At 39.4% G+C, this 72,089-nt stretch overlaps 1 protein-coding gene across 1 annotated transcript; it reads right to left on the bottom strand.

Annotated features, from left to right (window-relative positions):
• Positions 1-15,449: 15,449 nt before the first annotated feature.
• On the bottom strand, positions 15,450-66,202 carry LOC134372442 (zinc finger protein 134-like). The gene is given in 5 exon segments (XM_063089943.1): positions 15,450-16,699; positions 60,855-61,928; positions 63,248-63,374; positions 65,898-66,053; positions 66,143-66,202. Coding segments are annotated over 5 exon segments (2,151 nt in total). The 3' UTR covers positions 15,450-15,965.
• Between the last annotated feature and the right edge of the window lie 5,887 nt (positions 66,203-72,089).

The raw sequence follows: 72,089 nt of genomic DNA, 5'->3' as shown, positions 1-72,089 counted from the left end.
TCTCAGACATATGTATATACAAATGTATGTATTTACTTATTTTGATATGCCCTTGCTTCTTTTATTCCAAATACATGTATGTTAGGCCATTTGATATTTTCCAAAGTCATTCATGCTGTGATTGTTAAATTTCTTCTATCTCTATGTGGTTCTTTCTGCATAATTTTTACAGCAACATCTTTACATTCACTGATGTTTTTCTTCTACATTTTCTCATCTGCTTTTCATCTAATGCAGTATATTTTACGTTAGATATTGTATTTTTCATCTCTATAAGTTGCACATAGGTCTATTTTTATATGTTTTATGTCTATTTTTTCTTAATCAATGTATTGTTTTTCCCACACTGATCTGCTAATTTTATTATCTCTGTAATTTTTTGGTATTTATTACTATTTCTTCTCTAAAATGTCTCATATTTTTCTTTTCTGCACAGTAATTATTTATTGGATAACAGACATGATCAACTATACATAGTTGGGGGTTGCATTCGCTTGTATTACTTTAAATAATGTTGGGCTTGGACTTGCCTTTCAGTAAAGGTACTTGGCAAAAGTTTTTTTTTCTGTAGATTTTTACTTTTCTTTTCAGAGTGGGTCCAGAGCATATTTTTAGTCTAACTAAGTTCCGCTATCTAGGTGATATACTTCTGAGGATTCTACCAGTTGGTTCTGTATATTAGCAGATGTTTCCACTTCTGTAGGTAAGAAAATAAATGATACTTAGCTTTGTGTGTGCTCCAGGAATTGTTTGGTATACTGCTTTCTAGTGGTACTTTTCTACACCTCAGACAGTTCACTTTCTCTTGCCAAAGGCTCTTCCATTGGTGTTGCTCAACTTGCATTCTACCCCACTTGGCAGCTGGCTGGTATGGGGATCCAAACCCATGACCTTTGGGTTATAAGGCTGTGCTCTAACTTACTGAGCTAACTGGCCAGCCCTGTATTCTACTCCTTTGGAAAGCATCAGCTTTCTCCCTTTTAAATAACAACAGTTACACCTATGCACATAAATGAAAAAACCAGCCCTTCTAAAATGTGATATTCAAAAATAAAAATGAAAAGATAAAAGATAATATTCTTCATTACTGCCAAGGCCTTATAACGCTCACAAAAAACATTTCTAAATAAAGAATTTCTTCCACAACAAGCTTCAGGAGACAAAGACTTCAAAGACCATGGTCTCCAGCCTGGAGACTTTGTTTATTGGAAATATCATCAAATAAAGAATTTCCTACAGTGGAAAGGACCATATCAGGTATTGTTAACCAATCTCTGTGCAGCTAAGCTTAGAGGCATTGACTCATAGATTTGTGTTTTTCATGTTAGGAAGGCAGTTCACCTGAGTGGACCTCACTCATTACTAGAGATTTTCGACAAAAGCTAACCCATAGACAGACACGTCACTCTTCCAGACAGGATAAGAGGAAAATGGCATCTGGGCAGACAGTTTTTACCCAAGACTCCAGACCTGACCTGATGACAACTCTATAATCAACATTGCTGAAATATCTGGACTTTTACTTTGGGGAACTCTTTTAGTAGTAGACCTTTGTCAGACTGTGGTTCTTATCTCTTTGGGGTGAATTTTAACCAGATCTATGCCAAATCAAACTTGCCAACTAGTTTAAGTTGTAAGATGCCTATTATTCTTCTCTTGTTATTTGTTAACATCTAGTTGACTAATATCCTTGATACAACCTATTTTTACAATCTTATCCTTCTGTTGAGGAGCAACTTATCCTTCTGCTAGATACGTGGATGAATGCCTTGATCTAGTTCTTCAGGGATGCCATGGTGGGTTTCATTCCTACAGGCTACTGATTGACTATACAGAATTAGATACTCAAAGAGAGAAAAGGCCAAGGTACATTTGATACTTCTGACATTACTAGAAACAGGGTATACCAATGGGGTATAAATGATACCTTACAAAGCAAAGGACATGGCTTCTCTTTCTCTTAAAATGCTACAACTGCTTCTACCATCTCATTCTCACAGCAGGAAACTTTACCTTGTAAGAGCCCATCACAACTCATAGTCACAGATAATGAGCCTTAGAAGAGCCATTTTGTAGAATATAGCTTTAAGCAGAACGTTTGCCATAAAGAAGCCATTTTGTGACTTTGATTCACACTGGAGCTCATGGGAAAATACTGCAGAACTTGTTGATTAAGAAAAACAAGATAGTAAAAGCTAATCAGTAACTTGAAGAACTAACAATTCTTCCTTTGAAGTCACAGATATCCAGGAACAGGATGACATCCAGCTTGTGGGAACCAGATAATATCCATCCTCCAAGGACAAACTGAACAGTTACAGGACTGACCATGAGATAAGGACTAGCCTGAAGTCTGCAAGATTGCATGTAGCAGCCCTCTGACAATAACCTCCTTTTTTGTTTCCCACAATTTTCCCTTTAAAAACCTTGCTTAGTCTCCTGAGCTTCTGAGATAGTTTTAGCCTGACTGTCTCCTCAGATGCTGGTCCTGAATAAAGCTTTCTATCTTGCATCAACACCTGACTTTCAAGTCTTTTGTTTCTGGCAAAGAGGAAGCTGAACTTAGTGCCCATATCAACCTGACAAAACTATGAGACAATCACATGGGTTTACATTAATTTGGGATGGTTTTATGTGGTTGATATCATCACTTGTGCGTCTAAGTAACAAAGCTCCTTTATGTTGGGAACAAGCAAACCATACTAAGGACAACTAACCAAACAGTACCTGTAACATGGGTCGGTTGTCTCCCAAACAATGTAATAAATCATACTTTACAGCTTCAGGCCTCAGATTGGTTTGCTACTGATTGGTCCCAATGCTCTGGCATTTATTGGATTGCCCCAAATGGTACACATTGGCTATGTGGAACAAACTTGTGGCCCTGGTTGCCTCCTGATTGGTTAGGGCATTGTACTGTAGGTTTTGTCTGGGCCCAGGGGCATGTCCATATACTTTATAAGCCCCTCCTAATCTGCCCTTATTAAAAGCCAGATGGACTTGTGCTGTCTTCGAATGGTGTGAATTCTTTACAGTCATCCTCATTTCTTCTCTGGGTATTTAGGATTTAATTACGCACATGGAAGCCTTTACCAACTTTACCAGATAGGCCTTAAATGACAGCCAACAGGGTTTAACACTGTTAAACAACAAAATGACTCTAATGAATAAAGCTATAATACAAAACTCTATGGCTTTCGATATTTTAACTTCCTCACAAGGTGGTACCTGTGTTATTCTCAAAACTGAATGTTGTATGTATATACCAGATGAATCAGTCAATCTGACCAGCCTTTTCAAAGACATGGTAGGGCAGATTGATGCCATGAAGAGCCCATTTCTGTCCCTTGGGGAATTACCAAATAAGTTAGTTCTTGGGGTTCCTGGTGGCAACACTTATACATTGTTCTGGTTCTAATAGTCGTATGTATTTTTCTTATACTACTGATGTTCTTGATATTTTGTGTTACTCAATGTTGTGTGTTACTCAATGTTTTGAATCTACTACTGGAACTAAAATCATGATAGCTCGACAAATAGAAGTGAATCAACTTTTTGCTTTACAGAATTAAAAGAACCTGATTACTGTACCATCTCAACTCCCATATTGCTTAAAAGGTGGACTTAGACCTAGAAGCCAGAACCTAATATTTTTTCCCTCCTACATCGGAAATGACATTCAGAGAATGAGGCTTCCCAGTGGCAAGGTACCAAAAATGTCTACGTGAGTTGATCATCAATACTTTCAGAGGAAAGATTTTTGATCAAAAAGGAGATAACATGATAACCCAAAAAATATTCTCTAACCCAATCAAGTAAAATACATATAATGCCTTGGAAAATTTGGGATAAGCCAGCAGTCACATCCACCTGGAAAATGGTATCATAAGACCATTTTACTTAGACATAATGGTCCCAGAAAGCCATAAAATAACCTAAGATGCTTCTTGTAACCCTTACCCTAGATTCCTGTATGTAGGGTCAAACTAGTAACAATCTCAAATCTCTATGTCATGTGAAACCAGTAGAAAAGATTGATGAAGTGACTAGGATGGCTGTTCTTCCTCTCTCCTTTGATTTGTCCTTTCTTGTGATTATAAAATGCTAAACCCTGCTGGTCCTCCTCAGCACACACTTCTCAGGGAGACATGATCTGTGTATACTCCCAGTTGCAACTGTCATATTGACTCAATATTTACTATATGTGTTTGGCCTTAGCTTCTTTTTAGGTCAATAATTGAAACAAAGAAACTATGCAAAAAAGATTATTTGAAAATGTTTATGTGAAACCATCACAAAGAAGCAATGTGTCAAGACACAAAAATTATCAAAATTTGGCACCAAATGAATAACCTTTTTAAAGTATTACCTCACACAGGATTAAAATGTAGCAATCCCAGAGCTCATACAGGAGAAGGCAAAACTAAAATGTACATGGAGTTAGTAAACTATGAAAATGGTTTTATGTGAAAAAAGGAAATGTAATTAGGGGTATATAGGTGCTGTTTTATAAATTACTAATAAATAATTGAAGAATGATGTAGCCCTCTACACTATGTGACTGTATAACTAGATTTAAAAGTAAACATTGAACACTCAAACAGGCTCTTTCTGTACCCCTGAAACGCTTGGGTTCCCATAACTAGGTTCCTTACAAGTGTATGAAGGCCACTATTCACACCACTGCTCACCTGGGAGAGCCAATGTATGAAGGCTTCCTGATCCTTTCTAGGGAACTGCTACAGGAGGTCCTGCTTGCAACAAGCCTGTCTTGATCCTGGTTCTTTCCTTCAGCTCTACAGCCTGGGGCCACCAGAATATCTGGACTTCCTCTTCACATGTCTTGTCTTAGACCCTGATTCCTGGTCCTCCCAGTTGCTGCTGCCTGTCCCTTGTGTTTGTGAACCTCCCCACAGAGCTCCAAGTCTCCCTCTCCTAAACACCTGGCCAGGCTTCTCAAAGCCTAGACTCAGTTGGGCTCATTTCTCAACATGTGGGCATTGTGATGTCATTCTTGGTCACTTTATTCATGGCTGCTGTAGCCAGGCAACTCTAAGGCTTGTTTACTGTCTCCACAGAAACATCTTTTTAGTTGTGGGAGAAGCTTCAGAAGGGGCAGATTGTCAAAAAGGGCAGAGCCTAAATCTAGCATAGAGAGACAGTAGCCTTCCACTCCACATAGTGATTCCAAGCAACCCTTCCATTTGGCTTCCCAGATTCATGTTCTCTTTGCCCAGAGCCTTGTGGAATCTTGAGCCCCCTTATCCCAGGAGCCACCTGGAGAACCAGATTTGTGGAATTTCCTCTCATTAGTGGTCAAATCATTGTCTACCAGCTCCAAGGATTTCTTTGTAAAGTGTGTTACCCTTCCTTATCCTATATAACAGAGAGCAGGCTAGATCAAACAGAGCACAAGAGCTGGAATGGGGAAGGACAGTTGGGAGATTAGTCACTCCAGGCAGATAGTTGAACATGAGCGATCTATAGGGCCTTCAAAAGATGGAGGCACATGAAGGTAGGTGAATTGGGGATGACAGGGTTCCATTGAGAGGTGTCTGGAGACTCAACCAAGAATTGGCAAGTTAGGGAAAAGGTAAGGTTAAATCTGGATTACTAGGGTCTTATACTTGAAATAGTATGAATGCTGAGAGGAGGCTCTATAGCTGATGAAATGTCTTCCTTCTTTTCACCCATTTTTACTGACTCTGCTGAGGAGTCTACTCTTGCCCTTAGGACTCTTTATTACCTCTCAGGCACAGAGGGAGGTCTTGGGCTTCCCACTATTGCTCCACCAAACACATACATACACGCACACACATACATTCTGGTTCATCCACCTGAGCACATGGCTGGGACTGCTGTGTCCAGTGCTCTTCCAATTTATTGCTACTCCCGCCCTCTCATCCAGTTCCACATACGGCCATGTGCAAACCAGTTATGTACAGGTAGCCTAAACAGAGCTCACTGTCTAGAGGACTTAAACTTCTACAGGTACGAAGAATGCAGCATGTTTATCCCTCAATGCAAGATGACACATCAGGGAAAATGACCATCAGCAGAGAAAAGTGTGGAAGAATTTCCCAAGAACCACTGAAGAGGAGGAAACAAAGACCAAATGAATTTAACTTATAACAGGGAATGAAATAAATAAGGGTCTTTGCCCTATGAAAGAAAAACTGGTCACCAGAGAATAAAATTGTTCCAATTTGCAAGCATTTCTCCTTCCGGATGAAAAGGCCAGGGCCTTTGGCCAAGAGTGGGCCTCCACTATATTCTAGGAAATCATTCAAAATGCCCAGTAAAATATCTTTCTCAGAACTGGCCCTAAAATAGTTACACCTGTGACTTTTAAAAGCCTCTTTCCTCCTAGAGTGAGAAGCAGCCTTCTCGGTCATGCTTGTACTGTTTACCAAAGCATTACCCACTAATACCTAGCATCATCTCACTACACAGAATGTGCCCACCTGGTATATTTGGACCACCTTCCCTCATTCCAGACATTGTCAATGTACACAATTTCTTATTTTGGTGTTTTCTGTAAAACATTCTTCAAATTCTTTTTCAGTTTCACATCAAATGAAGAAAAATTTTCCAAATCTAGATTATTTCAAAATAATGTCAGATAAACCTCTGAAAGTTGTGATTAAAAACAAAAAAATGAATTCACCACAAAATTTATCTAAAAACTGATCTGTAATTTTCAGTTTATTTTTATTTCTCATTGAAAAACATTGGTGTACTATTTTACTAACATGATAGAATATTGCAAATCAAACTTTATCAATTATAATGAAGCTCAGGAAAAGATAAAAAGCATTAAAGCATTTATTTGTAAGGTGGAAGGAATATAAAAAATATTCAACATATTATTTGGTGATTTCAAATGTGATAAAAACTTGAAGTAATAGCAGGAAGCTGTTTCCACCAAATTTATGGATAGTGATTATGTCTAGGAGTGAGGAAGGGAATATAAGGAGTTAGGAGCTCAGAGAAATCATGAATGATATGGATGGTGTTCTATTTACCAAAATGAGTCAGTGAATAAACTGGATTTGTTTTATTAGTAGTATATATATCCGAGTTATAAGTTTTATATAATCTTGTAAAAAGTGTCAATGTAATGAGAAATTGATTTTTTGAGAATTTTTGAATTTACTGGCTACCGTATCGGGCAGCACAGTTGTAATGTGCAGGATATTTCATTTTTTTAATGAGAAAAATACAATGATCACCTGCAAAGAAACTGTTTCAAAATAACTCACCTAATATACAGGCAATTTTTTAGAAAGGAAGCAGTGCAAGATTCATACAAAGTAAACTATCTGAATATAGAGAAAAGAAAAAACAAATCACAAAATTTGGCTAAGAAATTAAAAACATCAGAATGAAAAAACATTTATGATAAAAATTTGGCACCAAATTAGTAAATTTAATGAAGCCATCACTCCTATAGATATAAGACATATAGAGACCTCAGGGCTCAGGCAGAATAGGACGACATATCATAATGAGCTGAAATGGACATAGCAACACTGAGGGTGAAAAAGTGGCACATTCTGAAAAAGGTTTCCTCTAAGAGAAAGAAATGGAATAAAGGGTAGAAAAGACTGTTTCTTAATAAAGAATTCTAGAATGATTTAGCTCTTTAAACTATGTGAATGAATAATGTACTTTAAAAGTAAACAAGCAATTAAACAATGTCCTTTTTAACACAACCCGCCCACCCTCAACAGTGGTTCAGTCTCCTGAACCATGATCTTCAGAGTACTCAGGCCACTGCTCACACTCCTTGCCTAGGAGAGCTCTTTGATGTAGACTGTTCTTTTCTAGGAAAATGCTGTAAGGTTTTTCTTGAAATAAACTCTTGTCCCTGGTGCATTCCCCAAATACTGCTGTCTGAGCACATGTGGATAGCTGGTCTCCATCTTCCTGCACCTTTCCTCCCATAGACCCAATTTTAGGTTTTCCCACTTGTTGACTGTTCACGATGTTTGTAGTCCTTCACAACAGAGCCCCAGGCCTCAGTGTCCTGTTTTGCAGCCACTCCTCCTAGGGGCTGATCCCCAGGGATGTGGTTCTCTGAGTGGAATTGTTTTTTTGTGGGCCCTCCCTTCTCTGACACTTTTTCCTGCATTGGGCTGGAGAGGGACCCTGTTAGTACATGAGTCACTTTGGGTTCTCATAGCAGTGAAGGTTATGCTGCATACTAGGCCAGCTGAGTTTTTCTCAGGCCCTGCCACAAGTAGATCTTTGCCTATTCTGCATCCTGCTGTCCTCTGACATTTCCTTCCAATTCTATCTTCCAGGATTTTGTTTGGCTAGAAGACATAGTTGAAACTGCAATTGTTCAGTGTGATTCTAGACATGAAATCAGCACTTTCCTGATTGAATTGCAAAAGATCCTATACACCATTCTGGACAATAAAAATATTTCTCTCTCACTGCTCCTTTTCAACATCATACTGGAAGTTCTAGCTAATACAATAAGACAAGAACTGAAAATAAAAGGTTGGAAAGAAACAGAACTGTGTTTGTCTATAGATGACATAAAATGCAGAAAATCTGAAACTGACACTGACACACACACACACACACACACACACACACACACAAACAAAACACTTCCTTAAACTAATAAGTGATTACAGCAAGGTTGCAGAATACAAGGTCATTATAGAAAAGTCAATTGCTTTTCTGTATACCAGCAATGAACTAGTGGAATTTAAAATTAAAACGCCACACAATTTATACTAGCAGTCAAAAAATGAAATACTTAGACATAAATCTAACAAAATATGTACAAGACCTATATGAGAAAAACTACAAAACTCTGATGAAAGAAATCAGACAAACTAAATAAATGGAGAGGTATTCCATGTTCATAGATAGAAAGACTCAGTATTAAGAGATCAGTTCTTCTCAACTTGAACTACAGATTTTATGCAATCCCAATCAAAATGCCAGCAAGTAATTTTGTGAATACTGACAAAATAATTCTGAAGTTTCTGTGGAGAGTGAGAAGATCCAGAAAATTCAACTCAATATTGAAGGTGAACAAAGTGAAAGGACTGACTTCAGGATTTACTGTAAAGTTACAGTAATTAAGACTGTGATATTGGCAAAAGAATAGACAAATAGATCCATGAAATAGAATAAACAGCCCAGAAGGAGACCCACATAAATACAGACAACTGATCACTGACAAAGAAACAAAGGTAATACAATGGAGAAAAGACAGTTTCTTTAACAAATGGTGCTGGAACAACTGGACATCCACATGCAAAAAAATGCATTAAGTCTAGACGGAGACCTTACAACCTTCACAAAAATTAACTCAAAATGGATCATAGACCTAACTGTAAAACAAAAACAAAAAATAAACTATAAGACTCCTAGAAGACAACATAGGAGATAATCTAGATAATCTTAGGAATGATGATGACTTTTTAGATATAACACAAAAGGCATGATCCATGAATAAAAATAAGCTGATCTTCATTAAACTTAAAAACTTCTGCTCCATGAAAGATACTATGAAAAGACAAGCCACAAACTGAGAGAAAATATTTGCAAGACATATTTGATAAAGAACTGTTATACTAAATATACAAAGAACTGTTAAAATTCAAAAATAAGAATACAAATAACTCTAACTTAAAATGGGCAGAGATCTGAACAGACACCTCCCCACAGATACACAGATGACAAGTAAGCACAGAAGAATGTTCAGTATCATGTCACAAGGGTAATGCAAACTAAAACAACAACAACATACTACTCCATACCTATTAGAATGGCTAAAATTCAAAACAATGAAAACAACAAATACTGCCAAGGATATGGAGCAACAGGAACTCTCATTCATTGCTGGTAGAAATGCAAAATGGTACTTCCACTCTGGAAGATAGTTTGGCAGTCCCTTACAAAATGAAATACTTTTACCATACAATCCAGCAATTACACTCTTTGGTATTTATCCAAATGAGTTAAAAACTTATGTCCACACAGAAACCTGCACACAAATGTTTACAGCAGCTTTGTGATTATCAGAACTTGGAAGAAACTCAAGATGTCCTTTAACAGGTGAATGATTAACTGTGGTACATCCAGACAATGGAATATTATTCAGTGCTAAAAAGAAACGAGCTATGAAGCTATGAAAAGACATGGAGGAACCTTAAATAAATATCACTCATGTTACTGGCTCCCAAGTTTGGCCGCTCTTTTGGTCAGAAATAAAGAACTCAAGGGTCCACTGTTGACGCAAGGTTTTACTATCAGGTGTCTAAGGAGATAGTTAGAAACTAAAACTGTCTCAGGATCCTCACCAAGCGTTTTTAAAGGAAAAAGTGTGGGAAAAAGTGGGGGAGGTTATTCTTATCAGGAGGCAACTACGTGCAATCTTGAAGACTCCAGGCTTTTGTTACTTCATGGTCAGTCTTGTAACTCTTCAACTAGTTCTTGGGACACAGGCATTATCTGGCTCCCACAAGCTGGATGCTGTCTTATTCCCAGACAGCTGTGACTCCGAAGGAAGAATGGTTAGTTCTACAAGTTATTGATTAGCTCTTATTATCTTGCTTTTCCCAAGCACTAAGTTCTGCTGCATTTTCCCATGAGCTATGCTGTGAGTCAAGGTTACAAGAAAACTTATGACTAGCATTCTGCTTAAAGCTATATTCTACAAAAATGGCTCTTCTAAGGCTAATTGTCTTTGACTATTTGCTATGGTGGGCTCTTACACTAAGTGATAGAAGCCCATCTGAAAAGTCTACATTATGCATGATTCCAACTATATGACATTCTGAAAAAGAAATACAGAGACGGTGAATAGATCAGTGGTTGTGAGGGGGTAGTGGCAAAGAGTGAACTCTAATGGAAAATACGGACTTTGAGTGATAATGTCAGTGTAGGTTCACTGATTGTAACAAATGCACCACTCTGGAATGTTGATAGTAGAGGAGGTTGTACACACTGGGGAAAAAAAGAGGTATATGGAAACTCTCTATACATTGTGCTCAATTTTGCTGTGAACCTAAAACTGCTCTTTAAAATATACTTTAATTCTGGGGAGGGAGAAGGGAAATATCCTAGCAAATAATTGTGAGGGTGGCAAAAGAATTCCTTGCAAAGGAATGCCATGGAGTGGGACAGGAAGCAAAGGAAAATGAAAAAAGAGGGAAATGAAACCCAAAATGAAGACAGAACCACCTTTGTTACATGTAAAGATGGCAGAAAACAGAAGACAGAGGAAAGGATGTGTTCCAAGAGACTGGAAAGTGTGCAAGGCCAGTGGGTTGAAGAGTATTCTGCCACGAAGCAGATAGTGGAAATCTCAAGCAGAGGTGCAGGACCAGTATGGATTTTGAGTGGGGATGACCTCTTGAAAATGTTGCCTTCCCATCCATCAGAAGATGCTGATTCCTCCTTTTAAAGCCTCCCCAGGAGGGATCCAGGAGAGCAAGTGGACAGGAGGCCAGGGACAGAGATTTTGAAGGTTTACATCATAGGATTTGTGGATGAGAGAGAACTTATTTCCCAAGGCTTGGCAAAATGCCGCTGGGAACTGGTTTTCAAAAGGCACTAGAAAGCACTTCAGTACAGCAGTGCCCTGAGTGGGATAGGGTGAGGCAGTGAGGAGCACAAGCGCCTTGAGTTTGGGAGTCGGCAGCACCAGGTGAGCACCAGACCAGGCAGGAGGTGCCATGTGGGTCGCTGGTGCCAGCAGAGCTGGCCGTGGCACAAGAGCAGGTGCGGAGTATAGCGCTGGTGTAGGAAGCAGAGCACTGGACTCTGCAGGGAGAGGGGGGTCCAGGTGGCAGAATAGGGAGGAATGCGGGGGTGACTGGGTCAGAGGTCAGGCAGTGGAGGGGGCAAGGCCATTAAGGCCACAGAAGCAGTAGCAGCAGCAAGGGCGCAGGTGGTGGGGCAGGATCAAGCGGCTAGTGAGACATCAGGGAAGTAGAGGTTGCCCCCATTAGGTGCATAGGGAATTCCGAGGAGACACCAACCGTGCACATGGAAGTCTTAAAAATGCGGCTTCTGGAGATTGCAGAGTATGGGGCAGTAGGATCTGGCACCAGGAGGCCAGAAAGCCCAGTGAGGCACAGCTGGTTAGACCAGAGGTCTCTCTGGACCTGGGTAGCCCCCTACTTGGCAACTGACACCCCTCCCTAAGGAACCAAGACCTCTCTAGGCATGTCCCAATATCAGGCCCTAGAACCTCTATACCTGTGAGGCCCCACTAACAGAGGTGGAGCTCACCACCAGTTCCTTGGCCCCAGCTATTCCTGGAGGTTGACAGGTTGTATTACTTCCTGAAGGCTATGAGGAATCAGATTCCTGCTCACTTGGTTTGTTGCCAGAATTCAACTGCATGTGGTTGTAGGACTGAGGTCTCTGCTTCCTTCCTGGCTGTTACATGGGTGCTGTGCATAGCTCCTAGGTGCCCCTTTCCAGTCCTAGCAAGTAACCCCCTATATCTCAGAAGCAACAATGGGGCATTAATCAGCCATATCACCCTGACATATGTCTGACTCTTTTTCTGTCCTTCCATCTTTCTTTCTGAAGTTGGGAAAGGTTCTCCACTTTTAAGAATCACGTGGTTAGATTAAGCCCACCTGAAGTTAAGTGTCTCACTATAACATTAATCACATGTGCAAAGTCCCATTGGCCATGAAATTTACATATTTACAGGTGCTGGGGATTAAGGCAGAGACATATTCTGGAGTAATTATGCTGCCTACCACAATATGCCCTCTGGACTGCAAACATTCACATCTGTCCTGAACACAAAATACATGTATCCCATCCCAAGTTTTCAAAAGGTCTCATCTCATTATAGTATCAACTCAAAATCTAAATCTCATCCAAATTAGTTCAAAAGCCACAAATCTCATCATCTAAATTGTCTAAAAAAGTTATGGGTGAGGCTTTGAGTATAATTTATCCTGGTGCACAATCCCTCTCCATCTGTGGATATAACAAAATATGTACAAGATTTATATGAAAAGACACAAAACTAGAAACTAGAAAACTATTCATCTAGTTTTAGCTAGAAAACTATTGAGCTAGAAAACCATTCATGTGCTCCCAAAATACAGATGGGACAAACCTAGGATAAGTTATATATACATTGTTTCAAAAGGTGAGAAAAATGGAAGGGAAAAAAAAGCCACCAGTCCCAAGAAATTTTGATATCCAGCTTAGCAAATGCTATCAGGTATCAATGCCTGGGAATATAATCATCTGCCCACTGGGAGTCCCTGTAGCCTGGGCTCTCCTCTATTCTGAGTCACCAACCCTTTTCCACGAAAGGTAGCAACGGTTTGCAGCTCAGTTTTCTCAGCCAGTTTCATATGTGTAAAATGTTAGAGATCCTACACCCTTTAAATTAACACTCTCGATGTCCCTTTAGACCCAAGGTGACAGTGTCCCCACTAGTGCAACATTTTCAAAAACTTTGTGAGTCTCCTGTATGTTATTGTGATTCACTCTATTAGAGGCTTATCCACAGATTTGTTTTTCCTAGATAACCCGTATCTATTTTTGGCTTTTGCTAAGATGACTGTGGGGTGCCTTAAACTATCTAGATGCTTTCCTTCATTTTGTACTACTGTTTTGGGAGCACATAACTAGTTTCCTAGTTTAAGAAGTCCACAGATTGTACTGAGGACCTGGGAGTCACAAAATCTTTTCAAAGAGCTTTTTGTGGTGACAGAATAATCCGACCTTTAATCTTGCTGGGATATTAGCAAAAGGCACTGCAACCACACCTTTGGTTATTGTATAGGACATGCTTTCCTGATGACGCATCTCTTAATTTCATTTTTTTTTTTTTTTTTTTTTTTGCAACTAAGATTGGCTGGGAACTTCCCAAATCAGCAAGTCTTGGGTCTTTTCTGTTTCATACTTCCTACCAATATTTATCTCTTTTCTATTACATTTTACTAGAATCAGTAAGAAGAAATGAGGCCATCCCTTCAACACTTTTGTTGAAAAATGTTCTCAGATAAATGTCCATATAAAGACTCATACATGAATATTTGCAGCAGCTTTCCTTTTAATATTTAACAACTGGGGTGGGAGGGACCCCAAATACCAATTAAGATAAATGGTTAAACTATGGTATATGCATACAGTAGAATAACTACTTAGCAATAAATGAGATATTCATACACATAACATGGTCAAATCTCAAAATTATGTTGCATGAAAGCTGACAATATATATAAACACTTCATACTTACATAAAATTCTAGAAAAGGCAAACTTATCTATAGTAGAAATTAATCAATGTTTGCCTGGGCTTTGTACTGCACAGGCAGTAACCCCTAGAGTAGAGAGATACTGTGGTTCAAAGATGTAGCACTGGGGAGATTGGGGAAGGGACATTAGGAAGAGCATGGAGAAAGAAGATATGAAAGGACACAAGGTAACTTTGGGGGATGAAGAATTTGTCCAACATCATTGCTAGGGTAATAGTTTCACAGGTGAATACATAGATAAAGACTTATCAAATTGCACACTTTAAGTATGCAGTATATTGCATGCACCTCAATGAATTACACCTCCAAAAATCCATAAGAAATATATTCCCTTAAAAATCTGGGTCTCCCACTTCTATTGGAAAACCAGACTGGTCATCAATACAGTAACTCTACCATTTCACACCAAATGCCTTAGGAAAACCACCTCTTCCTCAGCAGCAAGTAAAATTGGCCACTTCTAACAAAGTCACCAGGTTGGTTACAAAAGCTGCATCTTTGAACCACAGTATCTCTCTACTCTAGGGGTTATTGTCAGTGCAGTTAAGTGCCCAGAGAAGCACAGGAATCCAGGAAAACTACATTCTTTGCTTTGCCAGTGACCTTGGCCATACGAATGAGCCCTGGAGATCCTGAGAATTTCCGTACATCCTCATCCTATACAGCCACAGTGACCAGAGTGTTTGTGAATGTGTTTTCACAATGGGCACTTCCCCTCTAGTTTGCTGCAGTTTCCCCCCATCCCAATTATTCACATCCAGTATTTCTGAACCAATTTTGTTTCCCTCCTGGACACTTTAAGTCTTACCTGTGTACCTGGCCTTCAGGGAATATGGCCAGTCAGCAGATCCTGAGAAACAGCTTCCCCTCAACAACGATGGAGAATATGGAACACAAGCTGGAAACAAGATATCCAACTTATGCTGTTCTCAAACACACCACAGGTTGTCACAAAAGCAGCACCCTCATCAAGGTGATGTATGGGCCCTCAAATAACTCTGAAATCTAGAAAGATCAGGCCCACAAAGATCTGTCACCTAAGCTTTGGTCAGCAATGGAAGTTAACACCAAAACTGGACTGAGAACTGTTCTCCACCAACCCACCATCCCATCAGAAGGCTGTTAACCTATAAAGTTAACACAGCCTATTTATAATCTCCACAGTGAAAAGAACCCCATAGATTAGAGGTGGGTTAAACTCTATGGCCTTTATATCATAAACCAAAGCAACATGTGGCAAGTACTTTCCCAGGCTGGGCAACCTGGACGAATATTACATAAGACCAGCAATGTGCATGAAGAAAGTAAGACTCCCCTGTAATCCCCCAAAAGAACACAGCTCAGGTTTTCTTGGCTAAAGATGGGTCATGTCCATGCCTATACTTCTAAGGGAGGAGGAAATGAGGACCCCAATATACTCAGGTGTCTTGTGAATCCCTCCAGAAACTGAAGAGAGTACAAAGTCCTGCCTTCCCTGAGGATGTTGGCATGACTAAGCTGATAGAGTTGAGATGGTTTGAGCCATGGGCATTGTCAGTGACATAACTCTACAAGCAACTTGAGCAGATCAGAAAGTGTAACACAGTTCCTGAAAGCTTCCCATGTACCTGGCACTCATAAGATAACTCCCCTGGGTGAATGTTCAGATATATGATGTTCAACATCTCACTGATGAATCCTGCTGCACTGAAAGCACTCCTAAAGCCTTCTTGCGGTGTGAATTTTCCGGTGCCGAATGAGGTGGGAGCTCAAACTGTAGGCTTTCCCACATTCACTACACTCATATGGCCTTTCTCCAGTGTGAACTTTTTGGTGCCGAACAAGGTGGGAGGTTCTGATGAAGTCTTTTCCACATTTGCTGCAGACAAAAGGCCTTTCTCCAGTGTGAACCCTCTGGTGTGCAATAAAGTCGGAGCTTCGACTAAAGAACTTCCCACATTCAACGCACTCAAAAGGCTTTGCCTCAGTGTGAATTCTCTGATGTTTAATGAGGGTGTATTTGTGGCCAAAGGATTTCCCACAATCACTGCAATCATAAGGATTTTCTCCAGTGTGGATACTCTCATGCTGAACAAGTGTGGACTTATGTCTGAAGACTTTCCCACAATCGTTGCACTTATAAGGCCTTGCTCCATTGTGAACTCTCTGGTGTACTATTAGGTTGGAGTGATGGCTAAAATACTTACCACATTCACTGCACTTATACGGCATCTCTCCAGTGTGGATTCTCTTATGTTGAGTAAGATTGTCTTTTCTACTAAAGGTTTTTCCACATTCACTGCACTCATAAGGCCTCTCACCTGTATGAATTCTTTGGTGCTGGACAAGTGTGGCTTTTCGGCTGAAGGCTTTCCCACATTCACTGCACTCATAAGGCTTTTCTCCACTATGGATTCTCTGGTGCTGGACAAGTGTGTCCTTGCGGCTGAAAGCTTTCCCACATTCACTGCACTTGTAATGCATCTGTTCAATGTGAAAGACTTCCCCACTCTTGGTGTTCCTGGGTGCCTTCCTCTTCCTGTGGGGGGCCTTTTGCTGGGGACTGCCCAAACTGGCCTGGACATTCTTCTGCTCCTCCTCACATTTAAAGAGTTTCTCTGACAGGTGAGGTTCTCCACAAACTCTGCAGTTCTTCACAAATGAGGCCTTGCCTTCATCCCTTCTTAAGGGTTTCTCTACACTGTAATGCGTGTGATTTTGGTGAAAGTTTGCACTGAACCAGAATTCTCTCCCACATGCCCCACATGTGTACGGTTTAAGTCCATGATGTGTTCCCTGGTATTCATCCAGGGGCAAAATATCTTTCAAGATGGAGCTACATATGTCACAAGGTTGAGCCTTCTGGGAGGACGAACCTGCCTTGGAAGCAACAATGTGTTCAACTTCTACAGAAACGCTCTGCTTAGCAGGTGCCTCATCATCCTCCACTCCATGCCAACAACCTGAAGGAAGAAAAACACTGTTTATGCACATGTTGACTGTGGTTGGAGGGGGCAACTCTGTCACAAACGTGTATCTGGTACACCCTATGGAGTCGGGTTGTTGGCAGGACAGAACCAGGATCAGGATAAAGAAAGGTCTGCTGTACATACTGGGATGTAATGGGGAAGGCCCCACGAGGGACAAAGATGACAGAATAAGGTGTAGCGCAAGGATAAGAGGCAGACAGGGTCTCCAATCTAGTGTTCTGCAAATGACTTTCAGTAGGGGAGGACAAGATAGAAATAAGGTATGCCTGTGACCTTGGTACCAAACAGTGGTAGGCACAGTACAGGTTTCTGGTACTACTTGAATGCGGCGCTGAAGTCACACCTTCCCCAGCTCCCACTCACCAGTGCCTGTCCATGCCCCTACTGCTGTGGCTAGAGTCATGCCCTCTCAGACAGGTACCCCAAGTTCTCTCCCTTGCTACAGTTCAGCAACCATAGAGGATCTGGAAGACACAAGTCATAGAAAAAAGATAGGACTGGTGAGTGCAAAACCACTAGCCCAGAGTAAGCCACCCATGCAAGATCACAAGAAAACAAGTATTACAAAATGAACCCCAGAAAATTACCTTGCAGGAACAGACCAGTGGACCCTACAAACAGTGACCATGAAGACTAAAATTCATGACACAGATGGGCCTGGGGAAATGCCAATCACAGGAAGGGGGCAGAAGCGGAGCCCAGAGCTGTCATGAACGTGGACAGAATCATCTGGCTAGGGAAAGGCTAAGCATGGTAGGAAACACTGGGCTAACCTCAAAACCCCTGACCTCCAAACTTCCTGGCAAGGCTTCAGGGCAGTAGGAGTTGGGGAGCACAGACAGTGGAAGAGGCAATACATTTAGGTGGCCTTGAAACCCAAAGGATGTGAGTGAGAAAGTCAGGGAAAATAATAGTACCCACAGTCCAGCTAAGGGAAGGAAAGCACAACACCTGGGGAGAAAAGGAAGAACAGTGCCCATCCCAGAAAATTGGGGTATGTGAGGCCAAGGAGACCACAAGAGCAAAGCTCAGAAAGCATTACATCATGATACAAGAGCCTCTGAGCATTGTCAAGTAGCACCCAATCCTCCCAGAAGTACACAAGCACATCCTCAAATGTCACATGGGCCTGTGTGAAGCAGACAACTGAGCCCAAGGCCAGCCTCTCTTCCCAGGACTCCTGATCTATCCTCCACTTTCCTCCCCAGTTTCATAACCCAGACAAGATATCAGGCGCTGGCGTGACTGAAGCCTGCCCTCTCCTCATATCCCATTAATTATTTTGTCCAGTCTAGAGCAACAGGCAGACGGACAGATAGACACTATATATATTCTAGGCCTGGCATGCAGGGCCCAACCCCTTCTGCTAGCCACCGTCCCTGGGGTCCCAGGTTATTCCTCTCATAGACAAATCTGAACTCAAAGTTCTCTCTGAAGCCCTCAGTATTGTTGCCCTGGGGCCATGAACTCACACTTTACCTCCATGTGTACATCACTGTTCAGACTACCTCCTTCACATCTACAGACACCCACAACAGAAGTACCTCCCTAGCTTCCTCTAATGCAAATCTGTATGCAAGATCAAGAATGCTTGGTTAAAGCATTCAGTATCAGGGCCGAACCCATGGCGCACTCGGGAGAATGCGGCGCTGGGAGCACAGTAGTGCTCCCGCTGTGGATTCGGATCCTATATAAGGATGGCCAGTGCGCTCACTGGCTGAGTGCCATGCAGCCGGTCACAAAAAGACAAAAAAAAGATAAATAAATAAATAAAGCATCCAGTATCACATCTGGCCTTCGTCAATGGCCCCACTGCCATGGGTTGTCCTGAACTCAGCTCTAAAGTCTCCCCTCCTGGCCCTATTTCTTGCTTCCACTCAGCAATCCAGAACCATGTGCAGCTGTCAGATAAACTCGGCCCTTTTCCACTTTGCTGTTGCACTGCTGAAGATGCTATCATCAGCCACGGGCTTCTTCTCAACACTTAACTCATTCAAAGCCCACACCCACTAGGCCCCCACCTCCACCACAGTGTTCTGCCACCTGACCCAATCTGCCCCTGAGCTAATCTGCCAGCTCAACTGAAATTCCTCAGTTTTCACCAAAGTTCACCACAGAAGCCTGAGGAGCACATAAAGGAGTGAATAAGCACCAGCTGTGGCCTCATTGCCACCTCACTTCAATTACTACAAACTTCAGCATCCATCTCACATCCACTCTCTCCCTTCAACATTTTGCCACCTACCAGACCCTATTTTTCCCCTCCTTCCCCAAGGACACCACCCTCCCTTTTCTTGTCTCTTACTTGCTTCCTACCCCTACCCTGCTGTACCTGACCACTTTAGAGATCCCTAAGGGCACTGCCATCATGCCAAAGATTCTCTACTAATTGAATGCACAGCTCTGCATTCCAGCTGCCACCTTGAAATGTCTTCAACCTGTGTGTCCAGTATTCCACTTGACAACTCCATTCAGATGCCCTTGGAACACTGTAGCTTCAACACAGCCAATACTATATTCCTGATATTACCTCTGAAAGTTACTCCTACCACCAACTTTGCCATCTCAGTTGAGGATTCTTCCATCCTTGCATCTTCTCAGGACTAAAAAATGTGGGGTCACCCCTGACTTCTCCTCTTCTCTCTCTCACCCTCCACACCAGAAAATCTGGTTGGAGGAGCTCAAATGTTCTCATCACAAAGAAATGATAAAGTTTTGCAATGATGAATATGCTAATTACCCTGACTTGATCATCACAACTTGAATATATATATTGAAATACAACTTTGTAATCCATAAATGTCAGTATGTGTAAGTCAAAAAAATAAATTACTTTAATAAAAATCTGGTTGGTACTACTTACAAAAATAAAGATCCAGAATCCAACCATGTCTGCCACCTTGAGTCACCTAGGACTCTTGCAGTTTGCTCCTCACTGGTCTTCCTTCATCTTCACTCCCATAGTTTTTTCTTCACTGTACAGCCAGAAAAAGCTGGTTAATACCAAAGTCAGATCACTCCGTCATCTAATTCCAGACCTTCAATGGCTCCTGTCCCTTTCAGAATAGAAACCCAGGTTAGGGCTGCCATTCCTGGGATGAATCCTGTGCCCCGCTCCACAACTTCTTCAGATATAATGAAGACCTGAGGTTCCATGAACACTCCCGCTTCAGCCTCAAGTGAAGCATTAGCTCATGATTGTTCCTGTGTCTAGAACAGTGTTCCACACTTCATCCTGTTGCTTGCCAGAAATGGAAATCCTTCCACATAATTCCAGAACAGAATTCAGGACATAGGGCTTTTGGTGAAATAAGGACCCCAAACCAAATGGCAGACAGAAGACTACGTGAAGATTCTGAGGACACTACCATTCCCCATATCAGGCCACAGAGATCACGGTGGAGTTGGGCTGAGTGAGGACCTGGGACACACTGCACTCACCTTTGCAAACTGCCACCATAACAACCTGGCAGGAAGAGGAAGGCTGGGCATGGCAGGTTACCACAGTGGGATTTACTGAACTGTTTCACTAACCCCTGTCCTATCTTGCATCAGTGATGATTCAAAGTTATCTCTCTAACTTCAGATATTCAGACCTCAATGCTGCCTCCTACCAGTTTTGTGACCATGGATAAAGACCTGTAATCTCAGTGCTCTCAGCTGTAAAGTGGGAATAATAATGGTACCCACCTGAGAGGGCCATCATTTGTATCAGACATGTCTGTACATGTCAAGTGCCCTTGAAATAGCTATTACTTTATCTGCAAAAGTATTAAACTCATGGACAGTAAGTACAACCAATCCAAATGAACTGACAGATTTTTGAAATATTAGATTTGCTTTGCCTGCTTTTAAGTAAATGTGATATTTAAGACTTTCCACTGTAATCAAATACTCAGAGGCAAATTAATGTTTCATCCAATCATTAAGCATTAGTATAAATTTAATTTATTTTATGTATATGTTTTTAGCTGCCTAATTACATATACTTGCCAGGTTTACACTAGCCCTGTCACCATACCAATCTACTGAGGCCAAATACATATAGCAGGAATTTACTGAGCTAAGACAATTGCAAGCAGGGAGATGCATAGTCAGGTGGCCCTGAGAAATGCATCCCAAAGAGGGTCCACAGAGCTTAGAATTTTATAATCACAAGAAAGGGGAAGGATAAAAGGAGAGAGAGAAAAAGCCCACCCAATTACTTAATCAGGTTTTCTACTGTTATTCACGATGGATAGATTTGGGATCGTTACTAGGTTACATTTCACATGTAGGGATCTGGAGTAATGGTAATAAGCATTCTACGTTACTTTATGCCTTTTTGGTACTATAAAGTATGCTTTCAAGTAAAAATGGTCTTATGATAATGTTTTCCAGGACAGGTGGATGTGATTACTTATTTATCTCAAATCTCCCAAGGCACTATAAATTTAGCTAGCCTGGTCACAGCAGTTTTTGGTTATGATAAGGCAACAGAAAAACTTGTTGGTTCTATCTTTAAAAACTTACCCAGAATCTAAGACTTTTCCACCACCAACCTCTCCTGCCACTACTCTGGCCCAGCCACCACAACACTCCTGGCAATTGTTGAAGAAACCTCCTCACCAGTCTCCCTGCCTCCATCCTCATCATTCCCACCTCACCCTGGTCTGTTTTCACCTGGGTGAACACAGAAATACCTTTATCAGATCATGTCCATCCACCCTTCAAAAACCTCCATGGCTCCCAGCATCCTCAATGAAGGTACAACTCCTCACCCCCAATTGTTGGCATGACTAATACACTCTGCTACCTGCAGATAAAAAGGTGCATTTCTCTAGTGCTCCAGGATCAGCTGCACCTCCAAGGCTTTGCTAAGTCCAGAGTCTCCTAAAAACCCAGCCGCTCGCCTTCACTTTTTAAGTTGGAAACAGGAAGTGAACCGACCATAGCCCTTTATTCTGAGTTTTTGTTCTTGCGGAAGACAACAGGAAATTACGAACCATGAAATACTAGATTGCCCTCAAAATATACAGGCTGAAACTGAAATAGGATGCCCAGAGATAAGCTCTGGTGAACCTCCGCCCAAAAAGAAGTTGGGATCTCCCCACCTATCTGCCCGTTTTATTTTATGAGTCAGCTACGACACAAAGTCTCAATTCGTTACCTAAGGACTGTAACCTGTATTAGCCAAGGGCTCAACGTTTAACTTGTGTGATAACTTCCTGAGGTCCCGCTGTTGCCCAAAGGCGACATTCCTTCCCAAGTCCAAATGCAAATTTGGCTTCAGAACTGACCAATGAACTAAGTCCCACAATCAACCAATCCAAATTAAACAAGCCTGTACACACACGAGAGGATCTAAATGAGAACTTGGGCTGGAAGTTAGATGGGAATTTTGGCTAAGTCAACCCTTTTCTCCTGTTCAGGGACACTGCTTTGGGAGCGTTCCCCAGTGTTCTCCGCAGGTGTAAATAATAAAGACTTTTTCTACTACCCTGGTCTTGGCTGGCTCTCTGGGGGACGGACTCCCCTTGTCCTGTAACACCTCTGCCTGGGACACTCTCCCACACCTCAGAACACTGAGTGTTAGATAGAGATAGGGCTCCACCCACGAACGCTTCATTGCCTGGACACTGGGGCCTGGGCTGCAGGGACCTAAAGAGGCTCTCCTTATTTGGGGCTTCCGTATTTGGAGATGAGGGTCGGGACTGGTGAAAATCTAGGGAATGCAGCACCCACCTGCGCCGAGCCCATCACCGCTGCCGCCATCACAGTCTGTGGACCGCACGGAGCCGTGAGAAGAGGGCGACCAGACCGGACTCAAGCACCGCGGTCGCCCGATACTGAAGGAGGATATCGGGACTTCGAGGGCGCCGCCGCCGCTGAGCCTCTTTGCAATGAAGACAGCGTCTCCTCCCGTGCCTTCCCGCTTCTGTCACATCGGAGCTAACCCAGCTCTCCTGAGCCTCTGCTCCGCTCTCCATCCAAGAACCGACAAGATGTCCGCCGCGAGAAAGATTCCGGAAGTCCCGCCCATCGTCTTCCGCACGCAGGGACACTTCCCCTATCTGTTCCACCCCCGAGAGGCGCAGCCTTATCTGGATAATGTAGTTCTCACTGTGTAATCGGCCCTCGTGACGCGAAGACACCCCCACCAGCTGGGCCAAGTAGTACCTCCAAGGGCCCTGGGAAATGGTGCCCAGAGGCTCTGAGGACCCGCCGGGGCTTCGCTCCTCTAAAAGGGCCCGGAACCAGATTCCTTGGATTGCTTTCTGCAGGGATCACCGAAATGTTTAAAAACATATTCTTTCAGATGTTCCCAAAGCTACAAAACCAAGTGGACACACCACACCAAATGTCACTCTAAATCAACTCATACTTCCTTCGTTTTAAAAATGTGTGTAGAGGGAAGGTTTAAGTCAGTTTTGTGAGCTTCAGTGGGTTGGAGCAAGAGAATTGTTCCAGACAGGGCCATGGGTGAAAGAAAAATTGTCTCCAAACAGTGGCTATGGAGAAATGTTGGAGCTCCCTGAGGCAAGTGTCCTAATGTGTAGCTCTTCCTCTGGTTTCCTCAGAAAACACTTCTGACAGGGCTATGAGGAGGACGTCAGAGGAGGAATTACTGGGCTTCCCTGAAGCAGGTGGTCATGGGAGGCGCCTTTCCTGCCTGTGTAGTCACTGATGGTGTCCAACCAAGTGAGCAACACGCTTTTATCCAAATGATAGTTCCTAGCCCGGAAGCTGAGGTATATGTATTTCTTTGGGGGAATATGCCCTTAGGTACCAAGACAGGGACTGACATGGTCCTTGTGGTAGCAGATGTGCAAAGGTGACATCTGAATCAGGAAATAAAGATTTGGAACGCCATGATCATATTTTTTTTTGCTGGGAAGTTATTCTTATTTCACCTGCAATTACAGAGACAGTGTCTGAAATGAGGGTTGAGGTTATTTATGAGAAAGAAAGAAGGAAAGAAAGAAAGAGAAGAAGAGGAGGGAAGAAGAGAGAGAGGGAGGGAAAGGAGGGAGAAAAAAGAAAGAAAAACATTTGTGAATTGTGTAAGTTATTGAAATTTATTAATAATAATTCTCTAGTTATTCACAGATATATGCAGCGATGACTTTGGGAAACCTGCCTCTGACAGGTGAAAAACAGTTAATATGCCAGGAAAATTTGAGCAGGAGACACAAAAGTCTGGGAAGCGAGAGAATGAAGCTGCACATGGCTGTACTAGAACTTTGACCACAGCAGAGTTTAGTCTCAAAAATGTATTTTCTTTTCATTCTTCAAATCACTGATTAATACCTGCTTGGAGGAAAAATTTTAAAAACTTTTAGAAGGTGTTGTCAGAATGGTGAAGATGAACAGGGATGCTGTAATATTATACTTATTCACGGCTCTAACAAATTGTTCAATGAACACCTATTGCATTTTACTATGTTAAGTGCATGAAACAAATTTGGAAACAAGAGACAAAGACCCTAGATATCAAAGAGTTTACACTGTATTCAAGAAAGACAGAGGAGGAAATATAAAGAAAAAAAAACCGCTAAATTATGTGGAATGTTAGAATGTGGTAGGCACAATAAAAAAGAGAGGTGAGGGCAGTGATAAGTGCTGGGATGAGATGTACTATTACTCAGCCAAGGGAGGCTTATTTGTAGCTGGGTCTTAAGTTATAAGAGTGAGTGAATGAGGACATGGAGCGGTCAAAGCCACAGAAACAAAAGTTTAATGCTATTCACAGTTCTCCTAGAAATGAGAGGCACAAGACACTATACAGAACCATAGGAGGAATTCCAGGGTTTGGTTAGGAGGCAGAAACAGGATCAAAGAAAGAGCCTAGGCCAGAGCCTTTATTGTGTTTTCCACGGTAAAGGCAAGGCAGAACAAACAGTTGAGAACTGGCTCGTCTGAATAATTCTGGTGAGCTTAGGCTTATAGGGGTGGTCTCTAGTTGCCTAATACTTGGCCCTGGGATGATACAGGGCAGGGAAAATATTGGTTTGGTGTGTGAGAGTTAAAGGGGGTGGTTGGCTTGCCTATAAGAGGCATGCTCCCAAGTAAGTTGTTTACTGTCTTTAGGAATTAGCTAGCTCAGACAGGGGCAGTCTCTTCCTGGCCAGAAAGATTTTAAGATGTCAAAATATCATAAAATATAGAAAATAAAAAGCATGATTAATGCATAGGCCTCCTTAATGAGAGGGTGATTGAGCAAATAGCTGAAGGATGAGGGCCCCTTACAGACCATTGCATGATTATAAACACAAAAATATTCACATAATATGCATATTTTTGGAATTTATGAGAGGTATACAACAAAGTTGGGGCTACTGATTTAGGCAAGATTTTAAGCTCACAATTTTGTTCAGGAAACATTTAAATGACCCTACATTCCTAGGCTATGGAGCCCCATTCAAGGTAACCCACTGAGTAGCTATATAAAACATTAAACCCCATGAAAAATATTAACACAAATTAAACCCCTTACAGAAAATGTGCAGATTTTCAATTGATTAGAAGACAATCAGTTAATAGAGAAAAGAAATAGCTCTTTCTGTTCTAGAGACATAATGTTACTCTTCAGTTTATTAGAAGCCAGAAATTTATGTATTTCATCATGATTATTTTTAATAATCACGTTTCCTAAATATATTGGATATAAATTATATTTAGATAATGTACATACATATTTTATATTTATATTCATTAAACAGTATACTATATGTTTCAGTTTCAAAAACTATAGCAAGTAAAATTAGTTTTAATTCAATTTTGATTAAATAGATATCATAGAACTGCAGAATTATACATTTAGCCACATACAAAATATTTTTAATGACCAAGTACTATGTTCATAAAATTTGTTGCTATAAAAGTTACATAATTATTTAAAGATAGAAAAAAGGTGAAATAAAAATGAAACTCTTTGAAAGTTTCCTTTAAGTAGCAATGATTGTCACATCTTTTGTTTCTTTTATTTCAGTTTTTGAAAATGACAATTTCCAAGGTTCATTAAAGAAAACCAGAGCTTCACAGTAGTCAAAGGGGTAAAAGCAAATTTCAATCAGGAACTATTGCAATAGGGGTAAAGAGACATCATTATAGAACTGGGCTCAATTCTGAATATGGTATGGACAAATGGGGATTTATAGCCAAAGAATGGGGGGGAGGGACACGGGGGTCAGTCGATGGAAAATTGATAAGAGGAAATGTCAGGGGTAAAGAGAGATTGTTGCTAAAATAGCCTAAGAGGATTCTTGCTGAAAGTAGGCCAAAGTGACCAGGCATCACCTGCAGGGTGGTGGAGGCTGAGGAATTTGTCCAGATATTGAGGTCAATCAGAAATATTGAGGCTGAGTGATTCTGGCTAAACCAACTTAGCAGGATTCTTGCTAAAACTAGGCAATGAGAAGATGAACATGGAAGTCTAAATGTCGAGGTCTAGCTGAGAAGAAGAATCAGAGGACCCTGATTAAAGTTTGGTCAAGGAGAATCTTTGTCAGTCCCTCCTCTTATTCAAGGAAAGAAGAGACATTCTTTTTTCCATTGAACAATTTAAGTCTGTCTCTCCTGCAGTCACCTTTTTGTTCCATGAGGATTAGTTGAACCATCTGCTGGACTTGGTACTAGAGGATATTTGCTAAATAATGTAAACAGTTAGGCACTTAATGAGGGGAATTCCCATTAAAAGAAAAAGAAAACAAAGATTAATAGGTTGAATCCCAGTTTCCTGAGTCCAGAGAGGGCAGTCACTTGAGAAGATTTCTAGATATTGGGCTTAAAGCATTTTTTGCAGTTTAGATTTGTGGTTACAGTATCAGATGTTCCAGTGAATTTTCTGAATGGCCCACACAGCAGCAGGCATGAAGATTACCCATACATGGTCTGTCTGATTTCTTTGGAATTTATATCAAGTCGTTCAACTTCAGCTTGCAGGGCTTTGGGGAAAGGGAAGTTTTAGTGATGCCAACTCAGGAAGATAGGAGAAAAACTGGAAAACTTTAAATATTAGAAAATTTTAGTTTGGAAATTTGTAGCCAGATATTGGAGAAAACAAGAAAAATTGAGAACCCACAGGGGTCTACCATAGTTTTGAAACATAAAACTTCTCTCTACAGTCATCCCCCTTTTGATTCTTGTTTACAAAATTTGTCTGGATTCATTAGATTTGGCCTGATTACTTACATAGTGAAGTAAGAATGGTAATTGACCACATATGCCTTTTTATGTTTGTTTTGCCAGAACTTTTCATAAGAAATCTCAAATTAGACTTTTTAAAAGACTTTCAAGATTAGAAAGCCAAACCAAGAACTTGCCACCAGATTTTGCCTTTAGTACCTATAGATTTAGGTGAGTTCCCCTCTTCTCAAGGTCTCCAGAATATTCAAGTTTCCTGGGCCTGTTGGGGAGTGACCTTCCTCACTTACCTATAAGGCTGGTAATCCTACAAGTTGGGTACTAGCCCAGTTTTCCAAGAGGGCTTTATAAACATTGGCTTATAAAGTCAACCTTAGTTCATAAAAACTGTCCATCATTCTCAAACATGACATTCCAGTCAAAGCTTTGGTAATATAACCAATGTTTTCAACTGTAGAGCTAGGGCTGGATCTGGAGCTCACAGACATCTCAAGCCCGTTGTTCAGACTGGGTCACAAACCCTTCACATGCAGGTCTATGAGCCAGGTAACGAGAAAAAGGTCCTTAGAGCCTTAGTTGAAGGAATAGTAAGCTTTTTAAAGCACACACATGTCTAGGCAGTCTGAAGAGAAATCAATTGCTACAGGCAAAGTCCAAAGAAAAACTGAGCAGCTGCCAGCAAAGTAAACATGCTCTATTTTTAGACTCATGCTCTGCTGTCCAGCCACCACTTCACAAACTCAAGAACACACAATAATAACAAACTAAAAAGATACATTGGCACACATGCGCACTAACTCCACCCAGACACAACTTGTTTACAAGGAATGTGCTGCACCACCCCCAACTGGACCTGAGGTGAGGAGGCCTGACTAAACTACTCTATTTTCCTCACACCAATTATGTCCTGTTACAGGAAAACAGATTCTTATTGAACTTATACATATGATTACATTGCCATGAAAATAAGTATTCATTAAGGTTTTCCAAATTCTTGAGGGATCAGACAGAAAGAAAAAATAAATGTTTCACTTCCATTTACAAAAGTATAATCTACTAAATGTTATCAGTGTAGATAACTTAAGAGAAAAGGGAAAGGGGTTTCTGATATATGGAAAATAGAACATTAAAGAACTAGTGAAACTGAGCAGGCACCCCCTCCTTGATAAAAAATTTCGAAGAAAGTAAACTGTGGCCTTGGTCCCACAAATTAAAGTGATTTAAAATCTGGGAACTGGGCTTCCCAACTAACAATTGGGGAGCTGAGTTATACTACTAGCGATGAAGGAAGGGAGCACAAAGAAACAGATGAGCACATGCAATGTAGCCTAAGCAATAAGGAGGGAGCCTCTAGAGTCCAAAGATCAAAGACTATCTCGACATGTATCCCTGAGATGTTTTTACAGAGAATGAGATCCAAGTTTCCCACTAGATGAAAATGCTGACCAAATGTGGACTACAAGGACACCAGACTGACTGGAGCCAGAAGACTAATGGACAGGGTCTCAGAGCTCTTCCTTTGTTTTCTGAGATTCAGCCAAGCAGAAACATCCACAGGCTACTCACCCAGCCCCAACCCCAACCCACAAGTTTTTTCTTTAAAAATCTTTGCTTTAAACTTCTTTGAAGCCTGGATTTTTTCAGCATTGTTGCCCCTGCTTCAATTATTTAGCCTTGTAATTAAACACCTGATTTTCTTCCCTGCAACCCGGTGTCGGTGACTTGGCTTAACTACACTCGTGTGAACGGACTTATGTTTGGTTTGGTAACAATTTTTGTCACCCCAGCTGAGACCCTAAAGCTCTGAGGTGGGCATCTTGCCCATGGCACATCAACCTCTGGGTGGTGGGTGGTCTCTCTTGGAAACTGTCCAGCAGATAACTGATCTTCTTGTCTCAGGGACAGCCCCAAACATCCAGCTGCTGCCCAGGTGCCAGTGGCCCTCAGTGCATTTTGATTTTGCAGTGGAGAAATAAGGCATTTGGCTGCAATATTCCAGGTGAGTATAGCAGAGTTCATGTGAGATGGCAACAAGGTATTTATTTTCTCTTTAGATGCTTGGTTCTGCTTCAACAGAATGTCTGATTTTGGTAGGGGATTTCCCTCTAAGAGCTGAAGAGACTGAGACCTTGAGAAACCACATTTGAATTGTTTAAAAATTTGATAACATGAGCTAACTTTGAGGATTTATTAATTTGTTGTTTGACTTGCTTTATTTGAAGATCCTGCCCTAAATATCTCTCATGGGTAATGAAAGCCGTAGTTCATCATGTAGCCCCTTAGGGTGTATTTTACAAAATCAAGAGATTTTCAGCTATGGACCCCCCCAAAAAGAAAAAGGTGGTGTTTTATTGTAAACACATCTTCCCACAATACTCCCTAGGATCTGGGGAATAATGGCCAATTAATGAACCTCTAAATTATATCACCATCTTTCAATTAGAATTATCTTGTAAAAGAAAAGAAAAATGGAATGAAATCTCATACGTGAAGGCTTTATTCTTTTGTATCAGAGTGAACCTATTCAGAGAAAATGTAATTTGTGCCTGTTCTTTATATTAGTCTAAATTTGACAGTGATTTTTATTAATACACCTTCAGGAGTAAAAAAGTTGTTTTTCATTTGCCCCTACAGTTATGACACTGTGAACAGGATAGCAAAGCCACTCTGCTCTTCTGGAGGCCACAGCTGAGGGAGACTGGTGCTTAAAAGCTGGCAAAATGGTAAGCTTTTCTTACCTGTCAGGCTCCCAGTCTTTATCTACGGGATACAGTTGAACAGATGGTAAGAATTGTCGTTTGTCTCTTTTTTCCAAAATTTTGATTAATACTAAGAAAAGGATTTTGTATGGCTAGTCTAAGGTACAGCAACTCTGGTGTATTGAGTCACTGCTGAAATTGGATGCACCATTGGGGGATCCTGAATTGTCCCTGACCAGACAATGAATCCTTTGAATTGGCTATATTCAAAAGAAAAATTTTTTAGAGAACTCTTGTTTTAAACAGCTGTTTTATAGGTACCTATGATAAAAGTTAATATAACAACTAGCCTCAAAAACTTTGTTGGCAAGATTGAGAAACAAAAACTATGGCCCAGAAAGTTATAACTGGCTAGGTCTCTGGACAAAACATTTTTATCTGTGCACACAGTTAATCAAAACTAACTAAAACTGTCTCAACACTTAAAATGTCCTTTACAAAAACAAACAAACAAAAAAAAAACAGGAAAAAATTGTTGAAAAACTTTTCTTTCTACAGAAAATTGTTTGGTCCAGCATACAAAGAAAGAATGACTCAGCTTCAGATTACAGAGTTTATTAAGAAACAATGTTTATAGAGCATTCTGAGCTCCTAAATCCTTTACCTTTGTTTTGTTTTTTTCCTTCTGCCTACTTTCCTGAATTTTCTGCAGGTGTTGAGACAAAATCTCACTGTTTATAGCTTTTCAGCCAAGATAAGATAGAAGAGAAATTTGTTATTAAAATTTAAGGCCACTCGGAGGTTTTTTTACACAATTCAGCCAGTCCTAGCTAAAAGGCAAACATTGATAACTTAACCGTAAACTTATTTAAAACTGAAGGAAATAGATTTAAAAAATTTTCTTTAAAATCAAACTGCTTTAGCCAGAATTTGACCCAACAGCTTCATTAGACTATACCTATCAGGGCAAACAAAGTTTAGCCATGTGAACAGGTACCATTTTGCCTAAAAAATAATTTAGATCCGCCTGTCTTTTATAAACTGGTGAGTTTATATTACTATCTCATGACTAAAATAAAAAGTATAAGGTCTTTGTTTGTATGTATGTGTATACGTGTGTGTGTGTGTTTAGGTATGTTTACACATATATACATACATTTATTATGTTGTATTTTGTATCTACATACCTACATTTATACTTGTGTTTGTATATAGTCTACATGGTACTAAACTGGCTTATAAATAATGCGCACTCATAAATTAAGTAAATATGACTTTAGCAATCCCCGGTAAATTATATAGGTTTAAATTTGTTGGTAGAATAAGAATGTCTTCAAAATGGTCAGCATGCATTTTGCCTGCGTTCACCGGTCAGGCGGGATTATATTTGTCTGTGTTAAATGTTTTAAGATGCCAAGATTTGACAGGAAGCTGAAAATTATAAACCCAGGCTAAACCAGAATGATCTTTGATTATGTAATTATTTGATAAGTAAAACTAATTTAATATTGTTGGTTTAATGAAAATTGCTGTGTTTACTAAGTAATGGGCAAAATACCCATATGTTTAAGGTTCTTACTTAGGTGAACACCTGATGTTCACAAACTGTGAAATGATTAACAGAAAAATAATTTAAAATGATAACTGTCCTTGTCCAATATCTCAGTTTTCATTAGTAATTTAGGTATAATTGTTAAAAGTAAATAAATAAGGTAAATGTAAATGAATACAAGTTTATAAATAAACTTTTTAATGATAATTATGTTTTATGATATGTTTACTCAAGAGTTTTCTTAATGTCTTTGGTAACTACACCCTATAGTTATACTAAGGTAAATTAAATGATGAATATTCTTGAATACTGAGATCATATCCTAATAAAATATAAAACTAAGATATTAATTACTAAATATAAGTTTAAGATTTTATAATTTTGGCTTCTTATTTCAGAAAAATAAAAGATTTGGATTTGTTAGTAAATATGTTCTGTTCCATATAAAGAAAGAAAAACTGTTCCATAAGAAAAAATACATTTCTGAACATTATAAAGTGTGTATTCATAAAATGTTTTGGTATACAACAATTAAAATTGCTTACATCCTAGGTTTTTATTGGAAATTAGGATTACTAACAATTAAAATTATAGTTAATACATGTAATTAAAACTGCTATGAATAAAAAAATTCTATATACAGAATGTTAAAGAAAATAGGATATGATTTGCAGTAAAGAAGGTTATAAGAAGGACATGAGGATATGATTTTTGTTAAAGAATAAAGTCTATTTGGGAGAGTATTTAAAGGTTATAAAAGGCTTACAAAAATCTTGTCGTATGGTCAAAACAAATTAAATTAGATCGATTTGTATATGAGGTTTTATTAAAAATTGCTTTAATAGCAATAATACACTGATACAGAACTAAATTTCCCCCTTTAGTAGAACAACAAAGGTTTTTTGAAAGAATTGATGTATATTAATAAAACTGCAGACAGCCTCTATTTCTGCCTTTTTTTTTTTCTTTTAGATAAAGTTGCAAGTGCTATTTTTTTCATTTAAAATGGTGATTTCATTTTTTGAGGTAAAATCTTCCTCTTGAAGCTTCTCAGAATCATATCTTAGAAGTTCAGTTCTTGCTGTAACTTGTACATACATGATTTGCAGGTGGTAAATGCCTGCAGTTTCCCCTTCTTCTGTCCTTGAAACGGTCTTGAATGATAACGCTCTCTAACTTTTTTTGTCAGCTAACTCTGCTCTTACCATCTGACACTGAAATGTTCTGTCTTGAAAGCCTAGAAGAGCAATGTTTTCTTCTAGTATAATTTGATTCCAAACTCTTGGCTTTTCTTGATGTGTCTGAATTGTTTCATGTAACCAGGAAACTTTCCATGCTGTTTCTAAGAACCATGTATTCCCTTGCTCAAGGTTCTAGTTTTCTTGTTTATGCGCCTCTATAATATGATGTGCTCTCATAAACTTGGACACGTTCTTCCTATGTCTGATCAAATTTAAATAACCTTTCATCAGGTTTGACTTACAGGTTATCTAAATGGGCTTTCCGTTTAAAAAGCAATCACACTATATGAGGTTTTCCTTTACCTTTTTGCTAACTGGCCTAAAGAACAAAGATTTTGCATTTTATCATTTATCAGGATAATTTTCTGTGTTGTCTTTATTAGGTTTTTGATTACTTGGAAAAACTGAGCTTGAAAAGGGTTAAGATTTTTACACTCATGTAACTTTCTGAGTTGCTTTTAAATTCTCTAATGATCACTTCGAGTAAATGTATTAGTCCGTTTCTGTTGCTTGTAACAAAATACCTGAAACTGGGTAATTTATAAAGGAACAGAGTTTATTTCTCGCAGTTTTGGAGGCTGGGAAGTTCAAAGTCCAGGGAACACATCTGGTGCAGACCTTTTTCTTGGTGGTGACTCTACAGTAATGCCGAGTATCACATGGTGAATGGGTTGAACCAGAAAGAGAGCTAAACCTCTCAGTTGCTCTCCTTTTAAAGCCATCAGAACCATGCCCATTACTCCATGAATGGATCAACCCATTCATGAAGACACAGTTCTCACAATCTAATCACCTCTTTAGGACCCTAGTTTTCAATTACCACAATAGGATTTCCCTCCCTCAACACTGTTACAGTGGAGATTAAGTTTCAATGACTTTTGGGGGACATTCAATCCATAGCAGTAAATAAATGACTATTATTTCACAGTGACCTGTAATCCTGTTTAGATCAAGTATTGTAAACCTATTAACACCCTTGATGGGCTTCCCCAGTATCAAAATTATAAATCAAGTCTTTGGGAATTTCAAGTTGGGCCCCTGGAGAGCCTCTAAGGATAAATTTCTCATCTTGTAAAGATAATAAATTACTGGGCTTATTTGATAAATTGTATGGGAAGGATTATCAAATGATAAATGTTACTAGATCTTCTTTCAGTTACATTTGTAGGTATGTTGTTGATAAAGATGTTATAAAGTTATATAAAATTCTTAAAATCTAATAGGCTAACAGTCATATCTCGATATGTTAAATCTTCTTTAAGGTTATATTTGTATGATCTAATTGTCCTAATGTAACACTATTAGTCATGATGCTGACTGTAATCTTAAAGTGCTGTATGCAATAGAAATAATCAAATATCCTGGTCAATTGCTGATTATAATGAGCTTTCATCAGATTTTAACCATGGAACTTCTAAGTCTCTATCATCCACAGTTTTGATCTTTCTCTAAAAGCATCTGCAATCAGATTCATGGAAAAGACTCTAACAAGTACTCTTAAATAGGGATTTCTAATAACTTTAAGATCAATACACAAAATAAAAAATATTCAAAACTCTAATAAGGAAACTGATGGGTTTGTAAAACTGCTGATAAACGTTAAGGAGAACAAAAATTATTTACATGGAACTGAACCGATAAAGGACTGAAATATGTATATATTTTTCATTTAAACATCACTAATTCTTTATATGCTTTGTTTTCCAGATTTTAAGAAACTTTTTCTCTTTTAGAGTACTTGGTAAAGTATACTCTCGTGACTAACATTGAGACATTTACTTTTCTCTCTGCTTTATCCCTTCAGGATTTTGAAACTATTTGTGAGTATTCTTATTTTATGACAATATAATTGCTTGTATAAGTTCAATAAGAATCTGCTTTCTTTTGTAACAGGACAAAAATGGAGATACTGGTTATTCTACCAGGCTTTGGTTAAAATGTCATATTTTCAAATATGACTAGACTGTGTTAAAGAATTGAAGTTGGCTTTTTATGGAGCCAATCAAAATCCCCTGGGAAAAATTCTGGCCTGTACCTTATCTTCACATTCCTTTTCAAGGTTTCTAGCTTTGTGGTAAGTAAATAATGTCGGTTTCTGACAGGCCAGGGAACTGCGATATTTTGCGAACCTCTGGAAAGGAGGAATTCACCCAATTTGTACAAGTAATATTCTGAGAGTGAGTCTAATTCATGGTTTTTCTAAGCCGTGAAAGGCTTTAAAGTGTTTTTAAAAAGTCTAATCTGAGATTTCTTATGAAAATCCCAACAAATCCAACCTAAAAAGAGCTTATATAATAAATCATTATTCTGCTACACTTTATGCAAATACTCAGGCCAGAGACTTAACTTATTTTGCAAGTAAATTGGTCTTGTCATAAATATATTTGATAAAAAATAAAATACTTGGAGAGAGAAAATTATGTTTCAGAAAATCTACAGTACACCTGTTATTAGATTCTAGCCTTGTCCATTGTTTTGGAGTTTTTTGTTATCTGAACAGAATTCGGGATTTTTAATTTCCTCCACTATTTGGCTGTGACTCTCCAAGCTAACATTTTCAGTTTTTTCTTCCACATTTCTGACTTAAAATTACTAGAAACTGAAGCCGCTTTTTTCCTAACGCCTTGAAGTCTAGAATGATCTTGGTCACCATACAGAGATCTAGCCTTGATGGGAGCCCATATTACAACACCGTCTTCTAAAATTGGGACTAACAATTCTTGTAATTTTGTTCAGGATTTATACCATAATCAACTATGCCTGCAAATGTTGTGACAAAGTTGTCAAGGCCAGCACTGACATTAGGCTAGTACAGAATCAGACACCCAGGCCAGGGACTCAAGAATATTTTGAAATAAATGTATTTTGAAATAAATGTAGATAAATACAACTTTCTCCCATCCAATCCTAAAATCAAACATCACCTTAATTCAGCAGAAAGTAGTAAAAGTGGTCTACACCCCACAACCTTTAGGACTGAGGAGTATCAAAGAATACCAGGGACTGAAATTGAACAGCCACCCCCTCCTTGATAAAGCCCCTCAAAAATTTAGAAGAAAGTAAACTGTGACCTTGATCCCACAAATTAAAGTGATTTAAAATCTGGGAACTGGGCTTCCCAACTAACAATTGGGGAGCTGAGTTATACTACTAGTGATCAAGGAAGGGAGTACAAAGAAACAGATGAGCACGTGGGATGTAGCCCAGGTGTGCCTGGACCCACAACTTTGAAAGATACAAGCCATGCCTTGGATTGAATGTACCTGCAAAACTTAATCCCCACTGTAACTGTCGAGGGTGGGAAATCCCATTATGTAACTGAAATCACCTTTGAAGAGGTGATTAGATTGTGAGGACAATACCCTCATGAATGGACTGCTTCATTCTTCAAATAATGGGAGTGATTCTGGTGGCCTTAAAAGGAGAGTACATGAGAGTCTCTCTCTCTCTGCTCTGCCATTCTGCCATGTGAGACCTCTGTATCACTGTCACCACCGACAAGGCCTTCACCAGATGTGTTCCCTGGACTTTGGACTTCTCTGCCTCTGAACTATAAGCAATAAATTTTGTTTTTTTAAAAGTTACTCAATTCCAGGTATTTTGTTATAAGTGACAGAAATGGACTAATACATCGTTCAATTTAATATGGAAAATAAATAACCAAATTATTTTTTTAACATTTCTATTTTTACAAGGTGAAAGAACAAATGCTTTGAGATTTTCTAGAAGTCCTTTGGGAAATCTTAAGGTCAGTTCAAGAACAAGAAGATTTTATTTAAATATTGATTTGGTGAAGGCAAAATTATCAAAATTGAAGAAAGAAAACTTAGCTCTTTTAAAAGTGAGAAGTCAGTCTCATTCTCTTAAATACTCAAGGGGATGATAACAGTAAAGTAAAGCACAGGAAATTATTCTAATAAGACACAGAATCTGTGTTTCCTAGGTAGATTACTTAAAGGGTAAAAAACAACAACAAAAAATCTCTCACTATATTTTATTAAAAACAGACTAATAATCCAAGAAAACTTTGTCATTTTAACAGAAAAAAAGCCAAATTCAAATTTTGCTTATTTTTTTTAAACATCATAAATAAACCCATTCAATCTTGTCAGCTTGACCACACATGAAATTCCTTTTCCTCAAACGTATAATTTCCTATATCCATTCAGGTTCTGTCCTACCTGTTTCCTTTTTCTATTTCTGAAACAACCAGTCATATAACCTTAGGATAAAATCATTCTCTTTTTTTCTTTAACAAAAACATATCCTTCATATCTTGTACCTTTCCTTATCAAAATACATTCTTTCTTTGCATACTTTTCATACAGACTTATTTGCCTTATTATTTTTAGCAGTTTCAATTTCATATATTGATTATTATTTTTAACCATTAGTAAACTTCTTTTACAGAGAAAGCTAGGCAGTAGACAATTGTGACTTGTCTGTCACATACCAGTATTCTATAGCAGACTAGCAAATTTTATAACTATGCTATATCATAATGTTATAGGTATATGCTTTTTCATAATATAAATTCTTAATATGGCAAAAATAACACTTATTAGCAGACCCAAATATCTTTAACTTCTTTATACCATACAAAAGTAAACAGCCAAAACTATATCAACTAAAACTTAGGTTTAGTAATTCATGATTCAGTAGTTTTTCTTACTTAGAAATAACCTAGATATTTAATGAGTTCCTATTACTTAACTTAGCATAACTTTAAGGATGCAACTTTTAAAAGAGATTTTAGAAACTTTTTCAGGAAGACATATTATAACTTTAAACAAAGCTAGCCATGATCTCAAGTGATTTTCCCATTAACTCTTCTTACAGCGTATGTGTGATAAGCAAGAATCAAAAAGTAAAAACCTAGAAAGTTAAATATATTTAGGGTTTTTTGTTTGTTTTACTGCTGTGTTTGATATACATGAAGTAACAAGCAATTCATTTTTACTGCATTTTTACTTGCATGTTTGTTCTTAGGTTAAATTTATAATCTCTATAATCTTAAACGTCTAGTAGATACAATATTAGCTTATTTGACTAATAAACCCAAATAGAGTAAAAAATATATGCTCATATTATACTTAATGCTGACAGCTCAGAAGACATACCTGTTTTTGTCTTTTGCTACACTAACAGTATTAAACTAATCATATTTACCAAATATTTACCTGAGTCACATGAACTTGAAAAGCATTTGGGTTACTTTGTATATTTCTGAAAGTATTAGGAATATTTAATTTATATAAATACTCACTTTTCTCTAAGAAAATTTGAATAGGACTCCTTTAAGGGCTTTTATAAATTAATTTGGTAATATCATCCAGAGGTAAGAAAGTATCACATATGCACAACATACATACATAGATATACATATATGTTCAGAGAGATGACTGTGTCATCCCAACTCAAGGTATTCCCAGGTCCTTTTCTTTCCCCTTGAAACACCTTTTACTTGATATGCTTGGACAATGAAAGTAAACCTCAAAGAACAGTTGAGAGATACGGATGTCATTGGTGATAAGCAAAAAGGGGCTAAATACTGGAAAACATGAAGCCAGGAACACAGAAATGTCTACCAACCACTGGCTTGGTGACATAAGAATGATATAAAGAGCTGAAATGGAAGAGAGTAAAAGAAGACAAACATGCTCACCAGGATCAGGATGGTGCATGTGGCTCTGGCTGCACGGGAAGGTCTGGGGGAAAGGCTGTTGCTGTGAATGTGCTGGACTCGCTGCTTGTGCCTATACAGGACAAGGACCATGGAGGTACTAGCCCAGGCTATAAGGCTTAAACATATAACATCAGTGAAGGAGAACATGACTGCATGTGGTAAGACTACAAATCTACCTGGAATGGGTGAACTACAGTGTCCATAATTTATCTCAATACTTACGTTTTTTCTTTTTCTTGGTCCAGTAACATTCATAGCAATAAAAATATTTAACAGGAAATGCAGGATCCAGCAGAGAAAACAGCAAAAGTCAATGCAGTTTGGGGATCTAATCTTGAGCTCCATCCATTTGGAGATATTGGGGTTGAGCTTAATGGCCTGGAAACCACTCAGGAGGCAAGTAATAATAGGGGAAACCCTTCTGGCCACTCAGTGTAAATAGAAGACAAGTTTACATCCAGCATCATCCAGTAGAGATTTTAACCCAAATGATTCATTGTCAGAGGAATTCCTTTGTTAAAAATAACCAAGTTGTTAGCTATAACTAGATGGGTAAGAATCAAGGCTGTGGGTCTCAACATGTGCCTAGTGAGCAAAGTAAAGATACAAAGACAAAAAAAGTGAGAAATTTCCAAGGATCCCAGCTCCAGTCTGAGTGAGGAAAACAATACCCAAATATAAGTTAGTAGAAACCATTTTATCAATTTAAAGAGGATATTGATGGCTGTCTGATTTTATTTGAATCAGAGAAATCTGGAAACTAAAGTAGAAAATCTGGTTACTCTCATTGCAATAAAACAATTTCTTTGATCACATAATTTTTCAACTCATTGTGAATATTTAGATCATGCTTTTCACAAGTGCAAAACTATTTCCTGCAGGATTGTTTGTAATAACAAAGATTGGAACCAGTCTGATGTCAGTCAACAGGAGAGTGAATGAATGAATCATGGTGCATCTTCACAATGGAGCACTAGGAAGCTTTGATGAGAAAATTTCTCTCTACTGCTTCACTTCCAGTGAAAAATAGAACATGTCACAATATTGTGTGTAGTTAGCATTATTTTCTTTTTCTTTTTCTTTTTTTCTTTTTTTTTTTTTTGTCCTTTTTTGTGACCGCGCTCAGCCAGTGAGCGAACCAGACATCCCTATGTAGGATCCGAACCCGCCGCGGGAGCGCTGCTGCGCTCCCAGTGCCGCACTCTCCCGAGTGAGCCACGGGGTTGGCCCTGGTTATAGCTTTTAAATAGAATACATTTTTAAATTATAAAAATGGGCACCTATAGGTGATAGAAAAAAACAGGGCAGAGGAGAAAGTATAAAGTTAGACTGCTTTAATGTATCTGGCTATATTTGGGGTTCAAAATTTTATACATATTTATTCTAAATAAATGGTAAAATGTTTTTAAAAGATAACTCAAACATATAAATCAAAAATAAAAAAAATTAAATTAAATGTATGTCAAAGTTGAGCTTAACCAAAAGAAAACAAATTACTTCTATTTGAAATAGAATAATTTAAGTGCATTCATATATTCTATATTATTCAATATTTGAAGAATATAAGAGCAAAGTATTGTAGGTATAATATTGTGAGTAAAAAATTTGTATTTTAAATATATATATTATAGTATATCATATATATTATATCTAATGTATATATATATAATCTCTTCATACCATTTAATTTTTTAAAAATCAGAGCTTCCTGAAGAAATGGATGAATCCACATCTGGGAAAGAAGACACAAAAAATGAACTCAGAACTCCTTATTGCATAACAAAACAAAGAAGCCCCCCAAAACCACTGGAGTTATGTTAACAGGACCCAAGAGTTAACATGAAGAATTCCCAATGGAGAAGTACTCAACATTTTCAGCATCAATCATTTTAATGAATTAAAACATGTAAAAGTTATATTTTAATACTATTTTTAAAAAACTCACATTTGGAGAATGATAGAGGTACAAATCAACACATTGAAAAAGGGGAAATAAAGGGAAAGAATTATGATCTTTGCTTTCTATTTAAACTGTTACTCAGGAAACTTTCTCTTCTTTGTAGAAGTTTCTACCTAACAAAATAAAAGGGGAACAGAAGTGGAACATTATCTGAATTGAAGCAATAATCATTAATGACTGTAGGATGCCATAGGTGACAGGTCCATGGTGAATGTCATAATGGATGGGTCCAGAGGGCAATTCAAGAACCACCTAATTGCATTGCTTGTAATATAATAAAAACCCAACAAGGAGATATTATGTCTCCTTTTTGTATGATGCAAAAATGTAGACATGGATATGTATGAATAATTCTACCCAAATTTCAGATCTGAATTTGATTCCACCTATAGATCAACCTGTTTACAAGAACTATATTTTCAGAGAGGATCATGTGAAAGGACACCATGAGGAGGCACTAAGCCACATCAGAATATGTGATACATGACTACTTTTACAAAACAAAATATTTTAAGAAAAAAGAGGGAGAATATCTACAGAATATATTATAATGAAAAGATACAAAAATATAATATCATACTATGGTAGGAAATTGTTTGCCTATTGACAAAAACAAACCAACTCTGAATATATAATAAATGCTCAAGGAAATTTTATTATATTTGATGATATTAAAGAATTATTGTTTGCATTTATGTATGATAAAAAACACTGTAATTAAGATAAATAATACTGTGCTTGTCCTTTAGAGACACTCACTAATGTGTATTTAGAGACACAGTGAGATGTTTTCTGAGATTTGTTTTAACATGAATATTTGCTGGAGGGAAGATGGAGGGTTTGGTTAGAGATAAACCCTCCATCATAAATGAGTTTGGCCATGGGTTTTTCCTGTTGTGGCTGTGTGATGTGATGGGTTCATGCAGCTCATATTATCACTTTCTTCTTTTTTGCAGATATTTGAAAAAGTCCATATTAAAGCTGAAAAGTACTTATTGCAGTAATTAGCAACCACTGAGTCTGTTTTGTTTGCTACAACTTTGTTCTTTTATTCTATAAAGCATCATACTTTCTTACTTTGTGTTACTTAACTTGTTTCCAGATATGAGTGTATTGGAATCTTTTATTACTTTTTTTCTCACCATTTTTCCTAAGCCAGAGCCAATGACTTAAATACCTTCGTTATCATGAGAGGGAAATTGAAAAAGAAAAGCCAGCTATGTAGATAGAGCTTCAAAGGAGAGAATGCAAGACTCAGCAAAGTGGGTTGCTATTTCCCAACTCTGACCAATTTTTTAATTTATATTACCACTTCATCAAATCCAGGTTGGTATTTTGAAATATCCCAAATTTTCATAAAAACAAGGTTCCAATTAAAACACTGTACAGGCAGTCAAAACACGTCTGTTGTTTAGGAGTAGCATCTGGGTTTCAGATCACAGGCCTCAGCAATAGATAAAGATATAATATACTAAAGCGGCGCTCCCTTGTGTACAACTTTTATTTCTTCCGGAATTACAAAGTATTGGTTGTTGCATATCACCATTTTTTGTTCAATATGTTTCAAGCACAGATGGTCAATTAATAAAATGAAATACAGTCCTACATGTATTTGTGGCAATCATAAAATCACATTTTTAACATTCAGGGAGGACGTGGGTGCATAGTTGCTAAATACTATGAATAGAATAAATTCATATTAATAATTCATATTAAGCACTTAGTAAACAATGCATAAAAAAGACATCATGGAGTATTTTAAACTTATTAAAGTATGTGAAAAATGTGCAATTTATATAACATAAAAGGATAAATATATAAAGATAAAGCACAAACTATTAAAAAATTCACATATGAACAATGGAAAAGGAGAGGCAATCAATATTCTAAGTGCCCACCCTAATCAATGAGATAATCATATTTTTTTAATTGAACGTTATACAAATAACATTTCTCAAGAGAAAAATAACATAAATATAAAATGTGCTTTTTCTTAGAAATTATCATTCAAATATATAATAAATTTAAAAGGAGATACCATTCATATGTAAAAACACACTTATTTGCCAAAAGTTTAATTCAGGTTCATATCCTCACTTTGCATAATAAAGGTTATTATTGAAATCTCGCATTACCTTATCTAGACAAATATAAAATGAATTAATTATAGTTTCTCAGTTTAATGTCTTTAACATGGTATAAGAATAGAATCTTTCTAGATTTATAACACAGCATTAACTCAAAATGCACATTTAATTAGATAGCAATTTTTTACAACCACCTACATGTTAGATGTTTCCAGGGAATTAAGTCAGGATTCATCAAACAAGAACTGCCTTTATTTTTGTAATAATATTTCACTTGTTTACATTAACAGACAATACCTTATCAAATTACAATAAATTATGTAACTGGCATTAAAATTTTAGAAACATTGGAATCTTGGTAAAGCACAGATTAATTAAGAAAAATTAATGTTAATGAATCAAACATTTTTGGAAGGAAACACAATAATTTATAACAGATCATATACCCAGTGCCATGTGGGTTTAGGGCAGTGGGAAAGTGAAGAAGAAAATAACATTTATTTTATATATGTGCATAAAAAATTTGTCCCAATTTTTCTTAGGAAAAAGGTATAGGGTTTTATAACACCAATTGAAAAATTTAGAAAATCACTGACAGAATTTTTAAAACGCACATTAGAAATTAATTTCAAAAACCTAAGTAAAGGGCCGAGCCCGTGGCGCACTCGGGAGAGTGCGGCGCTGGGAGCGCAGCGATGCTCCCGCTGCGGGTTCGGATCCTATATAGGAATGGCCGGTGCACTCACTGGCTGAGTGCTGGTCACGAAAAGGAACAAAAAAAAAAAAAAAAAAACCAAGTAAAGGAAAGAGACATAGGATTGGCCCATAAATCATAATCATAAAATAAATCATAAAAGTGAATTTTAATAATAATTAGTTATGCCAATTGAGCATGAGTGAGAACAACAGAATCAGGGTAAATAATGTAGAACCAAACATTATGTGAATTCTGATCCTACATGTCTTTTAAAAAATGCAGACATTCATGTCTGATAAAGCTTCATCTCACTTCTTTGATCAAATTTCTTTTTTATGGCAGCACAATTAGAAACTACATTGGGCACATCTTAATTTCAGGGAAAGCAGCAGAAAAGCATCTACCCAAGACTGGGATCGTGGTTGGTTAAAATAGACCAAGTTATTACTGCTTATGATGTTTGGTTGAGGTAATGACTTTAGAAACTATAGTATATCCAAAGCAGCTGCTAGAGTTTGGGAAATATCAAAGCATCTGTACATCTAGTTAAATGTCAGAGTACCATGTAAACTTTTTAAAAATTACATTACCTAAATTTCTGCTGTCTTACTCTAGAAATTCAGACAGAGAAATGACAGAGAGCCCTTGGACAGGAATGCTGTCTCTACTTCTTAGAAACCCTCAACAAAATCTCTCCTGTATATATTTGTTTCCATGTTCTAACTCCAGAAAAATGAGAATTATGTTTACACACCATACTTTTTATAATGTTTTCTAAGCATTACCATATTTCTGATAGAATTTATCTCTCTCTATAAGAGAAAATTCCACTTACCAAATGTTATTCCCTGCCAGAATAGCACATGCTGTGGTCACATTTGGAGCATGTGTGCAAAAGAGGCATCTTATCCCTGAGATAAAGGTTTGGGACACCATGAGTTCATCTCCTTGCTGGGAAGTGATTATCATTTCACCTGCAAGTGCAGTGACAGTTTCTGCATAGGGAGTTAAGATTCTATCTCTGAAAATACAAATTGTAAAATGCACAAACTACTGAAAGCTATTAGTAGTGATTAATTAATTGAAAGAGAAGAAAGGCAGAAACAGCCAAGGGAAAACAACTCTGAGTTGTCTGAAAAATATCAAATGGAAATAACAGGTTAGATGAGAACACTAGGATATACAAAGTAGTAGAAGATATCTAGGCACAAGGCTGAGCTGTGTTTTTGGCCAGTCTGAGGACTCTGCCTTCCAAACATAATTTTTTTTTATTTCTGAGGACCCTGTCTAAATTTAGTCTGGAAGGCAGAGAAAGAGAAAGGATCCTTATGTGGAAATTGTTAGAGTGTTAAAAATAAAAAGAAAGTGAGGCTATTTTATGCACTATATGTCAATAAACATATTAAGCACCCAGCGTGTCACACATTTTTCTTGGTGTATTCAATGTGTCCAAGGAGGAGAGAAAAAAGCTATCATAGAACTTGCTTTGTACTGAGGCAATATTATAGTAGAGGAAAACAGATATCAGACAATATTGAATAATAAAGATATTATACAACATGCTATATGAAGATAGGTGCCTTGGGAGAAAAGAGCTGGATTGGGGGAATGAGGAAATGGGAGGGTGTAATATTAAATACAGTGGTAATGAGAGACCTCATTGACAAGTGGCTATTTCAGGCAAGACTTGAAAAAAGATGAAGAATTAAGCCATGTGGCATTTTTGTGCACGTGATACAAGGACAGATATCACCCAGTGTCATGTCTCAAGCAAATCCAGGAGCCAATGCTTATGGAACTAGGTGAATGAACTGGAAAGTTTAAAAGAGGTGGTCAGAGGAAAAACAAGTGCTAAAGACCTGTGAAGTTCCTCAGGGTCTTGTAAGAATTTTGAATTTTCTCTAAATAAAATGAGAAGCCATCCCAGGAATTTCTCCAAAGAAGAATATTATCTGATTCATACTTTGAAAGGGTTATGTTGGCTGGTAGGTTGAGAACAGACTGCAAAAGGATCAGGTAAGATCAGGAAGATGACCATTGCAGAAATCCAGGTAGAGATGATGGCTTTAACTAGGCTGGTGGCAGAAATGGTGACAGAAAGTAGACTGATTCATAAAATATTTTGAAAGTAGAACCAAACAGATTTCTTGTAAGACTAGATCTTGAGTATGAGGGGGAAATAAAAAGAGTCAAGGATGATCTCTATATATTTTTTTTATCTCAAAAACTCAAAGGATGAAGTTGGCATTGACTGAGAATTGGAGGGCTATGGCCAGAGCAGGATTGAAAGAAAGCTCAGGAGAAAAGTTTAAAAGGTGTTGAGCCTGTGTTGTCTACTAGATGGGCAAGAAAAGGCTGCAAGTAGAACATTAGATAGATTATAATGAATTTTGGGATGGAGATATACATCTGGGGGTTTTAGCTTATAAATTGTGATTGAGATTGCAAATTGCAGATTGTGAGGAGAGAACTTATGATTGGGCTCTTGTACATTACAATATTAAGGGGATGCATATAAAAAGAGCCAGCATATACACTTATTCAGTTTTGACTCCCTCTCGATCCCCCAAAAATATCAGTGGTGTTAAGATCTACTGAGAGGAATTTTAAAGAAAGTCTTAGATATCACTACGGGGGTTTGGGAGTTTGTTAATAACCATGGAATTGTAAAGAAAAAAACCTTCATTTGAGTGAGTGAGAACTATACAGGAGTTGAGGTAATAGAAACAAAGAAATAGAAAATGTTATCAAAAGTTTAACTATTAAGGGTGAGAGAGAGAAGTGTAGATGACTAGTCTCTATTACCTGCAGATAGAGGGATTTAACTATAGATAATTAGCAGGACAAGTCAGGCTAGAAGAGAGGTCATAATTACAGTACCTGGAGATTCTGCTACTAAGTGAAGTGAAGTTTGAAGGTGGTTGCAGTTAGTAAAACTAACAAGGAATCAATATGCGGAGTCTTTTTAATCAATGGGAGCAGTGGAATGTTAGACCAGTGATGGTCAATAAGCCCAGGGCGTTACAGATCTCTAAAGAGCAGCAACACAATTGCGACCTCAGATGGTGGATCTGGAGTTCCCTTCTTTGTGCAGCAAGCTTACGCTCCATGTGGTGAGTGGCCTGGTATATGCAACTGGGACATGAATGATGGGGCAGACAGCAAGCACGCTTCTCTAATCACAAAAATCCAGAGGTGCTATAGGAAAGTTCCCATTAGAATCATAAATAGGAATTATGCATTCTGCTACAAACAGCCTATGACACACCATGGAGATGATTCTGAGCCCATATAAGGATCAAAGTAGGGTTGGTGTACAAAAAAATAATAAAAAGATTTCAAGAAGTCCTTAGCATTGTGGATGCTGGATCAAAGATTTTATACTTGGGGCAAACTGTAGCTCAGTTTTGCAAAATGTGCTCTCCTTAAAACAAAATGGAACTAGTGAGGCTTTTTAAGAGCTGTGTCCAAGAAAAAAATCAAACACGAAGGCTGAAACAATGGTTCGCTGGGCTGATAAAACTGTAAGTGGACATTTGTGCAATGAGGAAGTCACCATCAAGGACCTCAATAAAATCTCCATTCAGAGATGATCCTAAAGTTTAACTCCGAGCTTAACAGTAATTATTAATAGGGGGGTTTCTAAAATTTGTTTTAATATTCAGGTCTCTTACAATAAATTCAGAGCTGGAGAAAGCTTAAACACTTTGTATTTTCCTTATTTGTCTCAGTTGATCAGGACTTAATGTCATGTTGCATTATTCAAGTTCTGCTTATTTATCTTACTATAACTGGGTGAAATGATGGTTTTCTAGATATTGTATTTACTAAAGAAAAAATTTTCAATTACAGAATGTGTCCCAGTCCGTAATTGTTTAGGGAGGCACTGTTTATGTGTGAAAATTAGATTGAGGTTCAGACACACAAGAAAGTAAACCTGGGGGAATCACAGTAATAGACCAATTGAAAGGTGACTCAATCAAATCCAAATTATAAAGATCTCACTGATGGGGAAGAATTTCTCAGAAGAGGAACAGTTATGTTAAAATTAAACATGTAGGATGCAACTGTGAGACAGGAGATGATATTATGTACAGACATATTTGCATTAATTTCCTAAAATATTGCACACAGTACAGAACTGACATTTGAGCCTGCCCATGTATCTCACAGCTATTTCCCAGGAAGATGTGCAAAGGGGAGCAGGAGAATGTGCTCTATGGCCTCCTAGATACCCCCAACCCATTAGCATTAGAGGATGGTTTAGATGAGGCACTTTCCTTGTTTGGCGGGTCTGCATTACTCCTCATTACTGACTGGGATCTAAGAATTTCTCTGCCCCCTGACCTTGTGTCTATGGTGAATACCAAACTGTTAGAAAAAAAGTGTACATTGTGTCTCATAATACCAAAAGGAGAGTGGGCAGCAAAACATTCAATAGCCTATCAAATACCTGTAAAATGAAATACAGTACAAATTGGAATACTAATACTTTCCAAATAGCATTTTCCAATAGCATAGCATTTTCCTAATAGGTAGTAAATGTACCTTTTATAATGGACAATGTATATAGAAGAAACAAAGACTTTTCAAAGAAAAGATTTCAACTAAAATTAAAACAAACTGAATATGTCTTTACTGTTGCCAGTCCCTTCTTGCCTTTGTCCACAAACTCTCATAAAATTGAAATGATAGGGATGGCTGGTTAGTTCAATAGGTTAGAACACGGTGTTGGTAACACCAAGGTCAAGGGTTTGGATCCCTGTACTAGCCAGCAGCCAAAAAACAAACAAACAAAAAAAAAACAAAATATAATATTTAGCTCTTTTTACATAATTTACTTTAGGTTGAACCATAATAATTGCCCTTTCTTTACATTAGGTCAAAAACAGTAAGATATCTGCTATTTCATTTTTGTCCAACCTAACAAAATAAACCTTGTAGCAATTTGATTCAGTCATTATAACTGATTTTTGATAGCAGAGACTGATTTTGTGTTATTGAAATTATATTTTACTTATTTTTTAACTTAGAGACAGATATCTAAAGAACTTTCAATTATTTCATGCTAAAGCAATGATAAAACACTTTTTCTCTTTGGACTATGTTTCTGAGGATACATTATCTGAATTGTAAAAAGAATTAATGGGGGGCCGACCCCTTGGCTCACTCGGGAGAGTGCGGCGCCAGGAGCGCATCCGCCGCGGGTTCGGATCCTATATAGGGATGGCCGGTGTGCTCACTGGCTGAGCGCGGTGCGGGGGACACCACGCCAAGGGTTGCGATCCCCTTACCGGTCACAAAAAAGGACAAAAAAAGAAAAAAAAGAAAAAAAAAGAATTAATGGGTGCAGATTTGGTAGGTAGAAGTTGTGAAATTAATAATTTCACTCTGGTCAGGCAGATGAATAATAGATGGCTAGGCAGCCACTGGCAGCCCCTGCCCAAAAGACGGATGGCATGATCACACGGGGTGGGGGGAGCGGGAGAGCCTGCGCCACCGTTGCTGCTGCAGACATCGCTTCCACGTGGGTGGTCTGCCGTAGCCACGCACAGCTACTGCCGCCACAGGGGCGCTCCCCGCCACAGCAGCAGCTACCACCGCCATGCAGGCAGCCCGCCAACCACCTGACAGCATTGACACAAGAAGAGACACGGCAGAACCTTGAGAAAGGGGTGAAAGAGCGTAGACCCGTGACCCAGTGGCCCAACCCACGGGGGAATTACGCTGCCACATGCAGTAGCACACCTGGGGGTGGGAGGTATGTGCACAGCCCATGGAACTGCCTTGGTCAGGAAGAAACACACAGGGAACCTCCCAAAAGTGCAGAAACCCAGGATACCCAAATAGAGGAGGGAGGAAAATGCCCAATCACCACCAACAGATGGCTACATTTCTACTAATTCTGCCTGATCTCGGAGAACTTACATCACAACAGGATATAAATTTAATCTATGTATTTTCTTGTAGAGAATCAGAAAATAATAGTTTATCCATTTTTGTGAGGCTCAAAAGAGTTAATATATACAAACTTTTAGGCCAGTGCTTGGCATGTTCTGAATGTTATATAATTGTTTATATATTTTTAAATGAGGTGTGTACTTTTTTGGTAGTCCATACAAGGATGAATGTATTTTGGCAATAAATTTTCAACCTTGTTACCTGGCACGCTCTTTGCAAGTGCATGCAAATACACAGGATACAGTATGAATCCTCCAATCAGACAAAGGTAGCAAGAAAAATTTCTTTAAGCCAATAGAATTCCTTTCTAGAAAGAGACATCCTTGAATTAAGAAATTTATTTAGTGTCCTAATAAGGTAAGAGAAAAATTCCAACGTGAGAGGTTTAAATCATATTCTGTATTAACTCTATTTCCAAACAGAATGTGCCCATTTCCCATAGTTGATTTGTTTTGCTAAGTGGAGTTTGTTCACTGGAAGAAAGTTGAACGTCCCTTTCTGTATGTAGGAAAGGGAAGAGAGACGAAAGGAGATTTAACATGGGTATTAAAATTTTCTCAACTGAAAAAGTAAAGACATCAACTAATGTGAGCAGACATTAACAATAAGTAAACAGTATTTATCTGCTGAATATGAACACTAGTGTTTCCAAGGGAAGAAAGATTACCTCCATGGGGTGCAGGCTGAGTAACCATCCTGGCCTCCTTGATCAGAAAAAAAAATTCTCTACAAGCAAAGTTTACACTCACAAATTAAACACACACAAGCCCAGGGACAGCACCTTATAGAGAAGGGAGATGGTCCTAGATGCAGTGGTGTTGGTGCCAGAGGCAGCCACTCCAAGGGCTTATATGTAATGAGACTGGAGATCAGTTTCTGGGCTCCAAAGACATTAATGAGAAACCTCAGCTCCATATGATGAGGCCAGAAAAGCAAAAACAAGTCTCATTGATCTCTTCAGCCAATATTCTCCCTGTTCCTTGAATCCATTCTGCATACTAGGAGGACATTATCAGGCTTCTTTTGATGCCTGCAGACTCCATAGGCCCAGAATCCATAACAGAATGGGTCCCCCATAAATGACCAAGGTTGTGACTTTCACACCTCAAGGATACATCTGAAGTTGTGTGTGAGGCCCTCTGAAAGGGCATATTTCCTATCAAAAGCTCATAGCAGAGCACCCCAATGCACTACAGATCCATCTTCTCATGGTACGTTTAGCTCTCACTCATTTGAGACATAGAGTGCAGACAGTAAAAAAAAGGTCACTGGGCAGAGTCCAGAGTGAGAGAAACTCTTCTTCTCCAGCTACAAGTGAATTGTAAACTGAGGGATTCCAGGAATCTCTAGTCAGTCTCCTGCAGGGCTAAAGGGACAAGAGATAATCTGACAGAGTTTAGTGGGGGTGGGTGAGTACTGTGATCAGGGAGGTGAAAGAAGTAGAAACACTCAGGGTCTCCATCATTTCCTCAGTGGCCATGGTGCCTCATTCTGTATAAGTTGTTCAGATCCAGCCACAACGCAGCATGTAAAAGGGAGTAGGTGGTCAGGAGAGATTGTCCTCACACACCCTGTACCGTTGACAGGGGTGGGAGGATGTTCAGAGTATCTCCATCCTTCTCAACGCCTCACTTCCCCTGAAAACATTATGGAAGAGACAAATTCTAAGATATTTACCACATGGAAAACCAAAGGGCAGTGCAATTGAACTCAACACAGGTACATGAATCAATAAGAATTAATGTAGCCAACATAAGAAAAGGAATCTAATCACAAAAAAATACATACAAATGTAATTCCACTAAGAAGGAATTCTGAAACTGGACAAATTATAATAGAGTTACACACATAAGTGGCAAAACTATAAATCAAAATAATCAATATTAAAAATTACAATAGTGTCAGCTGGAGGGGGTTGCAGGGGAGGTGATTAATGAAAGAAAAAGGAAGTAACCATAAAATTCTAAACATTTTGTTTATGACATCGGGTGTTGGTTACACTGCTGTGCTTTTTTTTATTTTTTTTTCATTTTAAAGACTTTATTTTTTATTCAATGAAAGTTTTTATTTTATTAGCATATTCATCATTACAAATCATAATCTTTCCCCACACAACCCCCCTCCCTCCCTACTCCCCATCACTACTATCCTTAGGTTTGTTCTCTCCTTCTGAAAGTTCAACACACTGCTGTAGTCTTTTCTTTTTTCCTCCCCTCCCCTCTCCTTTCCTTTCCTTCCTAGCAACCACTTATGAGTGAGAATATGAGGTATTTTTCTTTCTGTGTCTAGCTTGTTTCATTTAACATAATTTTCTCCATGCTCATCCATGTTGCTGCAAATGGCAGAATTTCCTTCTTTTTTGTGGCTGAGTAGTATTCCATTGTGTACATATACCACATTTTCCTTATCCAGTCCTACCTATCGATGGACATTTAGGTTGGTTCCACAGTTTGGCTGTTGTAAATAGAGCTGCAATGAACATGGGAGTGCAGGTATACCTTCAAGATGATGATTTTGATTTCCATTCCTCTGGGTATATACCCAGTTGTGGGATTGCTGGATCATATGTTAGTACTATCTGTAGTTGTTTGAGAAACCTCTGTACTGTTTTCCATAATGGCTGTGCTAATTTACAGTCCCACCAACACTGTAGAAGAGTTACCTTTTCCCCACATCCTCACCAGCATTTGTTATTCTCGGTCTTTTTAGTAATGGCCAATCTAACTGGGGTGAGACGATATCTCAGTGTGGTTTTGATTTGCATTTCCCAGATGATTAGTCATGCTGAGCATTTTTTCATGTACCTCTTGGCCATCTGTATGTCTTCCTTTGGAAATTGTCTATTCATCTCCTTTGTCCATTTTTTAAGTGGATTGCTTTTTACTGTATAGTTGAGTACCTTATATATTCTGGATATTAATCCCTTGTCATATGTATAGTTTGCAAATATTTTCTCCCACTCTGTAGATTGTCTTTCCATTCTATTGATTGTTTCCTTGGCTGTGCAGAAGCTTTTCGGTTTGATATAATCCCGTTTGCTTATTTTTTCTTTTGTTGCCTGTGCTTTTGGGTCTTATTCCTAAAGTCTTTGTCCAGTCCTACTTTCTGGAATGTTTCCCCTTTGTCTTTTTTAGTAATTTTAACTGATCTTTGACAAAGGCAACATACATTGAGGAAAAAAGACTGCCTCTTCAATAAATGGTGCCGGAAAAATTGGACATCTATATGCAGAAGAATGAAACTGGACCTGTACCTCTCCCTATATACCAAAATCACCTCAGGCTGGATTAAGGACTTAAACATGTAAGACTTCATTTTCTTTTTTTTTTTTTTGAGCAGTTTTAGACTCAACAGCAAAATTGAGCAGAAGGTACAGAGATTTTTCATATACCTCCTGCCCCCACACATACATAGCATCCCTCATTATCAACATTCCCCACCGAGGTGGTACATTTGTTACAGTTAATAAACCTACATTGTCACATCATTATCACACAAAGTCCATAGTTTATATTAGGGTTTGCTCTTAATGCCATGGTTTGAATGATGGTGTCCCCTCCAAAACTCATGTTGAAACTTAATCCCCAATGCAATAGTATTAAGAAGTGTGGCCTTTAGGAGGTGGTTGAGTCATAAAGGTTCCACTCTTATGACTAGGATTAGGTGCCATTATGAAGGGGCTTGACTAAGGGACATCACCACTTTTTCACCCCTTTCATCCCTTCTGCCATGTGAGGACACAGCATTCCTCCCCTCTGGAAGATGCGGCAACAAGGCACCATCTTGGAAGTGGAGACCAGGTTCTCACCAGACAACAAACCACTCAGCCTCCAGAGCTGTGATAAATTTATACTGGTTATAAATTACCTAGTCTGTGGTATTTTGTCATAGCAGCACAAACTAAGACACTCAGTATTGTGCATTCTATGGGTTTTGATAAATGTATAATATACATCAACCATCATACTATCATACAGAATAGTTTCACTGCCCTAAAAATCCTGTCTTCTGTTTATTTATCCCTCCTTTGCCTCTACCCACTATGCAACCACTGAACTTTTTATTTCCTCCATAGTTTTGCCTTTTCCAGAATGTCATATAGTTGGACATGCAGCCTTTCAGATTGGCCTCTTTCACTCAGTGATACGCATTTAAGATTCCTCCATGTCTTTTCACAGGTTGATGGCTCATTTCTTTTTAGCACAAAATAACATTCCATTGTCTGGATGTACCAGTTTATCCACTCACCTACTGAAGGACACCTTGGGGTGCTTCCGAATTCTGACAATTATGAATAAAGCTGTTAAAAACATCCATGTGCAGGTTTTTGTGTAGACCTAAGTTTTCAACTCATTTGGGTAGATACCAAGGAGCACAATTGCTTGATAATTTGGTAAAAGTACATTTAGTTTTATAAGAACTGTCAACCTGTCTTCCAAAGTGGCTGTATCATTTTGTGTTCCCACCAGCAATGAATGAGTTCTTACTCCACACCCTCATCAGCATTTGTTGCTGTCAGTGTTCTGGATTTTGGCTACTCTAATAGGTATGTAGTGGTATCTCACTGCTGTTTCAATTTGCATTTCTCTGCTGCCATATGATGTGGAGTAGCATCTTTTCATATGTTTACTTGCCATCTGTACATCCTCTCTGGTGAGAAGTCTGTGAAGCTTTTTGGCTCATTTTTTTTTCCCTAAAAAATTTATTTACTTCTGATTATACATACTTATGGGGTCAAGAGTTGACTATCAGTATTTGTGTACAGTATGTGATGATCAAGTCAATATTAGCATGTTCAGCATTACAAATCATAATTATTCTCTGTGTCCTTTATCCTGTTATTCCCTGAGCCCTCTCACCTTTCCCTGCCCGCCCCTTTAGTAACTGGAAGTCTGTTCTCTCCTTCCAAAAGTTCAACATTTTGTGGTCTTTCTTTCCTCTCTCTCTCTCTCTGGTCTTTCTTCTTTCATTCTTTCTTTTCTTTTTCCCTCCCCTCCCCCACCACTTATGAATGAGGTTTGCTTTTTAGTTCATTTTTTTAAATTGGGCTGTTCATTACCTTATTGCTTAGTTGTGCTGTGCTCTTTCTAAAAATTTATAAGTCTATATATGTCTAATGTATACTATTCCATACATGTCACATGGTTTGCACTAATAACTTTTAAGAAGTGGTCTACAGTGTGAATTTATCTTATGAACAGGTAAGTGGAACAGAATAAAATAGTCACTCTTTCTCATTCTTTCTCTTTTTCCATGTATATATGTGATATCAATCAGTGAGAAAAAAAGGACTGTTTATATCTGCCTTTAGGTGAAATTACCTCTCATTACGAGGAGCAGGGATTTACGTTAGATTGCCATTTATCAAATTCACAGTAATGAATTCTATAGGGGTACAGAAAAATTTAAAACATAAAACAAACAGATAAAAGCAGTTTCTGGGTCTATAAACAATGACTGTCTAAACCCTCTGGAATCTGTTTCCTTTCCAGCCTTGCACACTTTTAATGATGGTCGTCCCACAGCTCAAAGCTCAGATGCTGCCTTTGGCAAGGTCTCCTTAAACTTAACCTGTATGGAGACCACACAGCTTAGGGTCTAGGAAGTCTGGTTCATCTAGAAGAGTAGAGGGAAGGCTGAGGGCTGCAATGAATTCTAAAGAATTTTCCAGGGTCCTCTTGAACTTCCCAGGGTTGGGGCTTGGTAGAGTGGGTTACCACATAGCATCTCTGGGAAATCTCAGCATCCCATGAAGGTTGTCTGTCTCTTAAACAGTTTCCTTATAACTTGAAGTCAAAATCCTTTAGGTAGAGGGTCATCACTGAATTTATCCAACTAACCCATCATTTGCATAAAAGAAGACAGGGAAGTGAGGACACAGGAAGGGGAGAGATAGTAGTGTTCCCAAGGAGGTATGGTCCTAATATTTCAAAGGTAGGGAAAGATTATAAAAGGGCACAGGGTAATTGCGATTATGAATATGTTCGTTATGATTATAATACTTTCATAGTTTTATATAAATGTCAAAACTTATCAAATTACACACTTTATATGTAGATTTTTGCATGCTATTTACACCTTAGAAAGGTTTTTAAAAATGTAAATGGCTTAAAATAAAAGTCTGGATTTCCCCACTCTTCAGAAAACCAGAAAATTTGGCAACCCTATATTACTACATTGTTTTTGTCTTCATGCTTGGGAAAAGCAGCCTCATATTAGTAGCAGAAAATACTGGTGATGAATGAAGATCATTTCCGGGTCAACAGGAACAGTGGCTGGGTCACAAAAGCCACTCTTCAACTGCAGGGCTGCTACCATCATTTTCTTCATGATGCAGCAATGGCCTTGAGGTGATCAGCACAGAGAGGCTACAAGAACCCACAAAACTTTTAAGTTATTAACTCTGACAATGACCTCAGCTACAGAAAATACACAAGTATAAAAATCCTAAGAATTTCTGTACATGCTCATTCTGCACAGCCATATTCACTGAAACATTTGTGGATGCACTTTTAGAAGAGAAATATTCTCGGAAGTTTGCTGCTGTCTTCTCCACACCCTATTAATCCTGTTAATCTGTACCAATTAGGGTTCCTTCTGGCTCCTGTAGTCTTACAGGTAGCCAAATGAATTCTGACATCAGGACACCTGGCTCTGTTGCAGGACTTGGGAAATACCTTTTCTTTAAAATGCTGGGCACTGAGTAACATTCCCTAGAAACAAGGAAACCAATTCATGCTTCTCCCAGCACTGTAGGTTGTCAGAACAACTACACCCTCCTCAGGGACTTTTGAGACTACAAAAAATTCTGGTATCAAGGCCACAAATTAGGACCACAAATCCCATCAGTTTTTCTTACAAGGCCTTGTGCAGTGTGTGCCCTTTTTTGACACCACATGCTATTATACCAATTCTCTGATTCTCCAACACTAACTGGGTATACTACAATTCAATTCTGACACTACCTGGAGCTAGCACAGAGCTCACGTGGGTCCATCCAACCTTCAACAGTGCTATTATCAACACCACCTTTGTTTCAACCCCATCCATGCCCACTATATTCGTCCCATTTCCCAATAACCATCTAAAGACTTCCACCCTGCTGAGACATATCCCTTGACTCTTCCCTGTCTCTCTCCATTATTTTAAATTACTTTGATGTTCTTGGTATCTGTAGGAACCAATACAGGTAAACTGAAACAACAAATCCAATAAGACTTCTCAGGCTCAATTTTGTAGCAGCAAGGCTATCTGGGGCATCCATACAAAAAGAGCCCCTTTAATCATAGTACTTACCATAAGAGTAATGAGCTCATTAAGCAGGTGAATATCTTGGTCATCATAAAGACGGTTCCACATGGCTTAATATATATGATATATTCTTGCTGTTCCCTAAACCATCTCCACAGGACTTTTCAGATCTCTTTGCCTAAACCCCTTTCCTTCTGATAGCCACATGAAGTATACATCCCATTCAAGTCACTAGCAAAATGTCATTTCAATAGGAAGTCCTTTTATGACCACCTATTTAAAACTTAAGAATATTATTATAAGATATATATGTTTTTGTCCATGGCTCCTGGCTTGTAACTTCCTTAAATTTTTTTTAATAATGTTGGGGTACTTTAAGCCTCAGAAGCGGGCCTCAGAAAACAGTCTTTCTGACTTTCTCCTGCCCTCCTTTCACCTATTCCTTTTTCTCCCTGAGGCAAGCCATAGAAACTAGAATCCCTCTTCCCCAAGGCAGGTCCTCCAAGCCAGCCATAAAGCTCTAGTCTGTCTCAGAGCTAGCCATAAAGAAATTCTGACTTACCTTACCTGATTGTAGGTCATTAAGACCTCCATTCCAGATTCTGCCCCATGCTTTGGAGGAAGGAACGTTGCACATAAGCCAAGAAGAATCTGAACAAACAAGCCTTGCTGAGTTTCTCACCTAGTCTGTTAGTGTTAGATCATACCCCCTTTGTCCAATCACATTTCTGCATGGTTGTCCATGCTGTAAGCATGTCAGTGCAATGAAGTCTCCATAAAAGACCCAAGAGGAGAGAGTTCTTAAGAGCTTCTGGACAGCTGAACTCAGCTGCATGCTGCGAGGGCTGCACACCCCAACTCTGTGGAAACAAAAGCTCCTGCCCCTGGAAAACTTTTAGACCTTGTCCTATGAATCTCTTCACCTGGCTGCTGCTTTGTATCCTTTAAAACATCCTTTGTAATAAACAGGTAAACTTAACTGTTTCCCTGAGTTCTGTGAGCCACTCTAGCAAACTAATTGAACCCAAAGAGGGGGTTGTGGGAACCATGGTTTATAGCTGATTGATGAGAAGGTCCAGAGGCCTGGGCTTACGACTGCCATCTGAATTGGGGAGCAGTCTTGAAGACTGAGCCTTCAACGTGTGGGATCTGATTCTATCTCCAGGTAGAAAGTGTCCAAATTGAAGTGGAGAGCACCCAGCTGGTGTACACTAGACAATTGCTTGCGTGCTTTCTGGTGGGATCCCCACACACCTGGTCAATGACTGTTGCTGAGTAATGGTGCAAGAAAAACAATTTGGCAGTTTGTGTTGTTTTTCCCAATACTTACATACAAAGCATATTAGCTATTTCACCTGGGGTATTCGACTTGGCATTCATAAGAGTCAGACAGTCCTCCTTCTCAGAGTAAACACACTTGACAGGGGCTTTTATCCAGTCCATCAGGAGGCTGTTCCTTCAAGAATAACCTACTGTGTGTGTGGATCATGTATAGCCATCTGCACTGTGATTCGAATCTCCCTGTGATTTTTCAGTAGTTAGATATGGATCCTGTATCAACCCAAACATGCTCTTCCACTCTGCAGTATTTAAAACCAAAGATACCACTCCTAATTTAGTCACTCTCACAATTCATTTTAGCAAAGGTTCTGCAAACTGATAATGCTGATCCACAAAATGAGACAACCCCTTCAGTCTATACCCCTGGTTTCAATAGTTTCTTGGTTTTTCCCTCCCTTCACATGGACTACCTCTGTTGACTAGAGAGGTCTTAGAGGTGTTCTTTGTTGTCCCAGTATAATTTTTCCCCTTTGCATGTGGATTTGATTCTAATGGCTAAAGCTCAGACAAACAAAAACCTGAGCTTGGTCAAGCATCAAGGTCTCACTGGTCACTCTTTACTTTCATTTTAGCTATTACGGATAGCAACAACCAAGAGTGATGGAGTTGGATGTATTGTCCTCCCAGAACTCATGTGAAAATCTGATCCCCAATGTGGCAGTGTTGAAAGCTGTTTGAGTCATGGGGGCAGATCCCTCATGAATGGATTAACGCTCTCGCTGGGGGGTGGGGGTTCCTGCGAGACCTGGTTGTTTAAAAGACCTTGGCACTTCCCCTCTCTCTCTCTCTTGCTTCCTCTTGCCATGTGATCTGCTGTACCCACCAGCTGCCTGCTACTTTCCACCATGAGTAGAAGCAGCCTGAGGTCCATGCCAGATGCAGCTGTCCCAGAATTGTGAGCCAAATAAACCTCTGTTCTATATAAATTACCCAGTCTCGGGTACTCTAGATTTAGATTTTAACGCAAAACAGATAAATACAAACAGATTATATATTTAGGATGTTTCTTATTTTGAACTTTCTTACATATCCAATGAGCCAACTCTTTGATATTTGAATCTAAGCCATTTCTGAGTTCCACTGGTAACATTTTCCTTTAGTAACTGATTGCAGCAAAGCTACAGTTTTGTACCACAAATGATTAGAGGGCCATCCAGGAGTGAAATGTTCTTCATCTCTCATTCTTTCATCCTTTCTCTTCTAAAACTATGTTTCTATGAGTCAGGGCCCTTCTAGAAAATCCTATTTTCTGACATCAGACATCATCCCTACGCCATTTCTCTGTTACAAACTGTGTCCTACAAGTTCAATTCAATTCTGACACTAACTAACTAGCACTGTACTCACAGGTTAAGGACTCAGTCCCACAAGACTGCCCCACTTCAGATGCCAGCCACAAATGGGGTCCCCAGGCTACCCACACTTTTGTCAGGAAGACCCACAAATTGCTCCCATGACTGCCTACCCACACCCTTAGGTTTGGTAATTTGCTAGAACAACTCACAGAACTCAGGAAAGTGCTACACTCACTACTAGTTTTTAATAAGAGGATACAAATGAACAACCAGATAAAGAGGTACATAGGGTAAGGTCAAGAAGAGCCCCAAGCTCAGCAGCCTTTTTCCCCATGGAGTAGGGGTGCACCCCAACCCAGCATGTGTACAAATTCACTAACCCAGAAGCTACCAGAACCCTGTTGTTTAGGGGCTTTTAACCCAGGTTTCATTGCATAAGCATGGTTGACTAACTTATTGGTCATGGGCAACTGAAATCAAACTCTAGCACCCTCTCCTCCCCAAAGGTTAGGAGTTCAGTCTAAAGTTCTAACTCTCTAATCCAGTGGCTGGTTTTTCTGGTAACTAGTACTCATCTTAAAGCTACTTACGGGCCTCCACCATAAGTCAACTCATTAGCATACAAGACACTCTTATTACTCATGAAATTCCAAAGGTTTTAGAAGCTTTATGCCAGAAACTGAAGATAAAAATCAAGTATTATTTTCTATACCATAGGCAGTAATGAAATTAGGCCAAATCTATAGTGAGAGGTACTCGCTGATATCATACTGTTCCCTCAGGCACACAAAGTTAAGACCCTCACAAAAGCTGTTCACTCCTTCACACTGGTGGAGCCCAATTCTATTTCAACCCACCACATACAGTGAATAGAACTTTTAAGATTAAAGGTGACTTAAATAATAAGACTTTTATTATTGCACAAGCCAGAACAATGTGAGGAACAGTTCCCAGGTCTGTGACTTGAGGGTAGAAGTCCATCAAAAATTTTATGTGAGACCAACAATGTCATGAAGAAACTTTAACTTTACAAGCCACCATGAGTACCCAGGCTGCACCTTTGGGCCTACACTAGTCAGAAAAAAGGGAAAGGGAAACCACTAAGGGTTCAGGCTATTATATCCTCCAGGGAATGGGAGAGGGCATAAACATCTATCTTCTTTAAGTATATTGTGCTGACCAATATATGCTGTAGGACCTGCCGGGTAGTAGAGGTAAAAAGGCTTCTCCCACAGAACCTGGCAACGAAATAATTCTGGCAGGGTGAAATGCAGAATGCAGCTCCTGAAAACTTCTCACATACCTGGATCTCATGGGGAATCTCCCCACTGTGAATATTCACATGTATGAAGTTCAACTTCAGGCTCAAAAAGGCTCTCTAGTGCGGTTACATCGAACAAAGAGCGCATGCCCTGCGGGTCTAACACCATTATCTTGTGTGGAATTTTAGAGCTGAATTTTAGCGCTAGATCTTTAGCTAAAGGCTTTCACACATGAACTGAATTTTTGAAACTACCTGAACCGTGAAATTTTTGGTGCTGAATCAGAGTATACTGTTAACTGAATTGGCTGCACTTACGAGGCCTTTATCTGGAGTGAAGTTTATGGTGTTGAATAAGACTGTAGTTTTGGTTAAAGCATTTCCCACATTCACTGCATTCATAAGGCCTTTCTCCAGTGTGAACTCTCTGGTGTAGAATAAGGCTGAAACTTTGGCTAAAGCATTTCCCACATTCACTACACTCATAAGGCCTTACTCCTGTGTGAATTCTCCGGTGTTGAATAAGGCTGGAACTTTGTCTAAAAGATTTCCCACATTCCCCACACTCATAAGGCCTCTCTCCAGTGTGAACCCTTCGATGTTGAATGAGAATAGAGCTTTGGCTAAAGGATTTCCCACATTCGCCACATTCATAAGGCCTTGATCCAGTATGAATTCTCTGGTGTTGAACAAGGCTGGAGCTTTGTCTAAAGAATTTCCCACATTCAGCACACTCATAAGGTCTTGCTCCCGTGTGAATTCTCTGGTGCTGAACAAGTTTGGATTTGCACCAAAAAGCTTTCTCACATTCAGCACATTCATAAGGCCGTTCTCCAGTGTGAATACGCTGGTGCTGAACAAGTTTATATTTGAACCTGAATGCCTTACCACATTCATTACACTCAAAAGGTCTTTCTCCAGTGTGGATTTTCTTGTGCTGAACCAATGTATGCTTGTAGCTGAAGGTTTTCCCACATTCACTGCACTCATACAGTCCTCCGGTGTGGATACTCTGGTGCTGAATAAGTGTACGTTTGCGGCAGAAGGCTTTCCCGCATTCACATTTGTGACTTTTTCCACTGTGAAAGGCTTCATGCTGAGTAATGCCTTGTGGCTTCACCACTTTGGGAGTGGCCTGATACTGAAGAAGGCCCATATGAGCTGGGAAGTTGGTCCCAACCTCCCCACAGGTGAAAGGCTTCCCTGATGCATGGATTCTGTAGCTCTTCACAGAGGACACCCTGTCTGTGTCATTTCTGTAGAGTTTCTCTCCACTCTGCCCCTTCTGGTGTTGGTAAAGGTTTGTACTGAAACAGAATTGTTTCCCACATGTCCCACACATGTACAATTTCTGCCTACTATGTATTCCTTGGTGTTTAGCCAGGTACAAAATATCTTGCATAATAGGTACACACATCTCACAGAGATGAGCTTGCTGTGTTGATGAATCTGGCACTGGAGTACAGATTTGTGACATTCTTTCCACAGAACCATGCTGCTCACAAGGTGCCTCATTATGCACACCACACCAACAACCTGAAAGCAGAGAAATGCTGGAGAAGTACATGTTGTCTTTGGGGGTAATAGGTGGCCTTATCACAAATATATGTCTGACACAACAAAAAATGAGCATACTGTTTTCAGGATGAAGTTGGACTCAGGCTAAGGAAGGGGTTGCTTTGCAGTCGTGGGGCTCTACAGGTCATGGAAATCAGGAGGCTTCACAAGATGAAGGAGATAAAAATGGGGTGCAGCATGTTGAGGAGAGGCAGACAGGATTTCCAACTTGCTCCTCTGTGAATGACCTTCAGCAAGGCCTTAGTTATTGATGACATGTGAACACTGTGAAAAAGTTTGCTCAGCAACAGAAAAACCCAATTGTAAATGAATAGCTGGGGTTCAAGGACTATCTAAGGATATGTGTGCACCATTCAACACATTATGTGTGGGCCAATGTTGGAGAACACTGCAGAGGTGGCAGTGAAAAGGAATGGGTGGCAGGTGGAGGCAGAAAGTTGGCAGGAAAGCCAGGGGCCAGAATTCAGAGTAAAAATGACAAGCTGGCCAAGTATCAAGAATGAGGAAGAAAAGGAAGAAATGAGGTGTGGCCAATGGCAGTGGCATCAACTCATTGGTTTGAACAGGTTTCTGGTATAATGTGAACACAGCCCTAATGTCATGCCCTCCCCCATCTGTGTTCAGCAGGGCCAGGCCCTCTCTGAGCCCATCCTGCCATGGCTGGAGTCATGTCCATCCTGTGATACACAAAAAACTCCCCCATCCCCAGCTGAGCAGTTACATGGGTCTTAGATAGTGCAAATCTTAAGGGAAAGAAAGGACAGGTAAGTGGCCAGCACTCGCCCAGAGCAACTTATTACATGACAGACCACAGAAAACTAAACGTTACAAAAAGAACCTCGAATGAGGGTCTCACAAAAACAGTTCTTGTTGCCAACAAGTAGTACCCATGTTAGTGACTACAATTCTAGCACAGGTAGGCATGAAGAACTATCAGCTAGAATAAGGGACCAAAACCTAGGATACAGAGATGCCATGAATCTGGGCACAGTACCCCCTCCAGGAAGAGGGCAAGCAAGGTGGGATTCATTAGTCTCCTTGGAAGAGTACTGACTTTGAGTCCTTCCCCACGAGGCTTTGGGGCAACAGGTATTGAGGCCACAAGGAAGAGAAGAGAACAATACAAACAACCCAGCCCTAACAACAACAGCACCTACCCAGGGAAGTGAGGAAGAAAACAGTGCCCACAGCCCAGGTGGGAGGACAGAGCAAACCCTGGGGAAGAGCAGATAGGCAAAGTCTAGCCCAGGGCACTGGGGTAGATGTAAGGGCCTTACCCAGTGAGGATATAAGAGCAAAGTTCTCCAGCATCACACTGTGGTACAGATGTCTCTAAGCCTCATCAAGGAGCCCCCCTTCCTCCCAGGAGAAGTACACGGCCACGTCCTCAAAGGTTACATTGCCCTGTCATGATGTGGACAGATAAAACCACAGTCTCTCTCCCAAGGACCCACAAGCCATCTCCCCACACATCTACACCATGACCAGACTCTTCCCAACCTCCTAATCTCAGAGGAGATACCAGACCCTAATGCAACTGGTGCTGCTCTCTATCGGTTCCATTAATCACTGTGCCCAGCCCTCAGCAACCATAGGCAAGTGCGCAGATAGATGCCATCTAAGCTCAGGAACTACATTACGGGACCCCACTCCTTCCTGCCAGGCAATTTCCCTTGAGATTTCTTCCAAAGAAGATCCTGTACTATCCAAGACCTGCAATGGATCACAACACCAGGGTCAACCTCAAATGCTGCTTTGAAGGCCTTCCTGTGTGTCTCTGATCCTTGCTTCAACATTAGCCACCCAGAACCACATGTGAATTGCAGATACCCATGGCACTCTTCCCCTTCTGTGCTGCACCTGCTGTCCCCTCAGCAGCCACATCCTTCCTCTCCCACAATATCCTCATTTAAAGCCCAGCCCCTTTAGCCCCTATGCCTAGAATAGTGACTTGCAGATGACCACATTTATCTCTAACTTTACCCACTGGCAACAGTGAAACATCTCAGACCCCACCAAAGCTCACCAAAATATTCTAGTAAATCTGTGGAACAGTGACTAAGCAGAAGCCCTGGCCTCAGTGTCACCTTGTCTCAATTACTTCTCTGCCTTTGCATCTGTCTCACCTCTACTCTTCCACCCTCCCCACAAACAGTCCCTTTATGACTACTTTTCTCCCACATTTGTTTGTGGGACAGATGAAACCTGCCCCCACCAGGTACACAAGCAAGAGACCTTGGATCTCATCCTTTTCTTTATGGCCTGCCAAGAGTACTACCACCTTGACCTCAATTCTCTTAAATGTGATCCACAGCTCCATTCTGGTCCACACACTAGCCACCACTTTTGAATGTCTCCATCCTGAACCTTTCCCCGGATTTCCATACCTCTGTGTCCAGCTGCCCACTTGATGCCACTACTCATTTTTCTCTGAAATATCTCGGACTATTAACACAACCGAAAACAAAACTCCTAATATTTCCAATGAAAATCACTTCTACCACTGACTATCCTGTCTCAGTTGATGTAGCTTCCATCCCTCAAGCTACTAGGACTAAAACTTTAGCATCCTTCCTAACTCCTACCTTTCTCTTTCCTTCAAAATCAGAAAACCTGGGCAACCTTTCCTAAAACCTGGATCTGTACCCTAACCACTTCTCCCACCTAGGCAGCCACCACACTGATTCGCACCATCAGTGCTCACCTAGACTATTGCAATAGCTTCCTCCCTGGTCAGCCTTCCTCCTCCTTCACCCTCAAAGTCTGTTCTTTACTCTGCAGCCAGGTGGAGGCTATTTAGACCTGAGTAAGATTACCTGCCTCCTCTGATCCAAACCTCCCACTACTCCACAAAATATGTCCAACTTCTCAGGCAGCCACATTCCAGGATGAAGGTCTCCACCTCCCTCCCCTCCCCCCAACTCTTTGTTCCTAATAGAAAGAATAGAGACCTGCTGTACCCTGCTCCCAGCTCAACCACAACCCCATGCATTTACACATGCTGGTACCTGTTCCTGGGATAACTTTTCATAATCTTTCTACTGGTGGCCAGAAAAGGGAACCCTCCATACAACCCTCAGCCTGGATTCAGGATGAGTCTAGGGGATTCCTCCCTGGACTTGGGCTTGGGATTTCTTCCAGGTTCCCAAACCCAAGGGCTGGAAGAATGGTGGCAAAGAATTCCAGACCACCACAATCCCAGAGATCATGAGTGGGGTCAGAACCAGTAAAGGCCTGAAACACACTGCACTTTCCTGTGTATGTTCCACAAGTGTTTCTTCAGCAATGGGGACCTGTGGGCAGAAGCATGCCATAGAAGCTGGGGATCACAGTGGGTTTCAATAAGCTCAAACCTCTTCTGTACCTCTGCCCAGCCCTGGAGGGAAGGTAACCTTGGACTGAATAACTAAACCGTGATTCATTCCTCAATGCTGCCTCTTCCTTCCCAGCTCTGGGCTTTGGGCAAGGACTCAACCTCCCTGTGCATCACTGTCCTCATCACCCATTCCAATCTGTCCTCCCTCTGAACAGCTCTGGAAAACTTTTAAAACCCTCACTCAGACCGTGTCCCTCTTCTGTTCACAACCCTCCATGGCTTCCACGGCCCTCAGGATGAAGTCACGCCTGCCAGTCCAGGCATGACTCCGCCTCACACACTCTGTTCCCGGTGGACACAAGATGGACCAGGTTTCTCTAATCGTCCCGGTTCAGTCGCACCTCCAAGCCTTTGCACGTGCCAGTCCCTCTGCCAGTCACACTCTCCCACACCCCATCACACTGGATGTCAGAAACAGGGACCCCCACCCACGAACGCCTAACTCCTGGCCACAGGGGCCTGGGCTGTGTGGGCAGAGCAGGCGCCCCTCACTGGAGTTTAGGATTTGGGTGGCATAAGGGCGGGTGAGGCCCGGAGGACGCAGCATTTACCTGAGCCGGGTCCCTCAGCGCGGCCGCCGCCATGGGACTCCGGGCGGAACGGGGCTGGGAGCGGTGGGCGACAGGTGTGGGACCCGGGCACGGCGGTCCCTTTTCCCGGCCCTGGTGCGGGTCACCCCTGGCGGTGTCGCTGAGCCTGAGAACAGCCTCTGTGAAGCAGGGACGACGACCCCTCTCACGACACCTCGGTCCCGTCACCCCCGTCCACACTCAGCATTCCAGAACCGTTAACAGACCCAGGAGCGGCCAAAACGACCGCCACAAGCTGGACGCCGGAAGTCCCGCCCTGACGCCATGCGCACGCATGAAATGCCCTTATTCTTAGCCTTCATTGGCTCCACACTGCTGCCTCTCGACGCAGACTCCTCTGGGTAATGTAGTTTCCAGAGTTTTATAGGCCTCAACAAAGGGCGTTTCCCACCAAACCTTTCAGAACAGGGGTCCAGAGGCACTGAGAGGGGCGCGAAAAGTGGTGTGTCCAACTTATAAAGCTGGGGGAAGGGCTTCGCTACTTCTTAAAGCGGCTGCGCTCAGATTTATTATAGAAACATTATTTTAGTCTCCAAGGAGCACAACATTGTTCCCAGAGACCAAAAACATTATTTGAGCTGCTTCCAAAGGCTACAGATTCAAAGGGACATATCATTCCTTAAAGTCACTGAGATATAAAATATGTCATTCTTAGCTGGAAACTAATAAACATCATCTTATTATTCTGCACGTAATATAAGCGGTTAGTAGCAGGTAACAATAATTGCCTGAAGCGGTAAAGTCAGTTTTGTGAGTTTCAGCGTGTTCCATCAGGAACAAGAGAAAGACTCTAGATAGGTCCATGACAGGAAGATTGAAGAGGGATGTTGGGCTGCCCTGTAGCAAGTGGGGAAGAAGACTGGAGCTCTGCCTCTAGTTCCCACAGAACGTCTCTTCTGCCTGTATATTCAGTGATTGTGTCCTAACCAGTGAGAAGAACTGTTTTTTCTGTATAATATTTCTTGATATCCTAAGATATATTTGATTCCTTTCAGGGATCTGACAGCTATCTCAAATAGCAACTTAACAAATGCTGGGTTGGTATGGGACAGTGACTGCAGTGTTCACAGTTGGAGCACATATGCATAGGTGCATCTGAGCCCCAAGATTAAGGGGACGTCTGGACCCCAAGATAAGGGAGGCATCCAAACTCCATGATCTCATCGCCTTGCTGGGAAATAATGATCATTTCTCCTACTATTGAAGAGACAATTCTGCATGAAGAATTCACTATCTGAGAAAACGAGTTGTGAAATCAAAATAACAGTCATTAATAATGTTCATGTAGTTATTTAAAGATGGTGGCAGAAATAGCTCTGGGGAAACATCAGTGAAGGGTGAAAAAAATTAAGAATTCAGAGAAATTTGAGAAGATGCTGAAGTCTGAGACATGCTAGAATCCAGTTCAGCATGTGACTTTGCTGGAACCTTGGTCACTCTAGAGTTATTGTCCCCAAAATGTAATTACTTTTCATTTATGAATACATTGAGTAATGCCAGCTTGGAGGCAGAGTTAAAGAGGATGTTTAGAGTAGTCAGAAGAGTACACATGAACAGGGAATCTGAGGTGTCATATTTATTCATTGAGCACATAAATAACCCATTTGGAATTGGTTATATTTCTTACAACAAGTGTTATTGCAAATGCTTGATAGCAATGAAAAAAAAAAGCCAGAAACCAATTTAACCAAATGAGAGTATAAATTTATATAAGATGCAAGAATCAAAACATTTAAAAATTAAAAAGATAGATTGAATCCACAAAAGTTCTAGGAATTGTTATGAATCCTGGATCAGCATACCCTTTAAGAACTATAGTCATTCATGTACAAACAAAGTCCCATCTCATTTATTTGGTCAGTGTGGTTACTGGAAAGGCACAATGAGGTACCAAGTTAGGTACATCTGACTTTTAGGGACAGTAACAGGAAATTCCCCACCTCATAACTCTTCTAGCAAGAAAGCAGTTAGAACTGAGTTATCACCGACCAAAGCCTGAATGGGGTGATAGCTTTAGAAATCACAATGGATCCAGAGAAGGGGCTGAAGTTCAGGGTCTATCAAAGCACTTCTAAGTCTGCTTATGTGTCAGGGTCACATTTAGACCTTCACGCATCCACAATACCGGCTTTTTTACTGCTCTTTCATTCTTGCAGCACTTTCAAAACTTTTTATTTAACAGGACTTCTATTTCTCTAAATGCTAGATGAAGTTTTTGCATTGGCTGCAGATATTTACTATAGACATAATTTTACTGACACAATAGGGAACCCTGTATCAACAAACAAAAGAGAAAGAAAATGAAGGTTTTCAGTCTCACTGACCTTTTTGTAGAGGTCACTGACCTTTTTGTACAGATACCCACAGTACAACACAGTTCCTAAGGTAAAACAATCAAACAACACACACACACACACACACACACACACACACACACGTGTACACTCAGTTAAGAGCTGAGCATGTTTTTACACATTTTACAAGCAGGAGGGTAAAGATTTTGAGTTTAGTGTATTTACTCAAGAAGAAGACTTCATATAGGGCTATAGCAGAGAAGACAGAAGTTAAATGTCAGGTATTTCTTGGACAGGAAGGACTGCACTTTTCAGGAACCCTCAGAAAATATGACTCCTACCTATATCAGGGTTCATATTGCAATCCTATGAGAAGAAAAAAAAAATTCTGCACTAAATTGTTTAGGCTTCCTAAGAAATATCCTATTTACCTTAAAACCTGTGTTTTGTCTAAAAAGAAGGTTCATTTGCCAAATTACATTTCCTAAAGAGACTGTGGCTGTCATGGTCACAAAATACACATAGAAAGGGGGCATCTTATCTATGAGGTAAATGTTTAGGCCACCATGAGGTCAGCTACTTGCTGGGAAGTGATTATCATTTCACCTGTAACTGTAGTGACCCTATCTATATAGGGAATTGAGATTATGTCTGAAAAAAAAATTTGCAAAATGTTAACATTATTGAAAGCTGACAGCTATTATTAGTGAGTAATTAATTTATCTAGTGATAGATAAGGCAAGAACAACTAAGGGAAGGCATATTTATAATACGTGAAAAATACCAGATAAAAATGACAGATAAGATGAAGGAATTGAGGTCTAGGAAGCAAGAGAAGAAAGCTTAGCACAAAGCAGGAATGTGTTTCTGGCCAACTTGAGGGTTTTGTGTCCCAAATAGGATCAGATTTTATTTCTGAGAACCATGCAGAATAACAGTCTTGAAGGAAGAGGAAAAGAAGGGAAAAAATTAAAGAGGGTACAAAAAGGTGGAAAGACATTCCATTTTCTTGGAATGGAAGAATTAACATTGTGAGAATGTCCATACTACCCAAAGTGATCTACAGATTCAGTGCAATTCCCATCAAAATGCCAATGACATTCTTCACAGAAATAGAAAAAAAAAATCCTAAAATTCATATGGAACAGCAAAAGACCCCAAATAGCCAAAGTAATCCTGAGCAAAAAGACTCCCTGACTTCAAAATATACTACAGAACTATAGTAATCAAAACAGCATGGTACTGGCACAAAAAATAGACATATAGACCAATAGAACAGAAAAGGGAATTCAGAAAGAAATCTACATACTCACAGCCAACTTATTTTCAACAAAAGAGCCAAGAACATACATTATAGAAAAGACAGTCTCTTCAACAAATGGTGCTGGGAAAACTGGACATCCATAAACAGAAGAATAAAACCAGATCCCTATGTCTCACCATATACTAAAATCAACTCAAAAATGGCTTAAGACTTAAATGTAAGACCTGAAACTATAAAACTACTAAAAGAAAACACAGGGGAATGTACTGGCCAGCTGCCAAAAAGAAAAAAAAAGCAGGACTGGGCAAAGATTTTATGAATAAGACCTCAAAATCACAGGCAACAAAAGCAAAGATAGACAAAAGTGATAAAATCAAACTAAATAGCTTCTGCATAGCAAAGGAAACACTCGACAGAAAAAAGAGACAACCTGCAGAATGGGAGAAAATATTTACAAACTATTCATCTGACAAGGGATTAATATTCAGAATATAAAAGGAACTCAACTCAACAATAAACAAATAAAAAGTAAAAAATATAATAACCCAATTTAAAAATGAACAAATAAGGTGAATAGACACTTCTGAAAAGAATACATACAAATGGCCAACAGGCATATAAAAAATGTTCAATACACTAAATCATCAGAGACATGAAAATCAAAACCACAATTAAATACCATCCTATCCTAGTTAGAACAGCTATTATCGAAAAGAAAATAACCAATGTTGGCAAGGAAGCAGAGAAAGGGGAACTCTTATACATTGTTGGTGGAAATGTAAATTAGTACAATCATTTTTGAAAACAGTGTGGGAGTTACAAAGAGAACTACCACACGATCCAGCAATCCCACTACTGGGTATACATCCAAAGGAAAGGAAATCAACAACGCCATAAGGAAACCTACACTCCTATGTTTATCGTGGCTCAATTCACAATAGCCAAGCTATAGAAACAAACTCTATGTCCATCAATGGGTGGTTGGGTAGAGAAAATGTGGTATATATACACAATGGAATACTACTCGGTCATTAAAAAATAATGAAATTCCGCCATTTGCAGCAACATGGATAAACTTGGAGAAAGTTAAGTGAAATAAGCCAGACACAGAAAGAGAAATACCTCATATTCTCACTCACATGTGGAAGCTAAAAAAGTTGATCTCAGAAGTAGAGAGTAAAATAATGGTTACTAGAGATTGGTAAGAGGAAGGAGAAAGGGCTGTAGGGAGAGGGGGGACAATATATACAACATGTAGTGAGAAAGGAAGAATAAGGTCCAGTGTTCTATAGCACTGTCAGGAGATTACCGTCAACGGCAAATTACTATATAACTTAAAGTAGCTAGGTGAGAGAATTTTGAATGTTTCCAACAAAGGTGACAAATGTGATTACCCTAATATGATCACCGCCCACTGTATAAGTGTACCCAAATGTCATATTGTACTTCATAAATATATACAATTATCATAAGTCAGTTAAGAAAAAAATAAATAAACAATACAAAAAAAAAAAGAGAGAGAGAGAGACAGAGTAGATTAGAGGTTACCAGAAACTGGGGAGAAGGAATATAAGTTATTGCTTAACGGGTACAGAGTTTATGTTTAATATGACAAAAATTTTAGAAATAGAGGGTATGGTCACACAGCATTATGAATGTAATTAATTCCACAGAATTGCATGTTCAAAAATAATTAAAATGGTAAACCTGATGTTATTATATATTTTACCACAATGGAAAAAAGAAAGATAAATATTTTTACCACCTTCAAAAGTTTAGACATGCCCCTTTTTGCAATCTCTCTGTTTCTCCACAGATATTCCCAGCTAATTACTATATAGTTCCATTTACACAAGCTTTAAAAACTACAACCAGGGATAATCAGACTTTGTCATTTATGTTTCTATGCCTTTTGTTTATTTTTCTTGCCTATTGCAATGTCTGTAACCTTCAGAGCAGTGTTGAATGAAGTGTTGAAAGTGAGCATTGCCAATCACGGGGAAAACAACTGCTTCTTTTACCATTTAGTACAATGTCAGCTGTAGTTAAATATATTTTAGAGAAGACTAAATAAATGACGTAGTTCATGAATTCCCAATTATATAACACCTTTCTTACTTGTCACATGAATTACAACTTAGCTGGGTATGAAAAATTGGGTCACGTGGCACCTGTCAAATATAGCCCTCAATATGTATTGTTCAATTTTCTTCTTCTATTTAAAATTTCTAGGAAGAAATTTGAATTTAAACTTTTTTTTAGTAGATAACCTTATTTCTGCCAGATTCCGTTTAAACTTGCCTTCCAACAATTTCCCTCAGAATTTGAACTATTTATTATTTTTGTCCTAAATAATGAAGGACTCCTTTTATGTACAAATTTATGATTTCCTTTATTTCAGGAAATTTGGTTTTTTAGTATATCTTTTAATTTTTTTCTATTCGATTTGTCTGATCATATTTTTTAGGCCTAAAAATTAGCTGCACATTAGATATTTGGGTTGTCTGTCCTGCAATACTGAGCATTGCTTTTCTTCAGATCAAAATGTTTGTTATCTTTGTTGCAGAGATGGTTTCACAGGGTGCGTGTGTATGT

Source organism: Cynocephalus volans, chromosome 3, assembly GCF_027409185.1.
Source record: "Cynocephalus volans isolate mCynVol1 chromosome 3, mCynVol1.pri, whole genome shotgun sequence".
Taxonomy (NCBI): Eukaryota; Metazoa; Chordata; class Mammalia; order Dermoptera; family Cynocephalidae; genus Cynocephalus; species Cynocephalus volans.
This window is presented reverse-complemented; position numbering and strand designations above follow the sequence as displayed.